The sequence below is a fragment of the Oryctolagus cuniculus genome, chromosome 15, assembly GCF_964237555.1.
Source record: "Oryctolagus cuniculus chromosome 15, mOryCun1.1, whole genome shotgun sequence".
Classification (NCBI taxonomy): Eukaryota; Metazoa; Chordata; class Mammalia; order Lagomorpha; family Leporidae; genus Oryctolagus; species Oryctolagus cuniculus.
In genome coordinates this window covers 12582462-12654243 of record NC_091446.1, presented here as the reverse complement: position 1 = coordinate 12654243, position 71782 = coordinate 12582462, and the positions used below count along the sequence as shown (strand labels likewise).

Here is a 71782-nt window from a genome sequence, read left to right as displayed (position 1 = left end):
CCAGGCTTTCTGTGCTTCGGCTGCCCCTGTAGAATAGCAAAAACGGCGTGCATTCCCAGTGACCGATGCTTGAGATAAAAGGTCCCTTCTGTTCCGTGGGGAACCCTGTGTTTTGTGATGGCCAAACTCGTCTTCAGGTCGTCTTTTTTCAGATCCTCCGTCATTCGCAGCAAAACGGGTGAAACTGGCGGACAGTAGGCACATACTGCGTGTTCTCTCCCGCACGCAGGAGCCAAGCAAGGCAGCGCCTCTGGAGGAGCAAAGTGGCTTTAGAGACTGGGAGGGGAGTGGAGGGGGCTGGGGAACAGGTACCAACACGCAGTTAGGCGAAGGGCTCCGCCCTGGTGTCCAGCAGCACAGGGGGGAGGCGTGGCTCGCACTGACTCATTCTCTACTTCTAAAGAACCAGAAGACAGGAGCGGGGAGGCTCCCAACACAAAGAAATGACCAGGAGCCGGCCTCGCCCACTGCCCTGATTGGAGCAGCGCCCCCTGTAGGCATGGAATGACATATCACAGCGCACCCCCAAAATATTTATGTACAATAATAATCTTTAAGTATGCACAGAGCTGGAAATGCTGACCAACCCGACAGATCGGTACACACTGACTGCATGTGTGGAAGTATCGCTCTGCACACACACACCCCCCGCCCCTGCCAAAATGTCGATTAAAACAAACAGGAACACTAGACCAAAAGGAAACATAGCTTGATTTATCAGAGGTTGCTTTCTCTACCCACTCAATGTTATTGGTATGTTGTTGTTTTTGTAGTAACAAAGCAAATTTTTTTAAAGATTTATTTATTTTTTTTTGAAAGTCAGAGTTACACAGAGAGAGGAGAGACAGAGAGAGAGGAGAGACAGAGTGGAGAGAGAGAGAGAGAGAGAGAGAGAGATAGAGAGAGAGAGAGAGAGGTCTTCCATCTGCTGGTCCACTCCCCAATTGGCCGCAACGGCCGGAGCTGTGCCGATCTGAAGCCAGGAGCCAGAAGCTTCTTCCGGGTCTCCCAAGCGGGTTCTGGGGCCCAAGTCCTTGGGCCATCCTCTACTGCTTTCCCAGGCCACAGCAGAGAGCTGGATTGGAAGTGGAGCTGCTGGGTCTTGAACCGGTGACCAAATGGGATGCCTACGCTTCAGGCCAGGTGTTAACCTGCTGCACCACTGCGCCGGCCCCGTAACAAAGCAAATTGACAACTAAATTATTTCTACTGTGTGAAAAAAAATTTTTTTTTCAGTTCATCACCCTTATCTTTAGGTTGCCATACTGTTCTCTAAATGTCTAAGAGGTGTAGCCGTGCGTGGGCCCAGGATGGACGTGGGAGCAGAGCTGGGCATGGAGAGGAAGAGGCACTAGGTACAAGTGCTGGGCAGGCCAGTCCCGGCTCAGCTGCCTGAGAGCGGAGCCCAAGTGGAGGGAAGCGGAGATCAGAAAAAAGAGATGACTAGGCTCCCGAAGATGCTGTCCAGCACCTTGATCCAGCGCCGCCTGAAGCAGGTCCTGCTCCTTGGACTTCGCAGTTGCAAAATCTATCAACCACCCTCCCCCGCACACACACTCCGGCTAGATTGAATTCATGTTCCATGAAATCTAAATAATACAATTTTAAATAATAACTGACTTCATATCCCCTCACCTCTACCTTTTCCAAATTCAAATCCAACTGGAGAGACGGCAGGGTGTCTTGCCACGCATACGTGTTTATTTCCTACCGTCCACCATCCCGCTCATCTCTGGACACTCACGTGGAGCAAGGTGTGAAATGAACAAAGGCAAAGGCATGCAGGGCGCTGCAGGGACATTCACAGAGCCGCAACCTCAGGGAAGCAGCCGGCGTCCCTCGGGAGCGCACGGTTAGAAAGGCGGCCCTGCGAACGGACAGGTGTGGATTCGGGGGGCGGTTCTCAAACATCTCCGTGGGTTACTTTCTTCAGACTTCCTTACCTACTATACAGGCTATGCTTTACTGTTAGCAGGGCTCCCACCTTTGGGTTGAGTGGTGGCGTCCATTTCTCCATGAACGCTTTCTCAAACTCGAAGCTTCCTCCATGTGCACCTGTCCCCTGCACTGCTCCCAGGCCTGGAGTCGGACCTTGGTGCAGAAGCGCCAAGTGGGCTCCACCCTGAACCATCTGAGGCCCCGCCTTACCTTCTGCCACGGAGGCACGGGTTCCTCTCCTGGTAGGACGGACGGTTCCTTTCTCAAGAGTTCTTATTAGAAACCCTTCAAGAGCTCCCAGTGAGTGGTCTTTAAACACAGGTGGAGACCCAGCATCAAATGAGACTATTTAAAACATGGACTTCAAAGACGAAAGAAGACACGGGCCCATGTAGCCAGCAAATTATTTTTCAGCCAATTTCTCTCTGCTAAAGATACCTAAATCTTATCACCAAACAATGATCAAAGGCAAAACCACTTTACAGGCCACATCCTGGATTTGCTCCCACTGGGGATGGTGGTTACCGGCTTACTTATTTATTTGCAAATAAACTGCAAACCTCTAAAGTGGCATATTATTTGGCTAAAAAAAAAAAAAAAGACACGATTTAGAATTCACATCGGGCATGCCAGGCTATCAAAGGAAAGGCCACATTGGAATCTGTCGTGTGTGTGTGTATGTGAAATGTTCCAAGTAATTGCAAACAGGACAATATCTCAATTGCACCTTTAAGAAGGAAATACTGCTGAGAGACTTTGCGTGGCGCGCACACAATGCGAGCAGCCCATGAGCTGCTGTGCCGCTGTTGCCTGCGTTTTAAATACTACTCGAAGAGTCCCAAAGCCATAGATTATTCATAAAACACAGAGAAAAAAATCGGATGAGCTTTGCACAAGAAAAAAGCTGTACTTTTCTAGCCTTGTTTTATAAGATGGTGTGACTTTCACATGCACATCTTTTAACAAGCACTTGTTTTCCATAAACATATTTATTATTTATATATATTATGTATATTCATAAATTTTTTTAAAAATTTATTTATTTGAGAGGTAGAGTTACAGACAGAGGGAGAAACAGAGAGAGAGGTCTTCCATCCGCTGGTTCACTCCCCAAATGGCCGCAGTGACCGGAACTGCACTGATGAAGCTAGGAGTCAGGTGCTTCCTCCCAGTGTCCCATGCGGGTGCAGGTGCAAGGACTTGGGCGATCCTCCACTGCTCTCCCAGGCCACAGCAGAGAGCTGGATCAGAAGAGGAGCAGCCGGGACTAGAACCAGCACCCATGTGGGATGCCGGCACTGCAGGCAGAAGATGAACCCACTGCATCACAGCGCTGGCCCCTGTATATATATTCATAAATATAATCCAAGTCATGAACACAGGGATAGCAATCATGAGTTTCGGGTGCATTGGGACAGGAAGAACTTTGATTTTAGTGACGATCCAATACAGAGCAGTCGGCGTTCGAGTCCCTGTTAAAGAGAGATGGAATAAAACTCAGGGGTTGGAACTCCTCGATCTATTAAAGGCCTTTGTTTCCTGCCCCACCCCCACCTCCCTCTGTCCTCTTTTTCTACTCCACAATGGAGGGCCCATCTTCCCACAGGTGCTCATCCCAGGCTCCCAGCCCCATGTAAACAAGAGAGGGGTCTCTTCTCCGACCCGGGTTCCAGCCGCTGGCTCCAGGGCTGCTGTGCGGTGGGACTGGAGCAGAGCCGTGCCGGGGCGGCGGGTGCTGCTGCCGTTCTGATGGTGAGCGGCCTGGCGCCTGACGCCTCCGCCGCAGCACTTCTCAAACTCGCACACGTGGAAGACCGTGCTAGACCCAAAGCCCCGTCGGCGCCGAGTTCTGATTCAGGAGGTCCAGGGTGGGCTGCGCCCGAGACCTTGCGTTTGGCGCACTCCCCCAGGCAGGGCGGGCGCGGCTGGTCCTCTGACCCACGCGCTGAGGAGGGAGGCTTTGCAGAACCCTGAGTCCGGGCATTCATCAGAGTGAAACACTGGGGAGTGTGTGCGTGTGCACGCGTGTGCGTGTGCACGTGTGTGCACGTGCACGTGTGGTGGGGGTGGCCTCAGTTCCACACCTGCTCTGAACCCCAGCACGATGCTGCGGGTTGTGAGATCCTTGCCAGTTTGCAAGCCTCACTCACAGATGAGACACAGAGCGGTCAAGTTCCTTGTCCAGGACCACAGAGGTAACAAGAGAGGACTTCTTGGCCTCCGCCTGCCAGGACCCGTATTCCAGGCCCTTAACCACTAGGCTTCCCTTCCTCTGAGACTCTGTGTTTCCGAGCTGTTCCAGTTCTCAGGACCTTTGCATATGCTGCCCCCGCCGCCGAGAGCGTCCTCTCCCACTCTGTTCTGCCCGGCTGTCATTTGCTGACTCCCACTGTCTCCCAAGAACCGTTCTTTGCTTCTCTCTCAGAGTCCTCCGCTGTTTTCCGCATGGGTCTGATCGCGGGATGGAGGATCTGATTCTTCCTGTTGGTTCGTTGTAGCATGGATCGCCTGCACAGAATCTGTGAGGTCTGTGGGGCCAGGAACCACAGCGGCTCATTTCATTCACCCTTGGCGTCGCGTCCGCAGCAACACGAGGGCTCCGTGAGTGGCGGCTGCAGCAAGGGAGGAATGAATGAAGTGGATTTCCGCTCTGCAAATAACGACTAGACCACTAGAGGGCAAAGACACTCATCCCGCGGTCTCGCTGTCTCCAGTGTACCACACGTGGTTGACGTGCCGAAGAAAGCCGGCTGCACCCCTGACAAGGGCCAGTGGCCGTCCAACAGGTGGAAGAGAAAGCCCAGCCCAGGTACACGACAAAGAACGAGGATGCAGAAGTCACAAGTCCACTCACGGCCGCCTTCCCGACAGCCCTCGCCACCCCCCAGACATATCCATCAGGAGTCTGGAATGCTGTTCTGGTTTCCAGAGCACACGTCGGCTTTGTTCACTGCTCTGGTCCTGACCCAGGCTCACACATTCCTGCTCTTCCTCTCTTGCGCAGGGAAACGGGAGAAACTCACACCTGGGAAGGGCACAGGTTGAGGACTGTACGGACTCACAGCCCAGGGCTGTGCTCTGCTGTGTGTCTTCGGCACCGCCAGGATGATGCCGGGCAAGTTAATTGCGTAGCTGGAGTTTCTCCCAGGAAGCAGAGCCCAGGACGAGAATTCTGGGCAAGCTGTCTGTTGGGAAATGAGGCGGGGATGGGAAGGCAGCTTGATGGCATGTGCTGTGCAGCCAGCCAGCTCTGCGAGGCCTGGCGCTCCATTGGGAAGTGCGGAGAAGTCTTGGGGTGCTCCAGCATGACCTGCCCCAGCATCCACTCCCCTCCCCCAAGAACAGACTCACATCAACTCTATTCATAGGAAGGTAATACTCAGGCACTTCCAGCCCACACACACAGGGCAAGACACCTTCCTTCCAGGACCTGGGAGAAAGGCCTGGGGCAGAGAGAGGCATAGTAAGGTGTCTAGACCCAAGGGAGCTGGGGAGAGAACTGACCAGCCGCCCTCCACTTGCTAAGGGAGAGAGCGAATCTTGGCTCTTTGGTTTGATTCCAGTGGTATTCCTTACGTTCTTGGTATTTCAAACCTTCCTCTGACCCCCCAAAATCTGCCAAGCCAAAGGGAATGCTGTGGCCTCCTGCATCAGCGCCACCCACGTCTTTAGGAGGGAATCGTCTGCTTGTCCACGCCCCGGCCCCTAGTTCCCAGATGTCTGAGGCGGCTTCTCGCCCCAGCGCACATCTGGATTGGACCGTGGGCCTGCCCGCCGCGCCATCCCTGGCTCTGCTGGGACTTGCTCGGCCCTCCGCCGCCCTGGGGGTGGAAGGCAGGGACACCTCGCCACATCCCTTCCCCGAGGAGGTTGTGAGAAGAGCCGAGATAGCATCGGAGACCTGCCGTGAGCTCCGAACGAAAGTACTCTGATGAGCTATAAAAATATAAGTTATTACACAGTATTATTTTAACCTGGCCCAAGTTTAGATTGGTCGTATGAATCATTCATCAACCTTTACTTTGTATAATTAAAAACGTGTGGCTCTTGGAATCTTTGTTTGGGAGGCCAGTGACTATGGTGGGACTAGGACTGGCAGGCTCGTAGGGGTTACTGGTTGCCGGTCTGAAGGCCGGTTCTCATTTGCAGGTAGTCTCTGTCCGCTTTCTTGGGAGCCTGGATTCGCGTTTTCCTGATTGATTTTAGCCCTTTTCATACACCCAGCACTCATGTCTTACAGAAGGTCCCTGAGGCCTGCCTCCAGGCCTCCTCCTACCCCCAAGGAAACCCGTAGAACGGATCTGGTGCCGAGATTCCCTGCCTGACGCTGTCGACGCTGATTGGTTCTCGGAGGATAAGTGAGTGATTCACTCCTTTAGGGGTCTCCCCACGTGAGCGAAATTTCTCTCAAATGTGAAAGTGTCCAATTTAAAGTGCACCCTCCTCCGTGGCCACAGCAGTGCACAGCGGAAAGTGCCGCCATGACAATGTGCACCTGCCGGCTCCTTGAGCCACAGTCCCCTCCCAAGATGCACAGCCCAGCACTCAGCCTGCAAGGGACGCACCACGATTGCTCATTGAATGAGTGAATGTTAATAATAAAGAGGGAGAAAAATGAAATGAAAACACAACGAACCACTGGACCCCGGGATAGCACCAGCTGCGGTCTCCCCATGTGGTAGCGATTAGCTATTAGCAGCCTGGGTGGTCCCGGGGAGATGGGCTCATTCTCCTGTTGGCCGCAGCGGTGTCAAACAGAATACTAACTGTTGGGGATGAGGGTGGTGACTGGATTTCTGTTGCGCCCTCGACTTCCCCTGGAGACGCCCATGAATTAGAGGCATGCCTGAGGGGCCCAAGCTGTTCCCAGCTTGGCACTTTCACAGAAGAAGGATCCACTGACCCCAGAGGAGATCAGGTGAGGTCTACAGGGAGCGTCTGCAAACCCACCAGGAGGCAGACTGTTGACAGATCCCACTAACGTGTCACCAAGGATCAGGTGGTGGAGCAATGGGGGCTTGAGGGGGAGAATCGACAGACGATCAGGAGTTTAGAAGGGGCTGTGCACCGGCAATTCTGCCAACTTCTCTTTCTTTCCTTTTAAGTGTCATCATGATGTGTCTGCCACGGTCTTGGCGGTGTGTGCCAACGATTAAGGAGCTACTGAGTGTACACACTCAGACTCCAGCCCAAGGGAACCAAAGGGAGCAGATGACCCGGGTAAGCCAGTCTCCGTCACACGTGACCCAAGGTCCACAGATGAGTCACCCGCCTCCGTCTGTGTGCTCTCTGATCAGGTGTGTCCCACCACCTGTGAAGGGACGACAGTTCCCTTAATTTTAACTTGGGGCATTTCTTCTTTGTTTCAGCATAAGAACCATATTGCCCACCTCCCAGACCCGAACTGAAACCAACTTCCAGGACCTTTCTCCCTTCACTTCAAAATTCAGGGCTTTTTGATCCCTCCACCTCCCCCGCCCCCACCAAGCCCACCAAATTTTTAAATGACTCATTTAAAAGAAACCAGCAAACTATAAAAGGTCCTTTAAACTTTTAGGACATCGGGTCACTTTTTTTCTAGGAGAACATTTTGAAGCGATGGGGTAAATGAAGTAGAAACATTCAGATTAAATTTCCTTTGAAATCCATGGGTTTTAAAATTAAGGGAAAGTGATTGGCAAAACATGTTTTGGTTTTTGCCGAAACTGAAATGTTTGAAAAATAGTTCAAGATGTTCGTCCATATCCCAACCACATCCATCTGGGACCATCCATCTCCAGTTTAAGTCTATTTTTATACATCCACTATGCAAAGAACACAGCTCCTCACTGCGGCTGGAGAGCCGCCATGGTTTTTGAGAACATGTTGAAGTCCGAAGGCTCCGTAACCTTCAAGAAGAAGGACGTTCTAGACTGGTTGTCCTTCCTTGCTTTGAATCAGGCCAGGACACATCAATAGAGTATGAGATCCCTCCCCTTCCCCCCTCCATCTCTCCCTCCCTCCCTCCCTCCTTCCTGCTTCATTCAACCGTTCCTTCATGCAGCAAACATTTGCTAAGCATCCCCACGTGCCATGGAGTGCCTGACGACAAAGTCAAGCTCACGACAGACCCCGGTCTTGGGGAGGTGACCATCTCATCGGGAAGATGTTCCTTTAGAGAGCAAGTTGTGTGGGTGTCACAGGTGGCACGGAACAGGGTGCAGCAGGGACCATAGCCAGGCTTTCTAGTGATAACCACGGGGACAACTGCACAGAGTAGACGTAAAAGGTGAGGCAAAAAGGATGGAGAAGAGACAGGAGTGGCTGGGAAAACCGGAGGACGGGAACGTTGGAGCGTTCGCAGAGAAACCGCCGACTGTAACGGGCAGACCGGGGCGGGGGCCATGAAGGCCAGGTGACAACCACCGGGGTGCGGATGGTGGGGAGGCAGTTCTGGAAAAGCTCTCCTATTGAGGATCGTTTTCTTCCCTTCCTTTTCCATGCTCGGTCTCTGGCTCTCCACCTGTCCCAGCAGCCTGCTGGTTGGGGCAGCGGGAGCTCTGCCAGGCCACACGTGCGCATGCTCCCTCCCTGCACAGGCGCTGTGCTGGGAAATCCTTAGGACCCGCCAGAGAGTAACCTCAGAGCCCTGGCTCCAGAAGTGGCAGGAATTGTTGCCTGTTTCTTTGCCCACCATTTTTTGCACTTTTTTTTTAAATTATTTTTATTTATTTGAAAGGCAGAATTACAGAGAGATGAGAGAGAGAGAGAAATCTTTTATCCACTGCTTCACTCCCCAGATGCCCCCAACAGCCAGGGATGGGCCAGGCTGAAGCCAGGAGCCAGGAACTTCATCTGAGTCTCCCACGTGGGTGCAGGGGCCCAGGCACTTGCGCCATCCTCCGCTGCTTTCCCAGGTGCATTAGCAGGGAGCCGGCTCAGAAGTGGCACAGCCAGGACTTGAACCGGTGCTTGTATGGGATGACAGTGTCACAGGCAATGGATTAACCTTCTATGTCACAACGCCTGCCCTACTTTTTTATTCTAAGTATCAAAGTTGGGGAAATTGGATTCAGAAATACTTGTTCAGAAATACTTCTTTGTTTTTGCAGCCTTGGAGTTCTGGTGTTTACCAGAACTTACTAGGGCTGGACACAGAGGGGATAGACAGAGGCTAAGTTATGTCAGCCTCTTGACATAGAGAATCACCAGAGGCCTCCTCCTCTGGGGCACAGCAGGGGGGCCAGATTGCTTTGCTGATTGACAGGCACGCTTGGACGACACCTGGCTTTCGCTGGAATGCGGTAAGAATGGCCGTGTCCTGGTGCCGCACTGAACCTGCCCGGTTTTGTGGCTGTGTGTGCATCTAATGACAGGCTGCAGCGTTCGCCGTCCTTTGCATCCGTGGAAATGCTGGCGCAGTGGTCGGCTGTCACGTGCGCTGTAATATGCGGTTTGGAAGCCATTATAGGATTAGAGGCAATTTGGAGATGACCATCGCCACGGCATCACCTGGGAGGGCCGAGACCGCGGGCAGTTCCGGCTTCCCTGGGGCTCGGATGCATGGTTTCAACACACGTGGGGCAGGTCTTCTGCTCTGTTGCCCAAGGCACTACACACCCACACCCACACCCACACACACACACACACACACACACCACAGAGGAAGTCTCTTCAAAAATGTCATGGAAAATGCAAGTCAGGAACAAGCTATACATAGAGTACAAACTCTTGCACCAAATTAACCTTATCTTTTCATTCCATTTTCCATGAATTTTTTAAAGTATTCCCTTGTGTGTGCATGTGTGTGTGTGCATGTGTGTGTGTGAGAGAGAGACAAACACACAGAGAGCAAGAGACAGCCACACTACACACACACACACAGAGTGAGTGACAGCCACACAAACATACACACAGAGTGAGAGACAGCCATACTACACACACACACAGAGTGAGCGACAGCCACACTACACACACACACACAGAGTGACAGCCATACTACACACACACACAGAGTGAGAGACAGCCACACTACACACACACACACACACAGAGTGAGCGACAGCCACACTACATACACACACACAGAGTGAGCGACAGCCACACTACACACACACACACAGAGTGAGCGACAGCCACACTACACACACACAGAGTGAGAGACAGCCACACTACACACACACACAGAGTGAGCGACAGCCAAACTACATACACACAGAGTGAGCGACAGCCACACTACATACACACACACAGAGTGAGAGACAGCCACACTACGCACACACACACACAGAGTGACAGCCATACTATACACACACACACACACACACACAGAGACAGCCACACTACGCACACACACACAGAGTGACAGCCATACTATACACACACACACAGAGACAGCCACACTACGCACACACACACACAGAGAGTGAGCGACAGCCACACAAACACACACACACACAGAGTGAGAGACAGCCACACTACACACACACACACACACAGAGTGACAGCCACAGTATACACACACACACACAGTGAGAGACAGCCACACTACACACACACACACAGAGTGAGCGACAGCCAAACTACATACACACAGAGTGAGCGACAGCCACACTACATACACACACACACAGAGTGAGAGACAGCCACACTACGCACACACACACACAGAGTGACAGCCATACTATACACACACACACACAGAGAGACAGCCACACTACGCACACACACACACAGAGTGACAGCCATACTATACACACACACACAGAGAGACAGCCACACTACGCACACACACACACAGAGTGACAGCCATACTATACACACACACACACAGAGACAGCCACACTACACACACACACACACACAGAGTGAGCGACAGCCACACAAACACACACACACACAGAGTGAGAGACAGCCACACTACACACACACACACACAGAGTGACAGCCATACTATACACACACACACAGTGAGAGACAGCCACACTACACACACACACACACATACAGAGTGAGAGACAGCCACACTACACACACACACACACACACACAGAATGAGAGACAGCCACACTACACACACACACACACACAGAGTGACAGCCACAGTATACATACACACAGAGTGAGAGACAGTCACACCACACCACACACACACACACACACAGAATGAGAGACAGCCACACTACACACACACACACACACACACACACACACACACTGGGGGTTATTTTCTCTCTCTTCTCCCGTTAGAGTTGCTCACGATTCTCTGACGAGCACCGGCACTGTGTTATTTGCACTGTCAGAATATTGAAAACAATGAAGCACACGCGTGTGTAGACTGACCCAACTCAAAACTTTGCCTCTTTTTCCATTTCTAGCTGTCCCTGGAGAGAGGGCTTTTCCCTCACTGTGCGTTTTGCCGGAAGTCTCACATGCACCCCCACCTCCGATATGAGCTCTCCCACCCACTCGCGGCCTCTCTGAGTTTCACAGTGAGAAGGAAGTGGGTGGAGAGGCCTCTGCGCCCATCCCAGCATCAGCCCCTCCTGGCTCCCTCTGTCACCTGGCCTCTGTCTATCCCCTCTGTGTCCAGCCCTAGGCTCTGTCAGTAGCCTGGGAAGAGCTGAGTGACACAAAAGCCACTGTGGGCCAGACTAACTTGAGCGTTCCTTCCTGCTGCAGGCTCTGGGCCCTCTGACCTTGACTTTGTAACTTGCCTCCTCTTGGGCACAGATGAGAGAGGGAATGGGAATAGTGTGCCCCTTCCTGATCCCTGGGATTTTGAGTCCTCCAGAGTGCCTTCCCCCACTGCTCTCTGCACCCTTGCCTGACTTTACTGGGGTGGTAGGCTTACCCTGCATCTCACCCATCCAACCATGGGCTCTGTGAGCACATGGCCTGTGTGGCTGGCAGAGTAGACTCCAATAAAGGCAATAAAATTTTGAAAAGAAGAGTGAATGGTTAGGACACAGGATTTGGGGAGGCTAGAAGAGGCACGCTCCTAGGCACGCACATCACGTCGTGAGCACCACAGAGATTTAGTGTCCTTTACTAACTGTGATGTTCTGGGGCTCTCATCCGAGCTAGAGAGCTCGTTTGTATGGGGCACGATCACCAATGGCACTGTGCACCCCTGTACCCAGAGACGCATCGGGAAGACCAGCGCTGCCCAGCTGAGCCATCCCCGGAGACCGCTGTGTCACCATCACTGGGCGCACTGCATCCAGGCGGGGACACCACACCCCAAGGCTGTCACGTCTAAGTGCCTTGAAGTGAAAACACGGGCACTGCGGTGTGTTTCAACAATGGAGTACCACACTGCAACAGCGCAGACTGAATCCACTTATAGACGAATGGTCGAGTCTTACCACCATAGCCTCACCTCTGGAAGAAGCCGGATGCAAAAAGTGGACAGTGTGCTCCTCCATCTATAGAACACGGCTAGTCTGTGCAGCTCCAAGTCAACACAGCGGTTGCCCTGGGAGGAAGGGTGGTGGTTAAGTGAGCCCCCAGGGAACTGGTTACATGCTGTTTCTTTTTCTGAGTGCTGGTTACACAAGTGTGTTAAACTGAATTCTTACATGTGTCTCTTAATGTAATATACGATATAATTCAATGAAAAGATTAAAGATGGGGCCAGCGCTGTGGTGTGTAGCAGGTTAAAGTCCCAGCCAGCAGTGCCAGCATCCCATATGGGTGTCGGTTCAAGTCCTGGCAGCTCCACTTCCGATCCAGCTTCCTGCTGGTGTGCCTGGGAAAGCAGAGAAGGATGGTTCCGAGTACTTGGGCCCCCTCACCCACGTGGAAGACCCAGAAGAAGCTCCTGGCTTTGTCCTGGCCCAGCTGTAGCCATTGCAGCCATTTGAGGAATGAACCAGCGGATGGAAGACCTCTCTCTATCTCTCTGTCTTTTATCTCTCTCTGTAACTCTGCCTCTCAAGTAAATAAAAATTAATCTTTAAAAAGAAAGATGAAGAGACATGATGGAAGACCATAGCAGCACTGAGGAATTTGGATAAGGGAAGTGGGCACCATAGTTTCGAGAAATGCTAGCTAAGCAATTTGTGTACAAGAGGATGTGGCCAGGGCCAGCCTGTGGCTCAGTGAGTTGAGCTGCTACTTATTATGCAGGCTTCCCATAAGAGTTCGGGTCTTGGCTTCTTTACCATGAATCCAGTTCCCTGATAATATGTCTGGGAAAGCAGTGGAAGACGGCTCAAGAGCTTGGGTCCCTGCACCCACGTGGGAGACCTGGATGGAGCTCCTGGCTCCTGGGTGTAGCCTGGCCAATCTTCATCCATTGCAGGAGTAAACCAGTGGATGAAAGATCTCTTTCTCTTTGTCTTTCCCTCTCTCTGTAACTCTGCCTTTCAAGTAAATAAATATATTAAGGGAAAAATGTCAAGGATCCCTAAGAGGCTGGGCATTTTGCTTCCAACTGTGATCACGCAAACATACCTGTTAATAATGGACTTTCAAAACGCTAGTATTTATGAGTGCTTACTTTAGCTGTTTGTCTTCCCACCATACAGATGAAGAAATTGAGGCCTGAGGACTTTAACAGGCAGGTTTCTCGCTGCTGCAGCAGGGAGAGAGGGGTCATCTCCTGGTGACAGCTCTGAAGAGACTGCAAGACCCCAAGGAGACGTCCAGACAGAGGGGACCATACACAGCCTGGCAAAACATCCCATGCCCAGGGACGGACAGCAGGCGTCTCTGTGGCAACCCCTGGAGGCTGCTGACGGGTGGCCCAGAGCCTCCTTGTCTGCCCTTGTCGCTGCATAAGGTCAGGGGACTGTAGCAGCTCCAGGGTCAGGGAGGCGTGGGGTCCGATGGGGATCTGCTGGAATCAGAAGTGATGTACAACACACAAGCCGTAGAGTGAGTATTAGAAACATACGTAATACGGGCGCAGCACGCACTCGGGGGTGTGGGCCAAGTCACCTGCTACTCGCCATGACGGCGTTTGAGACTCGCCGGAGCTGCAGCCATCCCTCGCAGGGTTCACACCTCTGCACCTTCGGGGCTCATCTGCAATGGCCCGTGGGCAGGTGTGCACGCCGAGCTTAGAGCAGCGCCCTGCCCAACGGCGGCACTGGGGATGTCCGTGTGTTTTCACTTTGAGCCCGTGGATCCCCTAGGCTGCCTTCAGATGCTGTGAGCATGATCCGTTCGTGAATTTTCTCAAGAGCCACATTTCACGTGGTTCCCTAAACCTTAGACCTTCTCGTGGTCTCAGACCCAGCAGAACCCTTCTACGGGGTTTCCATTAAATGACCACAAGGAAATGTGCATCCCACCGCTCGGGCCGCCCCACGTGAGCAGCGGCAGACTCTGCAGCTGCTGGCAAGCCTTCAGAATCGCTCGAGTATGTCTCTAATTTGTGCTGCTCTCGGGAGAAGTATCAATAGTAAGCTATCGCTTTCATGAGCGATATCATATCCTGATTGAACATTGCCAGGGAGGCTCAGGCCACTTGGTGGTTGCATTTGCCTTAGATCCAATTACAGCTGGAAAAGTGGTTTGCATTAGAAGTTCTGACTCTAGGATTTGATCATTCTAAGTAGAATAAACCACCGAAAGAATGTGGATTGCCTGCCCTAAAAGGATGTAATAGCCCAGAGAATATCTTTCATATTTCAGATTAGGAAAGACCAGCACAGTGTTCCTCCAGCAAGTGCCTCGCGTGCAGTAGTCAGAGTGCTGCGAAGCTCTGGCGGCCCCGTCCGGCGGTCCGGCCAAGGGGCTGCAGTTCCTGAATGACCTCAAGGACCTTCCTAAGAGCACCTCTTCCCGCCCAGACCCTGAGCCCCAAGGTTCCCGGCTGTTGGAGCTAAAGTCAATTTTGCTGGGTTTGTTCAAAGTAACTAGAGACTTTAAAATAGTTCTCCACCCACTCTCCAGGAAAGCTGCCCAGCGGTGGAAGCCTTTGTAGCCCAGAGGCCCTGGCCAGGAGAGCCAGATGCAGCACTTGGAGAGTGGGCGCTGGAGAAGCCTTGGAAAGTTCATTGTCCTGGAAGGCAGACGTGAAAGGACCCTGGCCACCTCAGAGAGCCGCAGACGAATACGCCCTTCGGTGCACCTGTTCCCCCATTTCAGAGCCATCTGTCCATGCACAGGTCAAGTCCTTGCTGTTCTCTGACCTGGGACCCATAACCAAACAAGAGGGGAACTGCAGATGGTGGGGGGCTGTGTGTCGCAGCCTTCCCAGGAGCCCTGGTTCCTTAACCTCACCAGACACCCAGCTCCCTGTGCAGCCAGGTAACTTCACCCAATGTCCCTCTGCACTGCTGGGAGGCTACAAGGAAGAGCCAGCAGCCAGGGGAAGCGGGAGCGACAGAACTAGACCCGCTTCTCTGTCATCTCCCTCACCTCTTGAGATGGGTGCTGGAAGCTGATGACCCTCGAGAGACCTTGGCAAGGGGCCACTGGGACTGGGCCAGGGTGAGCTGGAGGGGACACCATTCTACTTTTCTAACTGGCCCAGACTGGGAATTGCTTGAGGGACATAGAATTACTGCCAAGAGAAATCAATAGGCAGACTAGGACACTGGTTCAAGAAGCACCTGGTAGTGCCTTAGAGATTTTATCAGATGGATTTGCTGCAAATGTTGTCATCTTACAAAAAGAACAACAGGTCTGTTGATTTTCCACAGCACCATAAATGAATCTTTTCTCCCTCCCTCCTTCCTTCTTTCTTTCCACCCTTGTCTTCCTCGAACTCTTCTTTCCTCCCCGTTTTCTTTTTCTTAGGCTGACAGAAAGAAATGGCGTCCTACCATCTGCCTTCGAAGTAATGCCATTAAAAAAAAATCCAGAGTTGAGCTGAAAATGAATATTCGTAGTTGCATCTATACATGAGGACTTTGATGAGTCTCCAATGCCAGTTAAGCTAAAAAAGTTTTCATTGCCAATTGAACTGCAGAGTACCGGCTGTTAGGAAATGGCCAGTTTCGAGGGGGTGGGAGACAGAGAGAGAAGCATCTCCACTTCCCTAATGGAATCCTTGACTCTGAAGTGTGAGCCACCGACTTGTCCATGGAGATAGTCAAGAGGCAGAGCCGACCCCTTGGGTTCTCATGTTAGCCAGTCCCCAGTGGACGACTGCGTGTGCACCTGCCAGTGTGCTTCCGGGGTGCTAAGCAGCTCTCCTCGCCCCTTGAGCCAGGGGATCCTGCCCCTGCGAACAGCCCTCGGGGAGCCACTCCTGCTATCCAGGCTGACAACACCAGGACTCAGAAGAAAGCCCAGAAGCCTCTCACGCCGCAGCAGCTGGAGCACGGAACTCGGTGCGCCAGCACATCAGGGCCCCGCGGTAATACGTTTTCAACTCACAGCGAGCAGCGTTTTGAGTTCAGGGAGAGGAGATGTGAATTAAGAGAGCAGGTTAAAAATCGACATTATCCCAGACTTTCATGAAATCAAAATTATGGCCATGATGCTAAGTTATTAGAATGTATTTATTACCAGGATTGCTTTCATATTTAACCAGTTTGGCCCAACTCGAGACCTGTTTTAAAATGCGCCACCTTGCCCACCTTGCCCATTTTCATATGAAAAACAGGAAAGCAAAAACTAATTTACTCAGAGAGACACAGCGCCTGTTTGCCCGTTTATCTCTTACAGACCACCCCTCAGTCCAATGTTGACAGTACATGATATTCCATTAATCTGCCTAATGAAAATTTAACCAGTGTTATAAACAAATAATTGGCTATTATCCTCTCAAAGATCCCGAATAAATTACTTCTGCGTATTTCCCCCCCTCTCTCAGTGCTCAAAAGGGAGTCCTTTCTGATGGATGTCACAGTCAAAGGGAGGGGGGAGACCGGCCCTGTCCCATCCCTGCCGCTGCTGCCGCCATCGGTGTGGGCAGATGTCGTGGGTCCGTGGCAAGCGGAGGGACTTTAAGGAGATGGGGGAGGGGTGGCAACGGGAGGCAGCCCCCACCTGTGGTCAAGCCCCGCCCACCTGGGGAACTCCCGCCTCCATCTCCCTTCATCTCCATCCCCATCCCTCTTTCTCTCCTCCACTGCTTTCATTCTGCCTACATTAGGTGCCCCCCCATTCCTCCCCCCGAGCTCTTAACGAATCTCCACCGCCTGTTCCCACATGCTCAAGAGCCCGTCCACACACTCCCTGTCATAAATGTCATTTCCAAACCACTGGGTCTGCTTTTAAATGCGACGCCCAGTGCCAAGATGCTTGGCATGTACTGCATGGAATAATTCAACTCAACTTGTTGGATAAGGAACAGACCCGGTTTGTAGCATTGTGTTGAATCAGACAAATCAAATGAATTTATTTCCAGCCACTATTGCTGAAAATTGGTCTCACCCCACAATTCCACATTAAAGTTAGGAGAGTTTGACCAAACGGCAGGATATCAAAGGGAAAATCTGAGACAGTGTTTAGAGTAATGTAGACTTCATTGCCTTTTTGATTTAGTTGTTTTTCTCCTCTACTACATACAAACTTTCACTTTGGTTAGGATTGATTTTATTTATTTGAAAAATAGAGTTACAGAGAGAGGAAGAAACAGACGGACAGGGAGGTCTTCCATCCACTGGTTCATGCCCCAAATGGCTGCAATGGCTGGGACTGGGCCAGAAGCCTAGAACCCCGTCTGGGTCTCCCACGTGGGTGGCAGAGGCCCAAGCACTTGGGCCATCTTCTGCTACTTTCCCAAGCACATTAGCAGGGAGTTGGATTGGAAGCAGAGCAGCCAGGACTTGAATGGGCCCTTATATGGGATGCTGGAATCACAGGCGGCAGCTTAACCTGCTGCACACCATCCCCCCCACAACACCTTCACTTTTAAGACAAGGGTTGTGTCTTATTCATTTCCCTCACTACCAACAGACACAGAACGTGCTAAGTGAATGAATGTGTAGATGTAGGAATAAATGTAAACATGGAAGATTCTTGTAAGAAAAACTAGGAGCAAAAATAACACTGTTACAGTCACAATAGATGGATAGATAGATAGACAGATAGACAAAAGATTTCATGTTTAAATAATGGGCACCTTTCCTCAAAGCTCTTCCATTTTCTCATGCCTTCAAGTCCCACAATGTATGCAAATCGCAGACATGAATTGAAACCCCATTCGTGTTCCCTCTTCAATGCTTCGCAACAGTATCAGCACCATGCATCACTAGGAAGCGGAGACAGTGCTCACGCTAACACTGTGAGTCTCAACTTCTGGGATCAAAAATCATCTACGAAGTCCCTGGAATGCAGACCCTTGCTTCCACCCTCGGGTTCCAACTCGGGAGCCCTCGGCATGTGCCGCTGCGTGCAGCGCCCCTGGAGAGCTCGCAGCGGGCAGCTGATGGACAACACGCAGGGCAGCGCAGTGGTGACGAGAGCTAAGCAGCTATTGGGGAATCCTCCAGGGCTTCTTATCAGGTTGGGGCCCCCGTGTGGTGTCAGCAAGCCACTGGCACCTTTAGAGATGTCCCCTGGGCTTGGCCCTGAACTAAAGAGGGGAGGAGGGACCCAGGGTCAGCTCACCACCCCGGGGCCATTTAGGACTCCAACACACGTCGTCGTTGTCAGTGTTGTCCATCTGTCCAGGGGCCGTCCCAGCTTGCAGTTGGATGTATCTGTCTGGAGTTTAAGAGAAAGGCTAGCGCTGCGAACCCAGAACGAGAATTTAAGTGGTAGTCTCCACAGTGTTGCTTTCTTGTTTTCATGAAATAGTTGCTCAGACGTAAGCTGGACAAGGTGTCTGCTCCTGTGGGAAGGGACTCCTCCAACCAGCCCCAGTGCAGGCACTTCCCTTAACCCCAAGCTCACTGGATCCTCCGAAGGGGCTGCGGTAGGAACTTGATCTCCCACCCTCCAGACATGAGCGCTGAGGCCGGGAGCTGTCGGGGGAGGAGCTGCATCACACGGGGTAGGTAACAGACAGCTGTGACTGTCTCTGATGGAGACAGTGGGCCCAGTAGGACTACAGGATGTCCCAGAGGCCCTGGGGGGAATGGCAGGGCCATTGAGTGGCTGTCCAAGGCCCATGGAGGAGTTCAATTTTATCATCGATGCAAATGGTGCACTGTCAAAGATTTTACACCGCAGCCTCCTGTCCCTACTCACAGAAACTCTGCAAAGCGTCCTCCCTCTCGGGAGGTTAATGCCGCATGTGTAGAGCATGTGGCCCGACCACAGAGAAGGCCAGACTTCTGATAGCTGCTATTATGGTAATTACTGTTCTGACCCCAGAAACACGCACACTGCCCTCTGGGGTAGTCCAGCCAGGCCCAGTGTGAGGCCAAGTCACAGAGCAGGTGCGGTCATTCCAGGGAAGGGGCCTTTACTGCCCTCGGGCCCCACAGCTGGGGTTATGCGCCTGCAAGACTGCGTGGAGCCCTGCTCCTGGCACTAACAAGGGCGCCATGGGAACCGGTCTTCTCCACTGGGGAGAGAAGTCCAGGAGAGCTTACAGGTTGGTTACAAATCTCCGAAGGTGCTTGATGGTGGAGAAGAGCTAATGAACAGAAGGACTTAACTGGATTGGTCCAGCTCAACAGGAAAGATCTGGATTTCTCCAGAAAACAGACTATTTTCTCAGGTGACCAAAAGGCAATAAACACACTGAATATTTGGATCTCTGTAGCTTCATTTAGAAAAGAAAAATAAAATCGTTCCCTGCAAAGTGGTCCTAGTGCCCACGGAAGGAAATGGTAGCTTTGTTGGTGTCTCTTTTGTGTTTACAGCAAACCTTGTAGGATTCGGTGCCCAGGTTCAGCCTCAACACTCACCAGCAGCCCCTGGCCAGACATGCTGCCTATGAGGGCCGTCGTGACGAAGACCAAGCTGGATTGGGCACAGGACTAGGGACTGCAGAGAAAAATTCTCCTGCCTCTCTTTGTCCCTCCTCTGACCTGCTCAGAGCTGGAGGGCTGCCTGCTCCTCACGGTGGCCGCCTCCCAGCCACTTCAGCCTGCTGGAGCCGCTAGACACAGAGCTGGGGATTTGATGGTCACGTCCCAGCTCTGGCACAAACTGTAATCTCCAGGTGAGAACCCATCCTGGCGGGACACCCCAGCAGCCCCACGCAGGCTGTGATTCAAAAACTGGAGAAGGGGACAATCCTTGGGAATTTTCCTCCACTCACCCCGGGGGTTCCAAAGCCCCAGGAAATTCAAGCATCATCTATCTGGTCAAGAGAAGGGGGGCAGGTAGGAGCTTGAGAAGCTGCTCTTGCTGTGTGTCAAGTGACAACACGACAGTAACACTGTCAGACCTGAGGCTTACTAGCAGCTCCCACACCCTTCTAAGTCCTTTCAGGTACACTGATTCATTTCACACCCCCGCCTTGGGACAGGTGCCACTCTCATCCCCAGTTTACAGATGAGAAAACCGAGAAGCACACTGGGTGACCATGCTCCACGGCGCTTCCACTTCGCAGCACAGGCAGGATTTGAACTCTGGTGCCCACGTGCCTCGTCACTGCACTAAACCGAGTTTTTAATCGGCTCAGCCCTCGCCTCCTTCCAGATACCTGCCCGCAGCTCTCTGGGAGAACCAGGGTTTCAGAAACCCTGGGGCTGGAGTTGCCTCCTTCCGCTGGCAACGACGCGCCCAGCCTGAGTCAGGAACACGAACACGCGGCGGCGAGTAGAAAGCACGGGGCCCATCCTACTGCATCCCTCACAACTCACGGTCTTGAGATGAGTAAGCAGTTTCAGCGTTTTGATTTATGCAAATGACTCATTTGCATAAACCGCGCACAGACCCACCATCAGGGTATCTTTAGCAAAGTAGCATGACTGCAATTTTGGGGACATAGAACCAGAGAGTGCTGATGACTTTTACTGCATGTTCTTTGTACCAACCGTCTGCTTTGACTAAAGCTTGCCCGGCAGGGTCTTGGGTGGTCCTTCTTTCTTTCCGTTGCTTCTTGGGTACTCAGCTCGAGCCGGGGTGTTGCTAGGAGAGGAACCCTGAGCCGTCGCACCACTGGGTGCCTTGCCATTGGCTCACTTCTGAGGGACGAGGTTACAGCATGTGAGCCCCGTGCTGAACTCCATGGCTAACCAGGGACTCTGGGCATGCTGCCTGCACAAGCCTGGTGTCTCCCTTCTGGTTTCCTGGTGCTACCAGGTGGCCCTCGTGAGCAACGAGCATCCCCTAACGCTGGACCGTCATTCCAAGTTCCGGGCACGTTGCGTCAGCACCAGGGGAGGTTCCTCTCTCGTCCCAGGGAGGGAGGAAGCTCTGTAAAGGACTTGACACCCACTCCTGTGCTAAAGAGCTGCAGGGGCCCCCGGTGCTTCTGGAATAAAAGATGCTGATGGCTGGTTGCTGTTTGTGCTCACACCCGCGGGGACAGCACGGGTGCGAGGGAGGACTTCCCATGGTCTCCTGGCTTCAGGATCCAGAGTGTTCAGCCACGCACCCACGCCCGTAGTGGAACCTCCAATTCCAGGTTTGCTGAAACCGTCATCTTCGCAGTGAATCAACAACCTGCTGGCTTCGCCACGCCCTGTGCTGCTTGGGAGACCCACGGTCCAGCCCCGAGCCACCTCATCTTGGAGCCTAAGACGTGGCGCTGTCCACATAGGACGCTCTGAGTCCCACCTGTGGGGCAGGTGCCCTCATGGCCTCCCCTGTTCCGAGCACGTTTGGGCAAGCTGCTGGCCCAGAACACTCCATCGATTTGGAGTTCCACATGGACTGTATTTTAAGTCAATCCATTCCTTACACGCCCTCCAAATTTGCAGTAAATCTCTTTAGCAGTTTTGTGTAAATTGGATGACAGAAACAATCTGATGAATAGAGATTGTACTGCGATTTAGCAAGCGTCTCAGAAGCCATCGCCCATTTGAGTTCTCAAAGCTCTGTCCAAGCCGGTGCTGCCCCTCAGGGTGGGCCTGGTGTCCGCACAGAGCCCATCTTGCAGCAGGTGGAGCGCACCCTCCCAGGGACGCCTGCAGTGGGGTAGGAGCAGGGGGCGTGGCTCAGAACGCAGACGCTGCACCTGCATAGGAAGCAGCACAGCGCCCAGGCTTACTGCACCAGCAGGGCGTCCACTGGCAGCCCGGAGCTGCGGGGAAGTCACCACGTGGCTGCTTGCCACCATGGTTTGCAAAACAAGCAGGGACAGTGGACGCTGGGCTGCCGATGTTCCCACCATAGAGCCGGAGAGCAGGCAGCTGGCATTCTCCGCACCAAGGGGAGATGCAGGGAACCTTCTAGATCAGACCCCCATGGCCTAAGGACAGCGTACGAAATGGATGTTGAGCATTTACGCCACCAGAGAGGTACCATGCTTGTCTCTGGAGTAAGAAAGGGACTTGAATTTTGTCTCCACCACTTAGCAGCTGCATGTCATGGGTGGGCAGTCCCTCGGCTTCTCAAAGCCTCAGTTTCCTCACCTGTGAAATGGGTACAGGAGTAGTACCTCCCTTAGAAAGTGTTGTGAGGCCTGCAGGTGTAACTCCTGTGAAAGGCCAGTACAGCCTCTGGCAGCAGAGTCGTGCTATCCGTAAGGGCTGACAAGGAAGGGACCGGATTCCACCCCATGGGTTGGGGCGAGAGGACCGGGAGGCAGGGCAAGGATCTCAGACAGGTGCAAGACGAGAAGCGGAGACCAGGCTGGCACGGAGGGGGTGCCCTGGCCACCCCAGGTCCTCACCACTGCGTCAACATCCACCAACTCTGTGTCCCCGGAGCCCCACCTGAGTTTGGGCAGAAAATATGTCTTCATCAATGAGCTCGCTCGCTCTTATTTTTAAAAGGTTTATTTATTTATTTGAAAGGGAGAGCCAGAGAGAGAGAGGGAGGGAGAATTTGCCATCTACTGGTTCACGCCCCAAATGGCCACAACAGCCCGGGCTGGGCCAGGTGGAAACCAGGAGCCTGGACCCCATCGGGATCTCCCGTGTGGGTGTCAGGGGCCCAAGCCCTCAGGCCATCTGCTGCTTTCCTGGGAGCATTAACAGGGAACTGGATTGAAGACGGAGTAGCCGGGTCTCCAACCCCCACTCCGACACGGGACACCAGCACTGTCCATGGGGCAACTTAAGCCACAGCATCGCAACACCAGCCCCCAAGTGAGTTCTTTTAAAAGAGCCATCGGATTCCTCAGTTTAGGGTCATCCATGGTACATCTGTGCTGAAAGGTTTATTTTTAGGGGAGGGAGATAGAACACGCGGCAATTTGTTTCCAAAGAATTTTATTTCAAGGACACTGGAAACCGAGTGCCAGCAACACCAGGACTGTAGCAAAACAGTGCGTTCAAGCAAGGTGTCCCTGGGAGGGACCTGCCCTGCCCTTTAGCTGTGTGGCTGCTTCCTGCAAACAAACACATGCATCATTTATTTCCAGCTTTTTAGAACTGCTTTCGGGTGCAGCCTCGTTGACAAAGGTCAGGAGATGAGGAAATAAATGTCATTCTGGAAGCCGACTCCTCCCCTCAGGTGGCGAAAGCCATCTCGTCTCCTTCACCCCTGGCTCCCCAGTGCGCGAGGATTGTTTTATGGCTCTGTGCAAGTCAATGGCTTTCACCAAGCAGGTGCAGCTCCAGTTACTGTACAGAAGAGAGATTAAATGAGGCTGGAGCATTTTAATTGCAAGGAAACCTATAGCAGAGAGAGGGAGAGAGGGAGAGAGAGGGAGAGAGGGAGGGAGGGGGGAAGGGTGGTCCACATAGCCCGCATTTGCTCTCACAGTGGATTCCTTTGCCCACGAGGAGCCGGCAGTTCTGGTCGGGCAGTTGGTGAGCAGCTGTCTCACGCCTTTCCTTTTCCTACTCACCTCTTAATACTCACCTTTTCTTGTTCTTTTTTTTTTTTTTTTTTTTTTTTTTTAATCCAGAGAGCTTGCAGCCTGCTTCTGCTAACTTTTTGGCTGCAGACTCAGGAGATAATTGGATTTTTTTTTTAAAATATATTGTCAATATGAATTCATAAGAAAAGGTAATTTTGATGCTAGTAAATGCCCGGTGTTTGTCTGCATCGTAAAACACCAGGCAGGCGGGTTTGAGAAGGCCCATACAGTCTGCCCAGAGCAGGTGAGCCGGGGAGGGAGAGGCAAGGTCTAATCCAAGTTCATGTTCGCCCTTGATGTAATCCCCTCTGAAAGTTGCCATTGCCTGCGACTGCCGATGGACTTGACTGCCACTTCAGAGCGGCCTATGGTGGAGAGAGGCCGGCGGTCCTGGGTACTTCATCTACACCTCCCGAAGGCACTTGTGCTTGCAAGGGGGGTGGGGACAGGAGGGAGAGGGACAGGGAGGGAGGGAGGCAGGGAGGGAGGAAGAGAAGACAGGAGGGAGGGGGACAGGGAGGGAGGGGGAGATGGAGGGAGGGAGGGAAGACAGGAGGGAGGGGGACAGGGAGGGAGGGGGAGATGGAGGGAGGGAGGGATGATGGATGGAGGGAAGAAGGGCTGAGGGAGGGAGGGAGAAAAGAGGAGGGATTAAAATGAACCTCCCCCCCTTTCATGGACTGTAGTTCAGACCAGTTCTGGAGTTTCTGGGTGATATGGTCAAATCATATAATTGACAAATCCCTGTGGTACAATTGATCAGAAAAAAGAAAGACCTACTTCCCAAAAGGATCTCTCTCTCTCCCTCTCTGTCCCTCTCCCTCTCTCTCTCTCTCTCTCTCTCTCTCCCTCTCCCTCTCCCTCTCCCTCTCCCTCTCCCTCTCCCTCCCTCTCCCTCTCCCTCCCCCTCTCCCTCTCCCTCCCTCTCCCTCTCCCTCTCCCTCTCCCTCTCTCTCACTTTCCCTCTCCCTTTCTCTCTCTCCCTTTTCCTCTCCCTTTCTCTCCCTCCCTCTCCCTTTCCCTCTCCCTTTCTCTCTCTCCCTTTCTCTCCCTCCCTCTCCCTTTCCCTCTCCCTTTCTCTCTCTCCCTTTTCCTCTCCCTTTCTCTCCATCCCTCTCCCTCTCCCTTTCTCTCTCTCTCTCTCTCCCTCTCCCCCACCTCCCTTTCCCTCTCTCTCCCCCCGCTCAGGGGTTGGCACCACCTTGTGTCTCCTCTACCTGTCAGGCTGTCTGTCTGCCGGATCATGGGCAGGTCCCCAGGACTGTCCCTGGGACATGCAGTGCTCAGTTTACCCATCTGGACAGACAGACCCCAGCTGACGAAGAACTAAGCCTCAAGTTCTCCTTGATAGTGTGTGGGGGGGGTCCACTTTGCAATCACAGAGGGGTGCCAGAGAAATGGCCCCGTGACCTCAGTGAATACAGGATGCAGAATCAGCAACATCAGGGACCATTTCAATTACCTTACAGAATCTCTTAACGATGGAGTTCAGGGGATTCTCCCTCATGTAACTTTATGGTTAGCACTTACCAAACGTACCCTTGGGGCCTGTGTTTGGTGTAGCAGTTAGGACCCTGCTTGGGACACCCACATCCCACATCCGGGTGCCTGTGTCTGAGTTCTGGCTCCAGCCCCGGATTCCAGCTTCCTGCTAAAGCACACTGGGAGGCAGCAGGTGACGGCTCAAGTCACTGGGTCACTGCCACCCATGTGGGAGACCTGGATTTGGGTCCCGACTCCCGACTTCAGCCTAATCCATCCCCAGCTGTTGCAGGCATTTGAGGAGTGAACCAACAGATGAGAAATCTCTGTCTCTCTGTCTTTTTGCCTTTTAAATGGAGAAAATAAATAAATAAACAAAAATTTTTTTTAAAGAAAAGTACTCTCAGGACTGGTGTGTCAGCACACGGGTTAAGCCACCACCTTGGATGCCCGCGTCCCATTTCAGAGTTCTGGCTCAAGTACCGGCTCTTCCTGGGCTTCCAGTCCAGTTTGCTTCTAATGCAGCCTGGGAGGCAGCAAACGATGCTCAAGTGCTAGGGTCCCTGCCATCCAGTGGGAGACCTGGATGGAGCTCTGAGCTCTGGCTATTGCAGGCTCTCTCTCTACCTCTACCTCTCTCTCCTCTCTCTCTCCATCTCCCCATCTCTGCCTTTCAAGTAGATGAAAATTAATAAATAAAAAGAAAAACAAATAAATAGTTTTTTGAACGTGTTCTCATGGTCACCTGCCATGGGTGACACCTGGAGCCCAATTCGGATGTTACACAGCACAAGCTTTCAAGTTTCCTTCACGCCAGCACCTCTCAAACCTAGTGGAATGTGCCAATCAGCTGGGACTTTGAAAGCGGAGGGCAGATCTGGTAGATCCGGGGCGGGGCCCTAGCTGGCTCCCTGGTGACGCTGGTGACGTTGGTGCAGCGACCACATTTTGGGTAGGGAAGTTTCCTGGCAGCAAGCACACTGTGTCCGGCCCAATATGACAAAAGCGTTAGTTCCTCCCAGAGTTTCGAATGAGGAGAGCAAGGACTCATTGTCTCTATGGGGGACCACGTAGGTGAGTATGACAATTTGGAAAGAGGCAGTAGAAAGCCATGAGCCACCCTCCTCAAGTCCAGATGTGTAACTTCGCAAGGTGAAGGCACTGGGGGATGAGAGACCAAGCAGCCGGACTCCTTTCTGTGCACTGAGAAGTTGTGTAGCCGCAGGCAAGCCTGGGCAGCCTCTAGCCTGTGCCCAACCCAGCTCACCACTGCGGTTTTGTTTTGTTTTTTAATATAAAGTTTTGCTGGGACACAGCCAGGCCCATTTGTTTAGCTATTGGGTACAGATGCTTTTGTGTTACAACAAAAGCAAAGTTGTGTTGTTGCAATAGAGTGCATGGCCCACGACAGCTGAAAGATTGCTTAGCTGGCTCTTGACAGAAGAGCTGACAACTCCTGCCTTTCTACCTAAGGGCTTGCTTGGGGGCAGGAAGGAGCAAGGTTGGTTTGATCTCGGCTGCAGCCCAGATGAGCTGTTCCATCTTTCAAAGTAACCCCATTCCCTCAACTGGAAGATGGGCTGATAATAAGGCTCACAACACCCACTCGATAGTATTTATGAAATTCAACAACGCACAGAAATCCTTGCCTCAGGGTACTCAAAATGTGAGCTGTCATCGTGGTTAAAGTGGGGGTGGAAGACCCTGGAATCGTCATCACGCACCTTCTTGTTTCTTGCTCTCTTAGACCCACTTGGCAGAGGTGGGGTCGCAGATATGCAACCACCATGTAAGGCTGCCGGCCAAGCAGAAGGGCTGTGGACACGCGGCAGCCAAGGGTGACCCTTCTGTGCGTATCTGCTTGTTACACACTTTAAAGCTTATCTTCCCCAATTCACATGAACCCCATTTAGGAGCAGGGACCCGGTGAGTAGCCCAGGAAGAGGGTGCAAATAGTTTTTTCTGAAATTCTAATTCCTATAATCCTGACATGCTTCCTGCCCCAAGAAAGGTCAGAACAAAGATTGGACATTGGGCTGAAGCTGATTGGACCCTGGGCTTGCAGGGGGCGGGAGATGCTGAGTGACAGCTGTCTGTAAATCAGCGTTGTAGTGCGTCACTGCTCCACGCCAGTGTGAAGGATGCTCAAAAAGCTCATGGCAAATGCGTATTCTGAAAAAATGCATGGAATTCAACATTTTTTGCACCAAAAAATAAATATCTTCTAATTCCCTTTTTCCATGCGTTTGAAGCACCTGCTGTTGACTGAGACCTCCATCCCAGTACAAGGCTCTCTTGGGGTGAAGCTCACAGCAAAATCTCCCCACCATCCACAGGGATCCCCAGGGTTGTCCACTGGTGGTTTTTGTTGGACCTGCACAGTACTTGAAAAGAAAATTGGGGGACAAATATTTTTTAAATCATGGCATTTTATTTAAAACTCCAGATCTCCAATCTCTTTTGGAGAATAAAACCTGAACCTCAGAAGCTTTTGTGACACTGGCCACACTCTGCTGGGGCAGCCCTTACTCCTGTGGACAGGGAGTGAGTCTGCTGTCCCTCAATCATGTCACAGACAGGGTAGGGCAGTGGGGGAGTGGGCAGCTGACCCTTCTCACTGTGTCCCCTTGGGCAACCTTCTGAGTCGCCCTGTGCCTCAGCATTCTCATCTGAAAAAATGGGCATGTTAATAGTCCTTATTGACTGTATTTGCTAAGAACACAGTGCTAAGAACAGTTCCTGGCACACAGCAGGTGCTCAACAAATGCACCTGATCCTAAGAACACAGAGAGGAGGTGGGATGGGCCTTGTCCTCAGGCAGCTCACCCCGCTCCACCCCTGCTTCCAATGTCCAAAGGAAACGGAGCACTTAGAACACTCCTGGCCGGCCTCGGTTCCTCGTGGTCCCCCTTGGCCTCACCCTCCCATGGGCCCCAGATGCACACGGCGTTCGTGCACAGACAGCACCCCCGGGGCAAACAGCAAAGAGCGCAGCAGATGTGTTCGGGCTCTGGGCAGGACGGCCACGGGTCTCCCAGAACCGCCTTCCAGAGCAGGAGCAGGACCCCAGCCCAGGGGTGCGGCTCCCCGCCCAGGACGCCACCCGCAGCCCAGCCCTGCAGGAGAAGCTCCGGAACGCACAGTGTTGCACATCAGCCCCTCCGAGGGCCATGCATATGCAGAAGGAAAGTGAGTGAAAACCCAGCGTTTCAGACAGCTTTACATTTTCAAATTAAGTTAATAAAATAAGATTTCCAGTGTAATGACAAATTAATTCTTCTTTTCATAAGTTTATTAAAATAAGCGTCTCCTATCTCCTAACCAGTGCCGACACATGCTTACATAGATACCTCCCGCCCTGTAACCTAATCTCCCGGCAATCTTGAAGCAATTAACTCCTTCTAATCTTGAGCTAACAAAGCCCACCGGCCCGAAAGGCTCCAGAGAACAATCGCCCCTCCCAGGGCTGGGCAGCTCCCTGCTCCCCTGCTCCAGAGTGGTGCCAGAGTGGGGACCGCAGTCATCCTAAGATCTTCATTAACTCCTTGCTGCTCTGCTAATTAACACAAAAGAGAATGAGTTGAGTGTCTGACAGGCAATGACTGAGCTCCGGCTTGGTGGTTGGTGGAATGCAAATGCCATCTAATGAGGCGCCCTGTCTTACAAGGCGGGCAGCTGGTCTACTATTTTTGTGTTGGCTTTTCAAAGTGTTGGAGCACCATGAAAAGAGTTCACCCAATCATTTCCACTGCCGCTGACTCTGTAACATGAAGTCCATGGGTCTCTAGATGTCCTACACAGGACAGCACTAAGTTAAGCCTGTAACTCACAAGGTCTGGGTGACAATACCAAGGCTGGGGGAGGGGTGACAGCTCCAGGCCCTTCCAAACAAAGCGCAGTATTTGTTGATTATGTTGAGTTATGAGATGCATTTTAGATTTTGTTTTAATGTAACAGTGGCTAACATAGTATCAAAAGATTGCCTTCTTTTTTTTTTTTTTTGGCCCTAAGCATAGCCATTGCAATTTATTATAGTTTGGAAATGTTGGCTGCAGAATCCGAAGTTTCATCATCTAAGATTTATCCTAGAATGCAAGTAGAAAAAACAGGCCCAGATGTGATTTGTGTGCTGTCAATAAAATGCTGGTGCAATTCAAGGCGGCTTCAGCCATGAGGTCACTAATGGAGCTCCGAGAAGACGCTGTACCACCCTGGTAAGTTGGTAATGAAGTGACAGAGTCTACAAACAAAAGCCTGACTTTAAAAAGTTTTTTTTTTTTTTATTGTGATGCATGCTTCTTTATCCACTGCTAGCCCCTGGACCTGAGCTCTCTTCTCAACTCAAGTCTTTAAAAACCTTCATCTGCACTAAAAAATGAGTTGGCAACTAAAAAAGAGACGCAGCACTGCCACTGCCTCCGTCCTCCCCGTGTCTGCATCTCCAGAGTCCTGACTTGAGAGGAGCTGTCTCCTGGTCTCCCTGGTTACCCTGGGAGCTCACAGAGTGGGGAAACCTTGTCTAACTCAACTCTGAGCCTCTCATACTGCGTAATGCCGGAAATATAAAAGTCTTCAAAAAGAAATGGGTGGCAGAATTAAGTAAGGCCTGCTGCTACTTGGAGGGGGAGATCTTGTCTCCCATGGTGGAAGTGACCCCAATACAGAATGTTGCAGAGCAGTGGCGGGGCTGCACCTCTAAGCCCTGTGATGTACTTCGAGGAGCCCCATTTTACAGACTGAGAAACTGAGGCCCCACAAGAGTACAGAGCATGCCCACTAGGCCCAGGTAGTACTGGGCAGTGCTGGGGTTAGATCCCACCCTCTCATCGCTGGACTGAAGCATGTTTTGTTGTGCTGTAATGCTAGATCACCAGAGGGTTAGTTTCCCATGAGAGGTTTCCGATGGGAATCAGTTTCTGGACTGATTTATTCGCAACTAGATAAAGAGTAGTTCTTACTGCCAGGGCGGGCAGAGTTGGTGAAACCAGGTCACCGGCATGGGATTTTAAACTGTCCTTTCCACTTTTAAGCTTCCCAGCTTCTTCTAATTGGGCAAGAAAAAAAAATCAGAGGTAAAAAGTGAACAGAAAGGGAGCAGGCGATGTCGGGAGTTGCACAACTTTCCGTGACGTAACTGCACGTCCTTGACACTCCATCCACGTCTATGAGCCTGAGAAAGGCTGTCTCGGGGCTCCCACCTTCAGTCAGACCTTAGCACCTGCCCCAGCTGGTCCTGCGGGAAGCAAGAAACGGGAGAAATGACCTCCTAGAACTTTCTCTGGGAAAGAACACCCACATAAAATGGGGTCCCTGGTACCATGATCATGCCCCAGCCAGCCTTTCCCAGAGCTAGCGAGAAGTCCTTCTCACCAATTCAACCGCAGGACGCCCAGTGCAAAACCGGTTTCCACCCCCACGGACTGGCCATCAGAAATTCTGGGGAAAGCAGCTGGAGCTCCCGAGCGAGAAGCCACCCAGGCGACCAGCCCAGCGTGTCCCGGACAAGCCCTGGGGGGCCCCGGGCTCTGCTCAGGTGGCACAGCTGGGAGGCGGACTGTAGGAGCACTAGGGAGTGCACTGCAGGGTCGGAAGTCCTATTCGGGCCATTTTTAAAGGCTTAATTTCTTTATTTTCATTTGTTTGGAAGGCGGAAAAAGAAAGATCCTCCACCCACTGATATACTCCCCAAACACTGTCACAGCCAAGGCTGGGCCAAACCAAAGCCAGGAGGCCTGGACTCAATGTCACTCCCCATTGGGTGCAGGATACCCAAGCACTTGAGCCATCACCAGCTGCCTCTCTGGGTGCACACTGGCAGGAATTGGAATTGGAATTGGAATTGGAATTGGAATTGGAATTAGAGTTGAAGCAGAGCCAGGACTCAAACTCAGGCCAGGACTCAAACCCAGGCCCTCTGGTGAGAGACACAGGTATCCCAAGCAGCGTCTTAACCACTACACTAAATGCCTGCCCCAGTTCCTCCTTATTTATTTATTGGAAAGGCAGAGAGACAGACCCAGACAGACAGAGATCCTCGATGTGCTGGTTCACTCTTCAAACGCCTGCAACAACCAGGGCTAAGCTGGGCTGAACCTGGGAACCAGGAAGGCAACATGGGCGCCCCCGGGGGTGGCAGGGCCCCGCCCACTTGAGTCATCACCCTCTGCTTCGCCGGTTGCATGAAGCTGGCACTGGGAGTGGAGCTAGAATTTGATCCCAGGCACTTGATACAGGATGCAGCTATCCCAAGAAGTGTCTTTATCTCGAGGCCAAAAGCCCACCCCTGACCCCATTGTAATGATCAAAGGAGCGTGATGAGTCCACCAGCCAGGGGTTTGTCGCCATCTCTTATTGCAAACTGGGGAAAGGTATGAACACCATATCCAAAGGACATCAGGCTCTAGAGGGGAGATTCCCGGATCCCCAGCCCTCGCCACCTTGGGGCCACCCGCTCTTCCTGTACTGTCACCCCAGGGACTTCAAGCGTGGGGACCCGGACCCATCAGAGCACCAGCTCTGCCCCCTCCACCTTTTACGAGCATAAGGTCTGAGAGCGGGCAAAACGCAGTGGGTTCCGTCATGGGCGGCCTCTAAGTCTCCCCTCTAGGACAACTAGTTACAGCTGGAGAACCGATGATACCCACCAAACAGGAAAATAGGAATCACAGGGCATCAGGACACACAACGCTCAGGGAGAAAGAAACTACAGATGTGAGAGGACCAGCCCCTGCAAATGACGATCTTGACAATTGCTTTCTCAACCATGGGCAGCTGCCAGGAGAACTGTGGAAAAGGCAGGGACTAAATACAGATCTGTTCCCCTTTTATTTAAATGAAATCATCCTTGTATGTTAAATATACTTAGGATGTCACCAATTTTGGAGGTAATCTTTTAGGTTAAGTATGTTCCCACATTAAACTGATAATTATCCCTCCTTCTCTTCTTCTATCCCCCTGACACTCAACACGCTGGGTTTTTGCCTCATGTTTTATTTATGGCACGGAATTAATATGCAGATTCACAAAAACTTAAAAACTCATAATTATTCATAAAGGGCTTTAAGGTTATTTAGTACATTTTTATGAAACTCGGGGTTTGTGGGAATGCGTACTTGAAAGTTGTTGGAAGCAGGCTAAGGTTAAGTCGTGATCTGTGGAGTAATCTGAGAATGATCAAACCCTTTGAATAAGAGTGTTTGCCAGCATTCCTAATCTATATTTAAGAGAGTTGCGGACATCATAAACCTGGTAAATATATTCAAGGCTGGCCTGGCGAGAGAGATTTGCATACCCAATGCAAACATCCAGTGTAGGGAGGAATATCCAGTTGGGAATCCCTGATCACTAAGGAAAGGTAATAAAGGAGAGAGAGATTTCTTCCTTGTGTTTTGGCCATCTCGCCAGTGCTATGCACCGTTACAAATGTGCTCAAACCTAGAAAACAAGGAACGCCAGTGAGGACTGGGTATCGTCTCGTTCTTCGGGAGCAAACAGAGCCAGAGGGTATCTCTTGGTGGAGGCCACTGCGGGGGGCTCCTGGAGGTGCTGGCTGAGGAGCGCCCAGCGCCTGGGAAGAAGTGTGGAGGGCCCGGGTCTGCAGACCCCTGCCTCCCCTGGCAGGGACCAAGGCTCCTCACTCAGCTTGCCATTATGGTGGATATTCTGATGGGGAAGTCACCTCGCTGCACAAACTCTGGGGCGTCTGATGCAAAACCACCCATGAAGGGATGCGTGAGTTTCTGGGATGTTCTCACCGGAAGCTGTGGGAGCGCCAGGCCATCAAGTGCAGGTAGCAGGAAGCTTGGTGGTGCTCGGGGAACTCCTCTTTATGACAGCATCGCATGCGTGCAGGTAGAACGGAAAGCACGTGACCTTTGCTCTTAGACTTGGAACTGAATCTTTGTCCTCAGCAGCTTCGTGATCTTGCGTGAGTCAGTGAACCACATGGGGCCTTGGTTGACTCATCTGTTAAAAAAAAAAAAAAGTGTTGGGGCTGGCGCTGTGGTGCAGCAGATTAAAGTCCTGGCCGCGGCTCCGGAATCCCATGGGCACCGGTTCGAGTTCCAGCTGCTCCTCTTCCGATTCAGCTCTCTGCTGTGGCCTGGGAAAGCAGCAGAAGATGGCCCAAGTCCTTGGGCCCCTGCACCCACATGGGAAGACCTGGAGAAGGCTCCTGGCTCCTGGCTCCTGGCTCCTGGCTCCTGGCTCCTGGCTCCTGGCTTCGGATCGGTGCGGCTCTGGCCATTGCGGCCATTTGGGGAGTGAACCAGCAGATGGAAGACCTCTCTGTGTGTCTCTACCTCTCTCTGTAACTCTGTCTTTCAAATAAATAAAATAAATCTACCTTTAAACAGCTATGAGAGAGTAGATAGGAAGCCTCTGGAACAGCACTTGGCACCTGCCAGGCCCAGAAGTGCCGGCGGCTGTTTGTTGGCCAAGTTTCTTAAAATATTCTCATGAATATTTTAACCTTGAGTGCACATCTCTGCTCCTACACAAAGATGTGGATCTCCAGAAACACTGTGATCTTTGTCTGAAATGCAGCAATGGCTAAATGGAATAGGCACTAATCTATTTGCATCGCCTGGTGTCTATTACATTATTTGAAATAATATCATATTTACCAAAGGCTTACAAAACGTAAATATGGATGAAAACAGAGCTGTCTTCACGACGAGAGGCACTCCGCTCGCGAGAGGAAGCGGGAGTAATCCTCTTTCCGCAGCTTCACTACGCTGCAAAGCAGGCTCCAATCCCCCGGCCCCTCGGTGTTTCTCTTCAGAGCCAAGGCGGTGGCACAGGGGAGCCGCTCCGGGCTTCTGCTTCAGCAGCACGCACTTGCCAATGGGGTGGGCAGGGCGGACAGCGGGCTGAGGACGGCCTGGGGGAGGTGCCCAGGCCCCTGGGGGGCCGCTCTTTCCCTGGCCCCGCTCCCCACAGGAGATAGGCGGTGGAAGTCAGGTCTTCAGATGACTCAATAAAAACGCTGATAAATATTTAAATCTCTTAAATACAGACATAACCCACAGACATGACAGTTGGAGCAATAAACTCAATTGATTTCATGAGGGTGAACTGCTGGACTGAACCCTCAGAGAGCCCAGCTGCTCAATGACCAGCCGAAGCACCCTACATCCGACTCTCCCGCGACTCCCGCTTCCTAACCGGAAATGTTCCCAGCGGTGAAGCTTCCATAATCTTGAAGACAGCGCTGTAAACGTGCTGTGTGATTGATTACTCATGGAAAGGAAAATACATGGATTTTCTAATAACTGTATATGGTTAACTCATACAGTGCTGATTAAAAATGTACCCTCAGGGGCCGGCGCAGGTAAAGATGCTGCCTGCATCGCCAGCATCCCACACGCGTGCCGGTGGGAATCCCCGCTGCTCCACTTCCAAGCCGACTCCCTGCTAGTGGTCTGGGAAAGCAGCGGAAGATGGCACAGGTGTTTGGGCCCTTGACACCCATGTGGGAGACCCGGAAGAAGCTTCTGGCTAACTGGCTCCAGCATGGCCCAGCCGTGGCTGTTGCAGCCATCTGGAGAGTGAACCAGATGGAAGCGCTCTCTCTCTCTCTCTCTCTGTTGCCTTCTCTGTAATTCTTTCAATTAGATAAATAATTTAAATAAAATATTCCCATTCTCTCTATATGTAGTAAAGATACATATGCACAGCCCCCCCCCCCCCACAGGACACCAAAAAGTGCATGGAAATGGAATAAAAAGACGAGTTAATTTTGGTGCAAAAATTTTTTAATTTCATGCATAGCTTCTCCACGGTACACATTCCCCAGGACGTTTTTGAAGACTTCTCGAATGCCCGGCTTTGATGCGAGTGGGAAGGGAGAGATGGGAACCCTCACCCACCCCAGACACTTGGCGGCTTACACAACTGGCCGCTTACTCTTAGAACAGACGAGCTCTTCTGTGCGGGCAAGTTCTGCAGACTTCGGAGAGGCCTTCTTGCTTTTTATCCCCTTCTTGCTTTTGAGGAATTGACACATTAAGCTTTGGGAAATTGACAAGTATCAACTGACTCCAGTTGATACTGCTAATACGCAGCTAAGAGCGCCAGTCATGTGACAGTCGCGGCCACGTCCAGTGTGAATGTAGATGGCTGAAAGTCATCTGAAGACTAAAGTCCCTTGATCTTGTGATATCTCAGTAAGGCTGAACATTCCTGACGGACACCCTTGTTAATCCCTCCTCCCCAGCCCGTCTGTAACGTGCATAATTCTCTGTGAGCGTCCTCAGGGCTCCTACTCACTGTTCACAGTCACTTCCCTTCCTCTTAACTCCCGAAGAATCCCTTTCGCAACGCGGAGTGCAGGTGGCATCATTCCCAGGTACCAGCAGTCCTTAGCCCCACAGCCATGGGGTCACCTCTGGGCCTTGCTTAGCCACATCTCTCCTGTCCCTGCATTTCCCCTTCACCTCCATCCTCTCCCTAATACAGGCTCACGTCAACTCCTGCCCGGACCCTTTAGGTGGGCTCTGGTCTCAGCCACTGCCCACAGATGCTCCGACAGCACCCAAACCCACACCCCACTCGTCCATTCCTGGTCTCTCTTTCTCCTTCTTGGCGCTGTGATCTGTAGGCACACCGCATAGTTTCTAGTTCCCATAAAGCCCAGGGGGGATGCTGTATAACGGGCAGGTTCACATGTGAGATGTCCAGCCAAAGTGGTAGAGAATATTTTTCAAGTGATGTTTCATTTCACAGCTCATGCCTGGGTCCATTTTCCTTGCAAAAAACCAGAAGCATGAGAAACACCCAAGTCCTTGCTAAACATCGTTCGAAAACCACATCACCAATTTCCAAGATGACCACGTAGGTGTTTGCGCGTTTGGGTTTCCTTCCAGACCTTCCTCTATGCTTGCATGCGTGCATGTCACACAGGCTGTTGGTACAGCTGATGGGGGAAAATGACTCCTCTTTCTACTAAACACTGGAGAGGTGATGGAATTCACAGCCTGAGCGACTTCCTGCCCGGAATCTGCTGAACTCTTTGCACACGTGTCTTCGTTTCTCCAGCTTTGTTCCTCACACCACACGTATCCTGGTGCAGCACCTTAGTGCTGTGTTCAGGATGCTGCAGCAAGTGACAAAGGGATGTTCTTGTTGTTCGCTTTTCCACTGCAGCTACCAACAGGACAAGAGCAACGATGCTCCCAGGCTGTCCCTGGAAGAGCTGAGTTGACCGCCAGCCCCGACTACCCACCCCCATTTCCTAACAAGTTGGAAGCAGGGGCTGCGTCAGCCCAAGTTTGCAAGAAATCGCTTCTGCTCTGATGAAGTGCTCAATAACGCTGCGGCTGGAACCAGAGCTCTGGACCCCAGCATCAGCCGGCTCGCCTGCACCCCGCGCTCTCACCAACAGCAGCGTCTAGGAATTTAATATACTTTCAAGTGAGTTTTAGTATGTGTGACATTTTTGAGCCACAAGCTAAGTTCACAGGAATGTCAAATTGGTCAGACAATTCTCAAGATGTGCTGCTGGGTACTAATGAGATCCCAGTCTCAAAGGTGGTATCATAGCTCCCTCCTGTTTAAGTATGCAAACGCCCTGATAAGCATAGTCGTTCATGAGTGTGACTAAAGTAGGAAGCCCTACCTCCAAAACTCCATGGAAATCCCTGTACCATTGGCTAAACACAGCTAAATATGTTAACAAAAATCAGCCAGGGGTGGGCATCGTGCTGTATGTGGTGTAAGTCATCTCTCAAGCCACCTGCATCCCTTACGGATGGCCATTTCCTGTCCTGGCTACCCTACTTCCCATACAGCTTCCTGTTAATGCACCTGGGAGGGCAGCAGATGATGGCGCAAGTGCTTGGACCCCTGCCACCCATGTGGGAGACCCGGATGGAGTTCCTGCCTCCTGACTTCAGCCTGGCCCAGCCCTGGCTTTTGTGGCATCTGGGGAGTGAATAGCAATCTCTCTCTCCCTCCCTCTCTCCCTCTCCCTCTCCCTCTCCCTCTCCCTCTCCCTCTCCCTCTCCCCCTCCCCCTCCCCCTCCCCCTCCCTCTCCCTCTCCCTCTCTTTCCCTCCTCCTGTCCCCTCCTCTGCTTTTCAAATACATAAGTGAAAAAAAATTACCTAGTACTTTTTCTTTTTGACAGGCAGAGTGGACAGTGAGAGAGAGAGACAGAGAGAAAGGTCTTCCTTTGCCGTTGGTTCACCCTCCAATGGCCGCTGCGGCCGGCGCACCGCGCTGATCCGATGGCAGGAGCCAGTGCAGGGCCCAAGGACCTGGGCCATCCTCCACTGCACTCCCGGGCCACAGCAGAGAGCTGGCCTGGAAGAGGGGCAACCGGGACAGAATCCGGCGCCCCGACCGGGACTAGAACCCGGTGTGCCGGCGCCGCAAGGCGGAGGATTAGCCTAGTGAGCCGAGGCACCGGCAATTACCTAGTACTTTTGCAATCAAAAGTGGCCAAGTTGCTTCAGGGGCCCCAGAGTTTTCACCACCCCAGGGGCAAGGAGCTGACACTGATAACATCATTTCCCTGCAAGTGTTGAGTTTCTGTTTATTTTCAACACAGGCAGCTGGTAGGTAAATTTATCCTTAAAAAGAGTGACCCTTTTAGTGGTTCTGCTTTATCTGAAAGAGGAATCACTTACACTTGCTCCCCCAGCCTGTTTGGGAAACAGTTTTCCCTGCTTCAGCAAGACCTCTTCATTGGTGGGGGCTGCCTGGATGGAGAGATGTGGGGCTCCGAGGGAATGAGTGTCGTGATTGATTAGTGATGTCTGGGGCCACAGGTGGCGATGTCTGCTAAGAGGGCAGGAAGGGACTGCTCCTTGTGGTATCGCCATCTCTGTGCATGGGTTCATTCACCCGTGAATTTGGGCATACTTAGTCCTTCTTTTTGGACGATGCAACGTAGGAAAGCGATCCTGGAATCTGAGTTTCTGTGGAAGGGATGGCAGACAGCATCAGGGATCCAAGGATTCCAAGCCCTGCGGTGATTATTGGAGGACTGACAGAGCTGAAACAGAAGCTGCGTGCACGGGGCACTGGGGTCGGGGCTCCCCTCCCCCGTGTCCCGGAAATGCTCATTCTGCACTCTCCTGCGTCAGCCTCTCTGTAGACCCCCTGTGTGCGCTAAGTGAAGCCATAGTCAGCAAGGGGTGACCCACAAAGGCTCCTGGCTTTGGCCTGGCCCAGACCCAGCTCTAGCAGCCATCTGGGGAGTGAACCTACGGATGGAAGATTGCTCTCGCTCTCTCTCTCTCTCTCTCTCTTTCTCTCTTTTTTTCTCTGAAACTCTTTCAGATAGATAAGTAAATCTTAAAAAAAAAAAAAAAAAAAAGAATGTGAAACACACCATCTAATACCAGGCTGTGGGCCTAGAATCTCCCAACCCACATGGCACCCCTAGGAGCTCCAGCACACACCATTCCAACAGTTTCTCCCCACATTGTTCCAAGTTGATAACATGAAACACTCCAGCCACTTCTTCGGGATCCTGTTGGACTGTTCCCTCACTCAATAAGTTACCTAACAAAATAGGGAGCTAAATAAATTCTTAGGGAGCCACTTCCGTATCAGCCCAAGGCTACACCACCACTGAAAGCAGTCACGATACTACTACGCTCCACGACCCAGGAGAAGGCTGGTATTCAAGCTCAACCAGCGCTCCCGTGTACTGACCCCCTTTGTGAAACACTGGTTCTTCTAAGGTTACTTACAGCCTTCCGTGATAGAAGCAGCAGACACAGACGTCCAAGACACACAAGGATTTCTGTTACGATCCGGCCATGCCTTGCTCTAAGTAATCACAGTGATTGTGTACTTTTATTTGTGTATGTATTTTTTAGCGAAACTCAGAGTTGACCTTCAGTGGCCTCCTAGTGCCTATAAACTAAAATCTCCTGCTTTGTCTGGCATTTGAGACCTTGGCCAGCTGATATCTTATTGGAGCAAACAGACACCATGCAGGTAAACCACAACCTAATTGCAAACTCTGGGTAGAGCTATTTTACAAACCCCGCCTGCCAAGAGAAAGGAGAAGGAGCCAGACAGTGGCTTCAGATGCTGTCGCCTGAGGAAGATCATCTATCCACATTCTGTAGTTTGCAAGTGACAAAAAGTGAACTAAAACCAATCAAAGGAAAGGGGTGGGGTGGGGAGGAAAGGAAGGGGGAAGAAGGAAGAAGGAGGAAAAAGACAGCCCCCTTCTCGTTGGTTCTAGGACACTTCTGGGGCTGGCCCTGATTGGCCAGTCAGAAGTCACATGCCAATCTTTGAACCAATCGCAGAAGCCATAGCTAGGCCACGTGCCTCCCAATGTCCTGGAAAGGGTTTCATCTCTCTGTCCAAAATCTCACTGGCAAGGGTGGAGTAGGCCTTTTTTCCCAAGGGAAGCTTGAATATTACCATAAAAAATGCACAGAAAAGTCCAGAAGGCAAACACCACAGAGACCTTGGGAGAGCCAGCCCCGTGATGAGTAGAATGGGAAGCAATGTTATGGAGAAGCAGGGGAAAACGACACACAAAAGAATGAACGGAAGGACAAATGTGATGAGCCGGGGCATCAGGGACTTGACATGTGTTTGGAGAAGTCAGCAGGGGGGACGGCACCAGAATATCCTAGGTCAAGGGCACAGAACCTACGGTGACTTTTCCTTTTCATAAAATATGACAAGGATCGTTGGAGATCTTTTCACAGTCTCTTATTTAGATTTACCAAGTTTTTAAGATTGCACTCTTCAGGCCGGTGCTGTGGTGTAGTGGGTAAAGCTGCCGCCTGCAGTGCCAGCTTCCCATAAGGGCACTGGTTCGAGTCTCAGCTGTTCCATTTCTGATCCAGCTCCCTGCTAATGTGCCAGGGAAAGCAGCAGAGGATGGCCCAAGTGCACTCACGTGGGAGACCTGGAAAAAGCTCCTGGCTCCTGGCTTAGGATCAGCCCAGCCATTAGGGGAGTAAACCAATGGATGGAAGATTCTCTCTCCCTCCCCCTCCCCTCCGTGTGTGTGTGTGTGTGTGTGTGTGTGTGTGTATAACTCCGCCTTTCAAATATATAAATAAATAATTTTTTTTAAAAAAAAGATGGCAGTCATTGTGTCCCAAAATGGATGTACTACTGTTAAACTAAAATTAGCAAAATATCGCATTCTTACATCTGGCTTGGAGATTGATGCTTAACCAAATATTTAAGAGGCTTTTGTTTTTCAGATGTAAGGAATGCATCAGGTTGCTATTATTTAGATCAATTTAGAATACAATGTCCACCCTTTTAAATTTGCAAAGCAATGCTACATGCATTATATGCTACTGCGATTTCTCAGCTGCAACCAGAAGTGAGGATATGGAAGTTTGCCTGTATTAGCAGCATTTAGAAAATTATTCAAAAACTTCTTCCTAAGTCAGATTGAGCCAATCTGGATTTCAAACATTTGCTGTGATTTTAGCATTTCATCTGTTGATTTCTTAATATCTAGCCAGATTAGACTAAAGCCTTTTCATCTCCAGTGGCATGGCTACGCATTAAAATGAACAGAGTGAAGTTGACTTGATAATGTGTATTTTTTGTGTCACCAATCAGATCACACTTTTCTTATTAATAGAAAAAAAAAACACATTTTATTGAAAACAATGAAGAAAGCACGAAAGAACGAAGTTGTGTGTGACTGACAGCTGGTTTCCTGGGAGCTGGCTGGGGTGATGGAGGCCCGTTGCACAAATATGCCACAGAGAAGAGGAGCAAGCAGACCCTGAGCACTGGCACTGCTTCGCTCCTCTCTCTCCATCAGTTTTGCCCCCTCGTGTGCCCACTGCAGTGTTCTGCCAGCTCCCTTTTAAATAAGACAGAAGCCCCACGCTAATCTGTTGCGAGTTTTTTCTTCACTAGAGATTTATTTTGGTTTTGTTGTTGTCATACTTAACATAACAGATGTTCCGGCATTTTTTCACATAATACCGCTGTGAGTCTCATGTTATCCTTAAAACCCTACAAAATTTTAGACAGCCCCTCTGAAATAACTTCCTCCTCCTTTGGAGTTTTATCTTCAAGGCAGCCTTTCTCTCCCTGCTTGCGATGGTGTTAGCAAAACGAAGGCCACACAGAGAACGAACTCTTAACTCCTGCCGTTTACAACAGTGGAATTCATTGCTGCTGAAAGATAATAACCCAGTGGTGCTTGGAGAATCTATAGATCTACCCAAAGGGGAAGAAAGCATTGCCGTGGGTTTTCCCACTTCTGTCCCCAATTTATAAGCAGGTCTATACAGTGACAGTAGAGTCACTCTGGAATGTTCTGAAGACAAGTTACAGGTCTGTAAACAGGTGTGTGTGAGACACAGAAGCCTAAAGCATGCCCTCAACATTCTGGCAGAGGTTCACTGTAAGGCTCTAACTGAAGGGCCCTTTAACTCACTGGAATTAAGTGAAGCCATCCTGGTCATTTCTCCAGTCATGGTCATGGACTCTCTTTCAAGACCAAGGTTCACCCACAGTCGGCAGCGTGGCTAACTGGTAAACCTGAGACCCTCCAAAGCCTGGGTGGCAGAGACAGCTGCCCACCACACTCCATAGGAGCTGATGTGGAATTCAGTTGCTCTTCGTCCTTAGTGGGCAAGGTGAGGACTCCTTGTTGTGTTTGTGTTGCTGTCAGCAAAGAGAACCGGCACAATTTACTGTATCCCCAGGTGTGCTAGAACCTTCTAGAAAGGATGGTTAGTCAAATAAAGCCTCCAGCTGCCTTGCAAGCCCTCTCTTGGCTGGGTGGAGAGCAGAGTGACCAAGCTGATGATTCTTAAGGAACCATTTCCTGCTCATCGGGTCGTTTCTTCAAGGCCTCTTCGAAGCTACAGGTTGAATGCCAGATTCATCGTCCAGCCCTTCCGTGAACTGGCGTCAGCTTCAGCACCGATGCTGACTGCCGCCCCTGCCACCTCGCCATCCCTCAGTCACCTGCTGTCCTCATGAGCACACCTGGCTGAACGCAGGGCCTGCTCTCTGCCTCCTCTGCCCCTCCATCAGAGCCCCATATGAGCTTGACCTTGAGAACTTATTGCTAACACCCTTAAGATTCTTTTGGTTGGTGGCTGGCACTATGACATAGCGAGTAAAGCCACTGCCTTCAGTGCCAGCATCCCATATGGGTGCCGGCTCAAGTGCCAGCTGCTCTATGTCCGATCTGGCTCTCTAGTGCCTGGGAAAGTAGTAGAAGATGGCCCAAGTCCTTAGGCCCCTGCACCTGTATGGGAGACCTGGAAGAAGCTCCTAGCTTCTGGCATTGGATCAGCCCAGTTCCAGCTGCTCTGGTCATTGTGGCCATCTGGGGAGTGAACCAGTGGATGGAAGATCTCTCTCTCTCTCTCTCTGCCTCTGCATCTCTGTAACTCTGTCTTCAAATAAATAAATAAATAATCTTTTTTTAAAAAGATGAGTTCATTTGGATGCAAGAAATTTTTGAAATCTGTGCACAGTTGCTTTTTTTTTTTAGCTGTGACAACTATGGTAGATATTTATTCAACTAGATCAATAATCTAGTTGATTATTGATTATTATTGATATTATAATCCATTGTTTATATTATAATCAGATTGTTGATATTATAACCAGTGGTCTGAAGACACCAATTAAGACAGAGGTTTTTAGAGATCATAAAACAAAATCCAGATGGCGTGTTTAGCCCACCAGTATAGACATCTGCATCCCTCATTGGAAAACCTGGTTCAGTTCCTGGCTCTGGGTCCTGACTCAGCTCCCCACCGTGCCACCAGGGCACATCCTGGGAGGCAGCAGTGATGGCTCATGTAATTGGGTTTCTGCCAGGCATGTGGGAGACCTGGGTTGAAAAAAGATTTTTAAAAGAATTTTTCAAAAGGGCCCAGCATAGGGCCAGCACGGTGGTGTAGTGGGCTAAGCCTCCACCTGCGGCACTGTAATTCCATATGGGTGCCGGTTCTAGTCCCGGCTGCTCCTCTTCCAATCCAGCTCTCTGCTGTGGCCTGGGAAAGCAGTAGAAGATGGCCCAAGTCCTTGGGTCCCTGCACCCGCATGGGAGACCCGGAGGAGGCTCATGGCTCCTGGCTTCAGATCAGCTTAAATCCTGCTGTTGTGGCCATCTGGGGGAGTGAACAAGCAGATGGAAGACCTCTGTCTCTGTCTCTGTCTCTGTCTCTCTCTGTAACTCTACCTCTCAAATAAATAAATAAAACCTTTTTTTTAGAAAGGGACCAGCATTGTGGCACAGCGTGTAAAGCTGCTGCTTGTTACACTGGCATCCCAGTCCTGGTTGTTCCACTTCCAATCCAGTTCCCCGCCAATGCACCAGGGATAAGAAGAGGGTGGCTGAAGTGTGCAGTTTTTATATAATAAACACTTTTAAAGATTTTATGTATTTATCTAAAATGCAGAGCCACAGAGAGGCAGAGGCAGAGAGAGAGAGAGATCTTCCATCAGCCGCAATGGCTGGAGCTGAGCTGATCCAAAGCCAGGAGCCAGGAGGTTCATCTAGGTCTCCCACATGGGTATGGGAGCCCAAGGACTTGGGCCATCTTCTGCTGCTTTCCCAGGCCATAGCAGAGAGCTGGATTGGAAGTGGATCAGTCAGGACTTGAACCAGTGCCCATATGGGAAGCTGGCACTAGCAGGCAGTGGCTTTACCCGCTTCGCCACAACGCCTGACCCTAGCAATATTTTAAAGACCCTTTGAATGCATAGCTTTCACATTTTTTGAATCAAAATAAACTTCTCTTTTGATTCCATTTTCCATGGACTTTTTGAAGCTCACTTGCCATCTGATTCGCTGCTGTTTCCTCCTCCATTGAGTTCCACGAGTGCCTACAGGCAGTAGCCCTGGATCCCTACTTTGAGCAAAGTGCCTGCCACTAGTACAGTGCTTAAGACGTGCTTGAAATACTTGGTGACTGAGCGAAAGAAAAATGAGTATCTGAATGTCTTATTTTAGGCAGGCCATTAACCTACCTCACTGATCCCCAACATTGTACCTGAGCTGAGATACTGCAGAATCGTCTTTGTTTTCTTTATTCGTTTACATGTTTACAGAATTAAAGATCATAAGACTTGAACTCTTCTGCAAATGCATATTCATGTATTCAAAGTAAAGATATATTTATATAATATAATATAAATAATATAATATAGCAATATCAATATAGTAAAACTACACATGTATATTCGTGTATGCAAAGGGCTCGATCCTAAGCATTCCTGTGACTGGGGCTGAAGGAAAAGAACTGGCCCTTCCTCACCTTCAGTGCCTTGAGCTACTTTAGAGGGAGGCAGGCAGATCGGGTCTCCTTCACTCATCCCCCAAACATCGGAGCAGCACTTCTGTAGGGCTGGAGAAGTGGGGGGAGCAAGAGTGAGGCCCTGGAGCCAGTGCTGTGGTATGGCGGGTAAAGCCGCCGCATGCAGTACCGGCATCCCATATGGGCACCAGTTCGAGTCCCGGCTGCTCCACTTCTGATCCAGCTCTCTGCTGTGGCCTGTGAAAGCGGTAGAAGATGGCCCAAGTCCTTGGGTCCCTGCACCCATGTGGGAGACCCGGAAGAAGCTCCTGGCTTCTGGCTTCAGATCGGCGCAGCTCCGGCTGTTGCAGCCAACTAGGGAGTGAACCAGCGGATGAAAGCTTCCCTGCCGTTCTCTCTGCCTCTCCTCTCTGTGTGTAACTCTGACTTTCAAATCAATAGATCAGTCTTTAAGAGTGAGGCCCCGCACTGGGAATCCTGCCATTCCTGAGCAGCCTGTATGTGGGCAGCGTGTACATTTGCGGAAGAGTGGATTCACTTCCCAGAGCTGCCCTAGCAGATGATCCAGATCTCAGTGACTGGATTTCCTCGCAGTCCGGAGGCCGCAGGGCTGTTCCCCGGGGAAATCACTCCCGGCCTCCCGGCACCTTCCCTGCTGGCGACTCTGGTGCTCCTCGGCTTGTAGACCCACCACACTGTCCCAGCTCCACCTCTGCCTCTCTCGTCTCTTGTCCTGTTGCTCAGTGGCGCCAGTCATTGGACCAAGCACCCAGATCCACGGTGATCCCTTGTCTAGGGTGATCCCTTGTCTAGGGTGATCCCTTAGGGTTTCAAATAAGCTCACAGACACAGAGACGGAGAGTAGGACCTGGGCGCATCTGAGAGCCATGGGGAGAGGTGCAATGCAGGCCACTGCAGGGGTCTTGATGAGTTCCACCACTGGCCCTCCTAATGTCCACCCCTGCCCAGTGGCCCTCGGGTTACTTTCTGATGTCACGCCTTCCTGACCCGCTTCCTGTAGCCTGCTGCTTGGGCCTGCGCCACCTCACATGCCCCAGACACCCTGGCTCTAAGTCCTGGTGTCCTGGCCCGGCCAGCTTCAGAGGGAACACTACAGGGATGACTCCAAGCCGGTGATCCCTGGCAGATGGCTCTCAACACCTTGTGAAATGTGAAAATGAAAAAAAATTGCCATCCACGGATGTCACCTGGGGACCTCAACAACAGTCTCGTGCCTGTGACTTCAAAGGGGGAGAAATAACTCCAGGGGGTTGTCACAGGGACCACCAGTTTCCGCTGGGTTACTTGCTAATGTCTTCTGTCTACAATTTAAAAGGAAGAGGACAAAATCCAGAGAAAATACCTGTACCGAAGAAGTAGCAAGAAGACTGTGATGAAATGTCTGAGGCTGGCCAGGGCCTGACACCGAGATGTCAGATAAATTAGGTACCCACATCAGCTGTGGACCCCTCACCTAATTTAGAGAAGCAATATTCACAAACATTGTCAATATTTCCGAGTTTACAATCACACCTTTGACTGTTGACTTAAAGCATCTAGTTTGGTTCAGGCTACTGGGGATGTTTGCACTTTGGAATCTATTATGCATAGAAAAATTAGGGATTATCTTTGACCTGGGTACCACCTATTCTTATGCAAAGCTAAGTAGGGTTATTTATTCATTTAATCAATTCCATATGTTTGCTATCATCATCACCATGTAGAGCAGATCTGATTTCTGCTGAGGTCAAACCAACATTGTCCTGTGTGTGGGGACTGTGGGCCTGCATGGGAACACAGTTCACCTGGTTGGCATTCAGACGGCGTTAAGCCTTCCTGACTTTTGCCACACAATGGCATCTTTCCGTTCTCCCGAGAGGTCATCTGTCCAAGAAAAACAGAATCAGGAGAGTACAATCCTGGGGACTATGTGGGGGAAAGATTGACTGCATTTGCTTTCTAGTTCAATCCGGGCCATGTGGAGAAAGAGAACATGGACTTGGGTGAAGACGTAAGTATTGCCGCAGGTGAAATGGCGATGCATTCAGTTCTCCAAAATCACACACAGTGTGGTGTTGTCTCTCTCAGGCCCTGAGCCAGACTCGCGTGATGCAAGATGAGTTGTTGATCCATCCAGCCCTTGCAGAGTGCTGGGACACGCATGGGCATGTGCATACACATGTGTGCAGGTGCACGGACGGTGAGCACAGCACGTGGCCCCCATAAAAGCTGAGAGGATTTGGAGGAGGAGTGGCTGACTCCATTGTGTTGAGGCTAGGATGGGATTAAGGAGGAGAAAGCAGAAAAGAGACATTGACCTCCATCTCGCAGGTTTAACAAAGGTTGATAGCATGGGCCAATGGCCGAAACATCCCTTGCAGACAAACTGCATGTATGAGACAAGCAGGCTCCAAGTGCTGGGGGTGCAGGGTTTTCACATGATGGGAGTGAGGAGTATGTGAGGCCAAGACTGGAGTAAGGACCAAGATAGTGATTTGATAAGGAGCTACAGAGATATGTGAAGGTGGGCTTTGAAAGACCCTGTAGGAAAAGCTGGATTTGTGGCTTTTCCCTGCAGATGGTGAGGAACTAGGGAAGAGCTGACACAGAACTGTGAGAGAATCAGAACGTGTCTTAGAGATGGCGCAGAGGATGGGAGGGTGGTGGAGCAGGGGGAAGCTGAGTGCTGGCAGCCACTGCAAGGCTGTGCCAGTCAGCAGGCCTGCGGGCAGAAGTCAGGAAGGGGCCAGGTAGGGGTGGGAGGTGGTCAGCTTGAATCTGGAAACATCTCGGTTCATCAGCCTGGGGGAATCAGGAGCCCATGCCCACCAGCAGCGACACACAGCTCCGGAACCTGGGGGACAGAGTCTGCCAGCTCCATCACTAACTGAGTGTCATGCCACCATTGGACATCAAGTCCAAAGGTCCATGTGTACACCTAGCAGCTGGTCCACAGTCACATGTGCTTGTCTAGGTTCTAGTCCATGTGCCCATTGAACATCTAGCATCTAGGCCGTGTGTACAGATGCACATCCAGCATGTAGGCCCCTCCTCTGTAGCACACCTAACACCAGTCCACGCACACATGGGCACCCTCACTTGTAGTCCATAAGCACCAGGCATTCTGCTGGGAGCCAGAGATTCCAAGATAAAAAGTGAATGAATCCCTTGGAAACCAAATGAAAACCAAGACAAAAGAAAAGGGAAAAATTATAGCCCTCTCTAGTGATTAAAGGCAAGCAAGATAAATGACGCGTGGGATGTCATCTCTGGATTACGAAGGTAGCTTGTGATGTGTGCAGGTGAGGCCCCAGTTGCTGGCCTGGGGAGCTGTGCACTCCTTCTTCACTGGCTGCGTCATGCATTGCTGTAGCCTCCACTTGACACCGACCGTGATTCTGCCTGCTGGACTCTTAGGGTACACCCTTGTGTTCCAGAAATTCTCAGCTCCGTGGGACCTGCCTCCCCAAGCAGACTCTCAACCCTGCATCTCATCGCTTTCTCCACTGCGGCTAGAGCCCTAGGCTGACTCTCATCCCTCCAGTGCACAAAGCTGAGCGGCCAAGGCAGACATCATGCTACTGGGGAAAAGCTGACAGTGAGGGGCCAGTCCAGCCCAGGGGTAACGTTGGCACCCGAAGGGCAGCATCAGGACAGCGGTACGGTTCTTCTTCCTGATGTTCACCAAGGAGCCACGTGCTCAGAGGGGTGTGGACAGTGCCATCTTGCCAGGCCAAACACATGAAGGCCAGTGATGTGTCCAGCACATGGGGAATGGCTTTGGGAACAAGGATGATCCACCAATGGAATGGGATCTCATAGGACCATTATGCTGATAATTTTAAAAACTTCAAGCATACTTAAAAATGTTTGTGGATAAATGGAATTAACAGATGTCTATGTTGGTGCAAAAAAAATTGAAATCCATGCATATGAAGGGTCTTCAAAAAAAATCTTGGAAAATGGATATTATGAAGAAATTATGCGTGGAGTCAAAAATATGTTGTGCCAAAAATAAACTTATCTTTTCATTCCATTTTTTCCACAAATTTTTTGAAGTAATCTCATATGTAGAAGTGTGGAAGAAGTGCCTCACTGGTATGTCAACTATGTTCAATTATTAGAACAATATGCAGGCTACCCTGCGGCAGGCGAAATGCGTATCTGTGAAAGGTTTGTGCTAAACAAGAAACTGGCTCTCTGAAAATGGCAGAGCTGTGGCAGCTGGATTTTTAATTTTAGAAAAGAGCTTTGAAGACCGCTCCCTCCTTGGCTGTCACAATTGCACTGGTGGGAGAGAAAGGGGAGCTGGTGCCAGACCCCCCTCCAGCCATCGCCCACTCCAGTGCCTCAGCCTGGCCATCACTGTCGGCTCGGGAACCTTCCAGAGTCGTCTCTCTTGTTTGCCCCATACACCTGGTCTCCCAGACTTCCCTCCACCCCCAGCACATCACCCTGGTTATCCTGGGCCTGCCTTGGTGACGTCATCCCTGTCCCAGGCCACTCCTCACACCTGCTCCACTCCTGGCTCCCAAGAGAACCTCCGGGTAGAGGGGACGGTGGAGAAACCATCGCGGGCATCCTCCTCCTCTCAGGGCAGGTGACAGGAGCCGAGGCTGTCTGATGGAGGAGCAGAGAAGACTGGAGTGAGAGATGGGGCTTCTGCCAGCAAAGCGAGGCGCATTCAGACACGTGTTGGTGCCCCTGTGTGCATCCCCCCCGCCCCTCCCCCCACACACACCCTGGGCACAGTGTCAGGAACTCTTCGGAAGCTCTGGTGTTTCAGTATCTCTGGGAACAAAAATTAAGGATCTCTCTCCTGGAGGGAAGAAGAGCGGCTACCACAGAGTTCACGGAGCACAAATCAGAGAAAAGAGAAGCTTCATGGAAGAAAAAAACCAGTCCTAGGTGAGACGAGGTAATCACCACGTTAGGGACTCGAGTCAGTGAGCGAATGTGTTTCATTCCCCTTGTGAAAGAGAAAACCTCTGTTTGGGCTAAAAAGGAAAACCTCAACTCTGTCCTTTCACAAGACATATACCAATATACTAAAAAGCATCAGCCCATTCGAAAATGGAAGTAGAGACAAAAATCTAGCTAGCAAATATCAAATAAAATAAAACGATGAATTGTCAGTCTTGGGCAAAGCACAATTCCAATTAAAAAGTTGAATTAACAGAGGTCATTCTATGTTGGCAAAAATACCAATCCTTAAGGGGGCTGTACCATAGTGGGTAAAGCTGCTGCCTGCAGTGCCAGCATCACATATGGATGCTGGTTCAACTCCTGGCTGCTCAATTTCCGATCCAGCTCTCTGCTATGGCCTGGGAAAGCAGTGGAAGATGACCCAAGTCCTCGGGCCCCTGCACCTGCGTGGGAGACTCGAAAGAAGCTCCTGGCTCCGGATGTGCACAGCTCTGGCTGTTGCAGCCATTTGGGGAGTGAACCAGTGGATGGAAGATCTCTCTCTCTCTCTGCCTCTCCTGTCTCTGTGTAACTCTGACTTTCAAATAAATAAATAAATATTTAAAAAGTATACCAGTCCTTAACACAGCTTCTCAGTTCCATTGCTTTTCCTTCCTTTACCAGATAGGCAAAAAAGAAAAATTTTACATCCTTTATATCCTGTAGACAACCCTCCAGGTTTTTTAGAGCTACAATGTGCAATTTAAAAAAATTAGCCATGTGATTTTAAATATTAAAACTTAAAACATGGGGAATGAAACCTATTAAAACATAAGAAATTAACAGGCTACTGTTTTAGTCAGATATTTTTGTTAGACCATGCTTGGTCCTTGTCTGATTAAGTATATTAAAAGTCCATAAAGAAATAGAGTATCTGGAGCCGGCACCATGGCTCACTTAGCTAATCCTCCCCCTGCGGCACCAGCATCCCATATGGGCGCTGGGTTCTAGTCCCGGTTGGGGCGCCGGATTCTGTCCTGGTTGCTCCTCTTCCAGTCCAGCTCTCTGCTGTGGCCCAGGAGTGCAGTCGAGGATGGCCCAAGTCCTTGGGCCCTGCACCCACATGGGAGACCAAGAAGAAGCTCCTGGCTCCTGGCTTCGGATCGACAGTGCTGGCTGTAGCAGCCATTTGGGGAGTGAACCAACAGAAGGAAGACCTTTCTCTCTGTTTCTCTCTCACTGTCTAACTCTTTCTGTCAAATAAAAAAAAGAAAGAAGGAAATAGAGTATCTGAATAACTAACTAAATGAAGTTGAATCTATGGCTATGAATCTTTTGCCTTGAGCCCAGAATCAGTATAATGCTATTTAAATTAAAAATATATTTCTTTAATGCATAGGAAAAGGGTTGGAAAAATATACAGCCAAACTTAGTTACTGTCTCAATCTTTCAGGCACAGGTAGGAAAACAGTAGCAATCGCTCTCCCCGGGGAATGTGACTACTTGGGAGAAGTACTTTATAGTTCTCCTATTTGTATCTTCTCACAAACTGTAGAGCACTTTTACAATCATAAATGCAAGTTAAACTTAGAGAAGACTTATTCTTTTTACTCTCCTGCATCTCTGTTCGAAAGCACTCTTGCTTTTAACACCAGGACTCCTGTGAAAATCGCGTGGAAATGTGCGCCAACACACCTGCCCTGGGGGGCTCGGGTGGTTTTCCGGTTTATTTTTCTCCATGTGGCGTGTCCAGTTGCATCTGGAAAATTCTTCCCTTTCGTATGATACAGAAGGAATTCAGAGTTGCTGATTTCCCGGGCCTGCTCTCTCTCTCCAAGCTGAGAAGAATTGTTCTGCGCTGCAAATAGCCATCCACAGAGAGGAATGCTGACTGGTGTGCAGGTGGATGGTGAGCTCCAAGCCCAGGGAACATTCTCGCGGGGGTGAGGACTTCTGCAGGCTATCGTATGGCATAACCAACAGTGTAGGAAAATTCCAGAGCCTGAGGAAATGGGAAGGAGGGGAAGAACTGAGAATTCTCCTCCGCGTCTTGGTTCCTTTGTGGCCAGTGTTTACCAAAAGAAAAGAACAGGTGCAAGGGGAGTGGTGGCATTCAATGGCTTTTCAGCCAGCACCAGTGAAAGGAGCTGGACTCGGCGTGAATTCAGGAGCAGAGAGAAAATAACATGATGGAAGATTTCTCAAAGGACTTAAGAACAATGACCCCCCCTCCTCCCTCCGCCCAAGCAGGAACCGTAAATTACAGGTGGACGTTCAGCGAGCAATAACTTCTTCATTCACATTCATTTTCACCAAGCTGCCCACACAGATTTGGGTACCTTAGTTATTTAGTGAAAGCTGATTTCAGCCAAAGGGGATGAAGACAAGTGACATATTTCTTCATGAGAGGGAGTTTTAAGGACTCTATTGCATTGTGGTTTCCCAGGCAGCTTCGCATTCAGGTGGATTCGGAAAGGTGTGGGAGAAGCCTGTGACAAAGCCAGCATGCGCGATTTACCTGGTGGCGACAGTAGTGTCGGTGGAGCGCATCTGCCACCCACCCTGCGGGAAATGGCATGAGTCGTTTGTCTCAGCGTCATCATACAACCTGTGTGCTTGATTCTGATGAAAACCACCCAAGAGAGACGTCTGGATAAGTCACAGCACTGAGTCAGAAAAATATTTGATTCCGTAGTTCCTAACCTTCTCACACGCAAGGATACTTTTTCTTAAACATCGAAATCCTTCTCCAACATACTAACATTGGTAATTTTAATACAAATTCTTTTAAAAGAAATGTGTGAAGACTAAAAGCTACTATTTATTCAATAATCCTTTGAAATGCATCATAAGCACCTGTACAGCTATTTCAAGAAGCATTGCATCTGTTCAATAAGTAGTAATTCCGGGTGTGCAGATGTTGGGGAGGGGGTGGGGGGCTCCCGGCAGAGCTGCTGTGCTACCCAGAAGTTTGTGGCCTCAGGGAGACCCTAGATCAAATATCTGTGCTATTAGTGCTGCTTCTTCTAAATATCTGACTCTCCTCCTTGGCACAAGGTAGGATTGCATTTCCCTGCCGCTTTGAGTGATGCAGAACCATGTGACTTGCTTTGCCCAATAGAAGGTGAGTAGCAGCAACATGCATACTTACCCGGCAAAAGCCTTTAAGAACCTCCACATGGTTTGCACTTCCCCTGGCAAAACCTGGATGGTAGAGTTTCCATTCCTGGGCATGACTTGGAGAAAATGACACAGAAGAAAGCCCCCGGCCACCCCAGCCAAACCGAGACGAGCATGGAGCCTTAGCTGGAGACAACCACGCGCTGTGCTGAGAGGCTGGGATGTTTGTTACTGCAGAGTGACCAGGCGCGTCCTGCTTTCACAGTCTTTGGGGTGTATGGTTACTCACTCGGGGGATCGAGCCTCCAGCCTGGTGTCTCAACAACTTATTCCACAGTGGTGTCACCCAATGCTTTAAGATCTTTCTTGTAAACTTCCCAAATGTATTTCTAGATGCTGACCCACCATCAGCCATGGTTTTTAATCTTCACCAATGTTCTACCTTAGCCACAAAGGTCTGTGGCTGCCAACCTCAGTACATTTTGCCAGCGGGCAGAAGAATGCAATGAAGGAATAATGAACAACAATAATAAAACACACTGGACAAAATAGAGGCAGACACAAAGAGGGGGATGTTCAGAGTCCTCACGTGGGACTCGGGTAGCTTTAAGGGGAGCAGCTGGATCTGGAATCAAGATTTCGTCAAGCGGGGGCTAAGCACCCAGCCCTTCCAGCTCAGGCGACAGCCCGGGGCCCCCATCAGAATGTCTCTGGGCTGCTTCCTTTCTCCTGCGCCCGTCTGCTCTTTGGTTCCAAGGCTGGCAAGGCTGCATCCTCTCCCCTTCTCAGTTGTGGCAATGGCGTTTCTAGAGTCCCTTCAGGACACTTGGTCTGTAAAGGATCTAGTTCCACTCGCAGTAGACTGAGGGCTGCTCGTGGCACGCTCCTGGGCTACTGTGAGACACACAGATGCCTGCAGCCACCCCAGATCAACCAGATCAGCCGCTCTCCGGGATGCAGCTCCAGAACAAATGAGCAAATGCACCTTCCGTTTGGTCATCTGTAGTCTCAGAAAATAACTGGCAATAATTCTGTTTCTCGAAACGTCCAGCGTTTGTAGGTAAAGTTGAAGTGTGCCCCAGCTTTCTCTCTAACACATAACCCCAAACTCATTGCCAAATGCCTGGACCAAACCTCTAATCTTCGTTGTACTCTGGTTGTCGTTTGCATTACAGATCTATTGTCATACAACCAACTCCACAGGGTATCTTAAAGCAACACATTTTTATTAGCTCCCAGTTTTTGTGGGTGTGGAATCTCGTGCTCCTTAGATGGGTCTTGTGTTCAAGGTTTCAGAAGAACGCAAGGGAGGTGTTGGCCGAGTTACTTTCCGTCGCGCAGGGCCATCCTCCTCCAAGCTCGCATGGAGTTGGCTCCTGTGGGACAGAGGCCCTGACTTTCCCCGGCTCTCTCACGGGGGGGCTCTGGCCGTGCACCACCCTCCATTTAGCCCTGCTCACTGTTTTGGCTCAACTCCTCTGACACCAAACGAACGGATGGGCCTCTCCTCACCCTGATTACGGCTCTCACTCCCTGGTGTTCCCTGCGGGTCCGACAGCTCAATTCTGACACTGTTCACCTGCAGTCAGCATGGTCTCCAAGGGCTCAGTCCCACAGACTGCCCTGGCTCCGGTGCCAGCTGCAAGTTAGGGAGCACTGGGGCTTCAGACGAGGGCTGTGCAATTAGGGGATTCCCACCAGCACCTCCGCAGCTTCAACAGCTGGCTAGGAGAGCTCACAGAGCGCAGGAAACGACTTTGCTGACTTCTGCTGGTTTATTATAAAAGTTCCGAATGAGCAGCTGGCTGAAGAGCAAACCAGGTGAGATCTGGACGCATCCAGGAGCTCCTGCCCATGCATCTGAGCGCCCCCACTTCTGGCTCAGGGAAACCTTGTTGTCCAGCAGTTTCATAAAAGCTTAGTCTCCAGCACTCCTTCCTCTCACAGGAGCTCGGCGGGGGCTCCAGGCTCCCAGCCTTGCTGCAGTTGGTCTTCCTGATGATCAGCCCCTCCCCGAGCCCACCGAGGGGGTCTGCCCTGAGTCATCTCGTTAGCATGAGTTCCAGTGTGATCCCAGGGGGCTCCTGAACTAAAGATGCCCACATCGCTCAGGAAGGCCAAGGGTCTCAGAAGCTCCTGTGTCTGGAACCAGGGACTCAGCCCAACCATGAGACCAAAAGACATCACCCCCATACCTCAGCAACTTACAGAATTCAAGCAGCTTGTGCCAGGAAACGGAGACAAGGACAAAATACAGATTTCCTATGCTGCATGGTCCCTCCCGCAACGCACAGCTGACTTCTAGCTCAGGAAGGAATCTGTCATTTAAGGCTTTCACCTGATCAAGGCAGGCCCCTGTGGGACAATCTCCCCTGTAATTAGCTAAAAATCCACTGATTTGGAACCTTACTTGTATCTGGAAATTTCTTCACCTTTGCCATATTCTGTGGATTAGAAGCAAATTTCAGATCCCATCCATACTCAACGGGTGGGGATCCTAGCTGGCTCACTAGGGAGTCATCTTAGCGTGTGTTTGCCACATCGTTTTTGGACATCTCTATCATTTTTGTATCTTTTCTTCGTATCATAATGACTCAGAATGGACACCATCACCATCACCATCACGGCCGTCAGCTTCAGCCTCATCCAAGCCATCCTGGGAAGGATGAAGAGAACAGCGAGTCCCTCCTTCCTGCCCCTGCCCGTTCCAGCCCCTGCCCGTTGTGTTGGGTTTATGGTCTACAGCTGTACCTTCTGCCTCCTAGTCAGCCTGTTCCCAATTATGACCACCACCCCCCAGCCTTGTGAAAGTTCCTATTTAAGATCCATGTGCAAGAATCAAAGATGTTTCCTCCAACTAAGGAGAACTCATTGCCTAACAGGACCCTGCCAGATCACCCAACTGATCGTGCTAGAAATCAAGCTAAGCTCAGGAAGACTGATCCTGAAATGAGCTCCCCTCCTCGCACAGCACACATGGGCCGGTGGGGACTGCCGGACACGAAAGATACCGGGAATTTGCTGTGGGAAGGCCACGGGTGACGATCAGGCAGGGCCAAATGGGCAGGGCTGTAGTCTGAGCCTTAAGAGGAATGCCCTTTCTGGGTTCTTTTCAGGCTAAGTGTTTCAACTGCTTTCCCACCAAATACAAAGCAAGCAGGCAAACATGGGATAGTGATTATTGGACACCTTGACGGTGACTGTGGATGGAGTGCAGCCACTTCTCTATGCATTAAATGCATGGGCAGAGTAAACACAGAGGTACGGAGCAGTATCCTAAAAAAAAATTAACACCCAAGGGCTTTGTAAAATAAGTTTCTTTTTTTTTTAGATTCAGCGTCGATATGTTTTTCTCATTTAGGTTCACTAAGTAATGTTTATTATTAATTCAAATTCTCAATATTGAAGGGGAGATATTTCCCATATGGTTGACATGCTGCTCTGTAGGTTCATAAATTTGGGAGAGTTTTGATTAACACTGACAGAAAACCCTTTGAAAACATATGGCTGTATATACATCATGTCATTTCTAATAAGATGACACATCTTTCCTCGCTTTTCCCTAATCAGATGAGTTCAGTTGTATTTGGGAAGCATGATAATGCTTTGTTGATTTTTCTTTCTGGGAGAGAAAAGTTGGGTAAAATGAAACATTTCTGTTGCTGCAGCTGATGCTGAAAGCATAGTGGATGGTTAGTGGGGATTAAAAGAGAGAGAAGGGAATTATCTGGGGGCATTTTTTTATAGACCCCGTTGGCATGTTGTACACTTGGCGTGTTTTCTGACGCCTGACACTTCCTCCTCGTGCCCTGGACCTGGGTCTCACCTGACTGGGCACCCAGCTCACTCCCTCCAGGTTCCAGAATGGTCGCGCTGGTGGCAGCTTCCATACCACTGTGGCTCCAACACACGCTCGTCCTTGACAACTGTCAGACACAATCGGTACCTTCCTGCCTTGGACTGATTTGTTTCCATTTCTCCTGAAACCTATGGTGATAAACGCCTTTGTAACATTCTGATGTGAGCTATTGGAAGAACATTTTGAAATATAGCAAAATATGGAAAGCAAATTGGCAGCTCGTATCAAGAATACTAAAAAAATAAAAGCCCATTCCTTTTGACCCAGTAATGCTCCTTTTAGAAATCCACCATAAGGAAGTAATTTAATATGTGAAGAAAAATTTATTATCATGGATGTTCATAATGGTATTATTTATTGTAGCAAAACATTCAGGCAAAGGTTTAAATTGCCAACAAATGGAAGATAGTTAAATAAATGTTGGTCACTTATAGAATGACGAACCACTACAAATCATTTACAGGCTGTAAGATAATAAAAGATTAAAGCTGAATTCCTAGAGAATATATCCAACTCCGGTACCCAGGAAAGGTAGAAAAGTAGTTTTTGTAAAAGGCTAAGAACTCATCAGCAACAGCTAGTAGGAGGCGGGTGTGTGCATCTCCTTAAGCCCTAAGGGTGGCAGCCAAAGAAAGGACAGAACGGTCCTGCTCCACCAGGGCCAAGCCTGCCCCTCCCAGCACGAAGACAGTGAATTAGCAGAGTCTTGAGCTGTCTCCCAGTGAGGAAGGAAGTGGAGGGAGGGAGTCGGAGACATGGCGGGGATCCTGGGGAAAACTGACAGTGGTTCCCCGTCAAGCTATTTGGGTATCAGCAGAGGGACAAGGGGACGCCGAGGCCTATTATTTGGCACTGTGTCAATTTAGGAGACAAGGTAGAGTTTAGGATACTTGACAGGATCTCAGAAGAAAGAGCAGAGCTAAGCTCCCTCTGAGAGCTTCCTGCACCTCCATTCCATGCATCTGGTGGGCTGAGAAGGACAGAAAGGAGACAGGAGTGTGCTGCGGTCTGATTGTGCCTCCCCTCCAAGTCCATGGGTTGCAAAGCCCGTGTTGAGGGGGAAGCCCTTCCAGAAGTGACTGCATCTGCAAGACTCCGCCCTCTGGAGTGGATGGCGGCCGTGCTGGCAGGGTGCTTTGGCTGCTCCTGGAGTGGGCTCCTGGGAGAAGGACGCATTCGGCCGCCTCCCCCATGTCTCGCACACACGCCCCCTTGTGTTCTGCCATCCGCCAAGATGAGGCAGTGTGTCCTCGCCACATGCAGGCCCCTTGGCCGTGGACTTGTCAGCCTCTGCACTAAGAAACCAATCTCTGCTCTTTGTAAGTGATCTCCTCTCCACATTCTGCTGTAACAGCGCACAGTGGACCAGGAGAGAGTCATCAACCGTTGGGTAGCAGTCAGCCCCCAAACTCAGAAAACTCACAAAGAGGCCAAGGTAAGCTGAGTGGGAGATAAACAGACTCACCCACACCATACTGTGTCCTTCAGAAATGAGAGAGAGGAGGGGAGGAGGGGGAGGGGAGGGGAGGGGAGGGGAGGGGAGAGGAGGGGAGGGGAGGGGAAGAGAGGAGAGGAGAGGAGAGGAGTGGGAGGGGAGAGGAGAGGAGGGGGAGGGGAGGGGAGGGGAAGAGAGGAGAGGAGAGGAGAGGAGTGGGAGGGGAGAGGAGAGGAGGGGGAGGGGAGGGGAGGGAAGAGGAAGGGAAGGGAGGGGAGGGGAGAATTGGGACAGAATAGAAATGAGGAAGGGAAGGAAGAACAGAAGAACGTGTTCCATGGGATTATTTGGTGGAAATATAATGCTGTGGAAAAAAATGAGTAAAAATCTAAAGTCAATAAAACAAAGCAAAGTGAGAAGAGTGAAATAACAGACTGAGAAGAAAAAGGAAGACTGGAGTGATAACGAGAACAGAACTCAAACAGTATTACAGTAAACAAGAATCAGCAAGAAGAAGTAGAAGTAAACAACAATCCAGTGGCTGGGATTGAGAAAATCCCGAGATGGTTGTCCACGTAGAGGAAAGAATGAAGAGGGTAACACTGTGAGACCGGGCAGAGCGCGAAGGGAACCCAACCCAAGGGTAATCGGTGCCCCAAAGAGATTGACCACAAGAGCAGAGCCAGCTCTGTTGAGGTAGACAGCAAGGCAAGATCTTTGAAACAAATGCAAACTCTATACCTTCAGGTCCCAAGAGAACTCTCATTTCAGAAAGAAAGCGAATAGATAAATCCACATGAGGTCGTTTCTTAGTGAAAACAATAAACTCAAGAATAAAGAATTCTTCCAGGCAGCAGAGCAAAAACAAACCAAACCACCAGCAAAGGGAGACCTCGGGGCTGGCCTCAGTCCCCCTCTAGCTCTCCCTGTTCGAAGGTGACGATGGCTTTTCCAAAGTGGCGAGAAAAGTTTATTGTTTGAATAGGAAAGTCACAGACAGGTGTTCGCAAACACAAACAGAATCGGTGAGACACAGCATTCGCGCACCACTTCTGCGAAAGAAAATCCCAGAGACTGAGTTAGCCAGTGAAGAGGTGAACCAAATACAGAATTCAGGACCAGAGAGGTGGAGTGTGGAAGGACTGGGGGAACACCAGGACTCAGCCCTGGCTCAGACTGGAAGTGAGAACTTGATTGCAGAATGGGACGCACACGTGACAAACGTGGGAGAAAGTCTACAGTCACACACCAAGTGAGGTTGAGAGGACTGGGGAAGCAGACAGGAAGAAATACAGCAGAACTAATCTTATCTTCACAGTAGATGAGCTCTGTTCAAAAACAGTATGTGGACTTAAAAAACTTGATGACCTCCAACTTCTTAATAGTTTTAAGATTTAAAAATCTGTGGGGATTAGCTAAGAAACACTAGCCTTCAGGGGATTAGAAATCCATGTTTCTGTGGCTTTGAAGCTTTTTGCCTATGCAATTTCTTTTTTTTTATTTCTTCATTTTTTTTTTTTTTTGACAGGCAGAGTGGACAGTGAGAGAGAGAGACAGAGAGAAAGGTCTTCCTTTACCGTTGGTTCACCCTCCAACGGCCGCCACGGCTGGCGCGCTGCAGCCGGCTCACCGCGCTGATCCGAAGGCAGGAGCCAGGTGCTTCTCCTGGTCTCCCATGGGGTGCAGGGCCCAAGCACCTGGGCCATCCTCCACTGCACTCCCTGGCCACAGCAGAGAGCTGGCCTGGAAGAGGGGCAACCAGGACAGAATCCGGCGCCTTGACCGGGACTAGAACCCGGTGTGCTGGCGCCACAAGGCGGAGGATTAGCCTAGTGAGCCGCGGCGCCGGCCTCAATTTCTTTTTAAATGTGATGTGGTATCCTGGCCTGGATCATGGAGCTTAACAAAGCCCAGTAGTGGCAAAACTCGTACAATCCCGACCAGATCTGGAGTTCAGTCCACAACAATGCGCAGTGCTGACTTTGTCACTCTGACAAACACCACAGCCCACCAAGATGTTGGTAGTAGCTAGAGTCTGGGTGAGGGCTAGATGGGCACTTTCTGCACTATCTTCACACCTTGTCGATACTAATAATAATCATCATCTAGTCTGATTGCAATACACGATGTTTCCTAAAAAAGAGTAGGCATCATATTGACCTATCCTTTCATCGACATCTTTGTGAATAGCAAAACCTCAAAGAGCGTTTAGGAAGATTTAACACTGGTCGTTTCTGGGTAGTTGGTCTTTTGGATGATTTCTTGCTTCATTTTATATACTTTGGGTACTGATTAAAGCTAACAATGAAGAGCTTTCATTTTATTATTATTCCAAATTTTATAAAAGAAATCAATTAAAAATATCATTGACTATTAACATGAAGAATGCTTATGACATAATCTATGAAACAAGAAGACACTAAGTAACAGTCATATTTTATTTTTTAAAGTATGTTTATGACAAAGTGGAAAGAAGTACATGAAATTATTGCCTGTATTTGTTTCTCGATCAATCATTTTTATTTTCTTCTCTTTGCATTTAAACATTTTACAGGGGTTTAAACACTGAGTACCCATTTATAATTGCTGAACAGTAAACATTACAGTTTTACCATTACCCAGTGAAGTTGGGACTGGCAGTTGGCAAGTCAACTGGAAAAGTTAATTAAAGCAGTGAATCATAAAATGTGATACATACATACCTGAAAGATTTAATTTTAACTTAAAACATATGGATGTTCATTCACTTGCCACTCTTTTGATGTGGATCCAAGGCCCTCTCTGTGTCGGGTCTGCTGATCTGTGTTCTAGGCAGTCTTCCCTTCAAAGCACCTACAATAACGTGTCATCCCGAAGCTCCAGTTTTGGTTTCTTTAAGGCAAAAGGAGACCCTGAAGACACACACAAGGCAGTTGTTCTAGATTTTTGCGCTTCTCCCTGTCTCGAATGTGTGTTTTATGTACACTTTGATGGTTATTTATGAGACAACTGTCAGGATCTGATCTTCAGCTTCTGTGACAGTATGCAAATACCAAGAATATAATGCTTGCATAAATGGCTGGGTTTGGGGAACACATCGGGCTGACTCTTGGTCATCACAGCTCCCGGTAAGGGAAGCCTGGGGACTGGCGGAGCGAACCCTTGGCTGCAAGCACCCAGTGTGCTGTGGGCATTCACAGGAGGGAATGTGAAAGCCAAGGGCCTTACTCCAACAAGCAGGTGGCGTGGAGGCAGGTCATGGGCGCTCCTATTTACAAACGTGAACACAGAAGGTTCTAACACCTGCTGCCCCTAGTACAGCAGGAGAAAGCTAGCGTCTCGCTGCCTCCTCTAACCGACGGCCGCGCGACGTTGTCCTGGCTCCTCTGGGTCATGCGCAGGTGTACTGTGGTCCGGTCATCGGGTCTCCTCTAGTTGGTCCCATGCTCTGTGCTGCCGGGAGCACTTCCTTTCACCGTCTGAGGAAACTGAGGCACTGAAAAGTGCCCCAGACCTTGACAACTAATGACGGATGCAGGATCCCCACCTGGAACCTGGCTCTGGCCTCAAGTGCGCTGCTCTAATGATTGACCACGATGGCCTTCTTCTGCGCACAGGGTAAACAGGTAACCAAGATTGCGAAAGGACACAAAGAAGATCCTAGGTGTCCTCCAAGACACGCAGCGCTGACCTCGCCGGTGTCACAACTTCCAGCTTTCCATCACTCCTAACAGCAGTGCCAGTGTTCACAGATTATGGCTAAGCTTCTCCAAGACATTCTCAAGGTTTCTCTCTATCCCCAGCCCCATCTTCTCTCTATCCCTAGCATTCCACATCTCATCAAGGGTCCCGATGGCCACTACCTTTCCAAATCCAATGCTTTGCTGGGTTTGTTTGACCACTTGGGAGCAAGCACAAGGCACATCATTTGACTGCAAAGGCTCTTTCCCTGCACTGCTGCGGCATCCTGTTCTCCAGACCTCCCTCCCACCCCAGGGGCCCTCCCCTGTCTCCTCCCTCCCACCCCAGGGGCCCTCCCCTGTCTCCTCCCTTGCTTCTCTTCTGATCAATAGCTAATTGCTGCAGGACTCCACCGTTCCAGTCTATGTCCTAGGTTGGCCTCAGCCAGTCCAATCCGTGTTCCGATGGTTTCTACCTTTATTTCTTCTGCCCTTTCCTTCCCCCAGAACTCGAGGTCCATCTGTCCATCATCCCACTTGATATCTGCGCCTGAATTCTAACACAGGCATCACAAATGTAAAAAAGTACAAGATAAATTCTCGATTACTCCTAATCAGAATTTACTCACCACCCCACGTCTGACTCAGTGGGAGTGTGGTTCTCTATTCCGGCTTGTGAGAACATGTGAATAATAAGTTGATTTCATCTTCCGGCATCCAGTGTTCTGTGTCTGATCCTCCTCCTGTCCCTAGGGTGAGAATCACTCCCTCGCCAACGGTGCGACTAAGAGGTGACTCAGACACCTGGCTGCCCCTGACGTCTCAATTTCAGTGCTGTTTGTCTCTAAGCAATGTTTCTTGAATCTCGCTGTCCTGTTATCCTCTCTCATGGCTGCACGGCACTTGTCACTATCTGAATTATCATCTTGGCATATTTTTGGTGTTTTTATTCATTGTTGTTTGTGTTTGGCCTTCCATTAAAATCTAAGTGCCACAGCCAGGGGCAGCAAGTCCATCAACTCCACTTTGAAAAGCATCCTGGGAGGGGCCAGCACTGTGGCACAGTAGGTTGAGCATCGGGTTGAGTCCTGACTTCGAGTCCCAGTTCGAGTCTCCGATCCAGCTCTCTGCTATGCCCTGGGAAAGCAGTAGAAGATGACCCAAGTGCTTGGGCCCTGTACCTGTATGGGAGACCAGGAGGAAGCTCCTGGCTCCTGGCTTCAGATCAGCCCAGCTCTGTCTGCTGCAGCCATTTGGGGAGTGAACCAGCAGATGGAAGATCTCTCTCTCTGTCTCTCCCTCTCTCTGTCTGTAACTCTGCCTTTCAAATAAATAAATCTTTAAAAAAAGAATCATCCTGTGGATAGACTCTCCTCCCACCAGCCCTGCCCTCATCCAAGTCCCAGCTGACACCATTCTCTCCCCAGACCGACACCTGCACCTCCTCCCTGCTCCCTCTGCTTCTGCCCCTGCCCCTGACCCCGTTCTCCTCATGGTATCCAGAGGGATCCTCTAAAAATGGGAGTTGAATCCTGTCTCTCCCCAGCTCAAACTCCCCCTCACCCCTGCCCCCATGGTTTCCCACCGCACTGAAACCCAACACTTGCATCCTTCCATCCCCAGCTCGTCTCCGCCCTGGTCCCTGCGCGCCCTGACCTCACTCTGCTTTCTCCCCATCAGCTCTGTGCTCGGGGATCCTGGGCTGCCCGCTGTGCAGGGCTTTGTGCCTTCGCCCTGTTCTTTCCACCTAAAAGACACTTTTCCCAAAGACTCTCGAGGGTCCCGCTCTTCCTGCTGCTCGGATATGACCACATGGGAAAAGCCAACCACTCCCACTCCACTGCCTTTCCTGTTCCCCGCTGTGTTCTTCTCAGCGGTCTGGTTTTTCATGTGTGCACACGGACGTGTTTATTCCTGTCTGCTCCACCAGACTGCAGGCAGGAATAGGGATTCTGGCTCACTAATGTGTCCCCGGAGACTCGGTCCTAGGCTGGGCACCTGAAATACATTGGCTTCATTAATAGGTCTGCACCTTGCCTACGACGGGGTCCCTAGAGGCTCACATAGTTTGTGGCATGCAGTAACAACAATATTAATAATAAGACTAGTTAAATCTTAATTGAGCACTTACTATGTGCTGGACACCGTTCTGAGCTCCATCAAGTCCCCACGATCACCCCTATTCATGGATTAGGAATGTGAGGCGCAATCGGGCTAACTTGTGCACAGTCACGTGCAGGCTCAGTAGAGCCATCGGGAAGCGAGGCCAAGCCTCCAGCTTCGGAATGTGTGCTGTTAACCACTGTGAACAAATGAACAAGTTAGGAGAAAGGTCACCACCAAGCTCTCCCTCTGACGTCACCCTCAAGTCCACCAGTGCATGGGGGTGAGAGCCGTCACCTCTCTGGGCAGCTCCATCTACTCCAGACCAGCTCACTGCAAATCATTGGCGCAAAAGTAGAATCAAAGATAAGTTCATTTATTTTTTAAAGGGATTAATTTTAATTTTTAAAATTTATTTTATTTTTTTGGAAGGCACACTTACAGAGAGAGAGGGAATGAGAGAAAGAAAGATCGACATATATAGAGAGATCCATCTTCTAACCACTGGTTCACTCCCCACATAGCCACAATGGCCAGGGCTGGGCCAGGTTGAAGCCAGAAGCCAGGGACTCCATCCGGGTCTCTTACATGAGTGGCAGGGGCCCAAGCACGTGGGACATCTTCTGTTACTTTTCCCAGGTGCATTAGCAGGGAGCTGGATCAGGAGTGGAGCAGCCGGGACTCAGTCCAGTGCTCCAATGGGATGCCAGTGTTGCAGGCAGCAGCTTAACCCACTGTGCCACAACGCCAACCCCAAGAGAAGCTTATTTCTGGTGCCAAAAAAAAAAAAAAAAAGAAATCCATGTATACCTTTTTTATGTCTTTTCTATAAACTTTATCAAGATTCTTCACATGCATAGATTTAAAAAAATGCAAACAAACTAACTTTTTTTAATTCTGTTTTCCAGAGCTTTCTGAAGCACCCTTGTGTTAGCAGGAGCAGTAACCAGTTTATACTATAAGAAAAGTACCACCCAAGACGCCGGGAAACCTCTCACTAGAACTTGAGAAGAAAATTCTACAGGCGGGTTACCTATTTTAGCTGCTTACTTAACCCTCAAAAGGGTTAAAAAGCCACTGATTTTCAGAAAGGAAACTTCTGGATCCTAATTTATGCATATCTATCTCTCAGCTGTCAGTAGGAATGCGAAAGGTCAAGTCAGATTGCACCAATAGGTGTTTCATAAGCTAAATGGTGATAAAGAATTAGATCAGCCAAAAAGCCGACCTCGAAATGGAAACGGATCTGCACTTTGAGCGGACCACTGCTCACGGGATATAAATTATAACCACGCTAAGACATAGTAGGTGTTCACTCAAGTTTCTCTGCGGGTTTTCATGGCCCTTCGACTCCTGTGTTTGAAGTAAAAGTTAATAAAACTCCAGAAACAAGTTTGAAAAGGGATTGGTATCAAGAGATTAATTCAAGCATTTTAAGAGGAAGTACCCTCCACCTCGAATGCCTGGGGAATGAAAAGGGAGCCAGGGCTGCCTGTGGGCGTCGGGAACGCCCTGGTGCGGGGCCAGCGTGCGGGGCCAGCCCCTGCACCTGAGGCCCGCGCCCCCTCCCACAGGCCGACCCGGTCTCACTGGGCGCCTGGCGCTGAGCTCCGCAGCAGGTAAAGAAAGCCCAGCCTAGGCGCCCCTCACCCCCGGGGCTCCGCAGCTGCAGTCCATCCGGAAAACCTAATTTTCAAACTTAGTCGGGCCCGCAAAGGGGAGAGGCAGAAGGCAGTTCTTTGGACCTCAAAGGCCTTGAGGATATCGGCAGCGCTTGTGGACAGAGAGCGGATGCAGGGAGCCCCGTGTGGAGACCACTGCCAAGGTCACTCCCGGAACTGCCAGGGCCCCTCCTCCACCCGGGGAAACAAAACCAAAGGGAACCCTTTGCCAGAAAGAATGAAAACACCGACCAGGATAATTAACACGGTCTACACTGCGCGACCTCACCAGAAACTCGAGGAGAAAATGGCCTCAAAGGGACGTGGTCCAGGGATCTAAAGGTTAGGAGAGCTCCGGGCCTGAGCGCTTGGGCTGGAACCCAGAGGAGGCGGCTGGGCTCCCACGGAGACCTTTGCTGTAAGTAGGGTTGACATTAAGATCGAATCAGGTTGGGAGAGTCTCGCTAGGCCGCCGAGCCAGGCAGGTAATCCCAGCTAACAACGCCAGGCAAAACCCACCAATTTGCACTTCATTCTATAGCAAAGGTTCCAATATACCGTGACATTTAAACCTCCTAGCACAAATGATAGGAACAAAATCACAGCGCAGCCCGTCGTGGCCAGAGGTTTAGGGTCAAGCTGACTGTAGTTACCTAATTACCGATAGATGGCCTGGTCATATTCACGGAGCCCCAAACCTGCAACAGTCGTGGTTGGAGGATTCACTGTCTGGAGCGCTCCAGGTGCATAGTGGGAAATCAGGAGAGGCCTGGGGAGGGTGGCCCACTCTTACAGTGGAGTGGCACCAATCTGGAACTTGGTTGATGAGTGAACTCTAAATTTCACATCTGGGCCACATCCTGAAATTATTATGCACGGGCTCAGGTTTAGATTCCACTCCAGCAAGCTCTGAGAACCCCGGGGAGAGAAGGCTCGCTCAGCTGGCCTTCCCACGGAGCCTGGAGGCCCCTGTTCCCACCACGGCTGCTGCCATGTGGTGTGACGTGCTGGGCAGCCGCTGGGCCTCCAGGTGGAGCTCAGGACTGGAGCCAAGGCCGAGGCAAGCCCCGCTCGGCGCACATCAGGGATGCTGCATCTTCTTAGCCCACTGTTTTGGGGACAAGTGGAGTGGACACTCACCTGCCTCCTGCAGGTCCCACCTTACACGTGCCGTGGAAGGTCACCCAGGCAAAAGCAGCACAAGCCACAAGCATGGGAGTCTTCATGTCCCCAGAGGAAATCCCCCACCCATGGGGGGCAGGGAATCTGTGCATAAAGATCCTTATTTCCCCCATCCTCCAGTTGGAGAAATTCCATAGGAATTCCAAATTCCACATGCTTCTTCAAAGGGTCCCCGATGGGACCGAGCCCCAGGTGCCACCAGCAGTGACCAGCTCTTGCTGCAGCCCATGCTGGGTTTTCTCCCTTCTCTGCCCATTTCCCTCTCCCTCACTTCCACTTCCTGCCTCCCAGGCCTTGTTTCAGGCTCTGCTTTCAAGGAAACTCAGATAGGGTATCAGCCAAAGAAAGAGGGAAATACACACACACACACACACATGCACACGCATGTACACGCATGCACACACATACATACACACACACACATGCACATGCATGCGTGCACACACACACACAGGATCCCCTGTACCCAGCAGCATTTATCTCTGAGCCTTTCTGTCATTTGAGCCAACAAAATGTAGGGCAGTTGGCAGTAGGGTCTTCTTCACTTGCAGCCAAAAGTCCCCAAATAAAACAAGGTCTTGCAAGTCCCAAACAAATCACTACAAGTCCACGTGCCCACTCACTCCTCCGCACTTCGTAACGTGTTTATACAATTGGTGCTTGGTTAGCATGATGCCTCGTATACAGTAGGCTCCCATAAGGTGCACTAAATAAATGAATCTCCATTGTGTGGGTTTACTTCTTCTTTTTAAAATATTTTTAGTTGAGAGTCAGAGAGGCAGACATATAGAGACAGAACTCCCATCCGCTGGTTCACGCCCCCAAGTGCCTGTGACGGCAGGGACTGGGCCAGGCCTAATCCTGGAGCCAGGAACATAACCCAGGTCTCCCACATCAATCACTCCACCCAATCACTGGAGCCATCACTTGCGGCCTCCCAAGGTCTGCACTGGTAGACACTGGAGTCAGGAGCCAGAGCCAGGACTCAAATCCAGGCACTCCGATGGGATCGGGATGTGGACATCCTAGCTGCAAGATCAAATGCCCACTCCTGCTTCCACTTACTGAGAAGAGACCAGAGGCGCACTGGTGTTTCCACACAGCGAATGGTGAGGGCTCCATGCAGCAGATATATTCTGGCATGGCCATGCTCTAAATAGCTGCTCCCTTTAGCTCCCGAAACCCCTCCAGCACCCCCATCGCTCCAGCACCCCTGCCCCCGAAATCCTCAGATCTCTCCCTGATCCGGCAACTGGAAGATCAACACCTGGCCCAGCAGGGGCTCTGGGACAGCACCTGCTGCGGTTGGGCACTTCTGGCCCCGCCAGCTGCGTATCTGGAAGACAACCCCTGCACAAGGCCTAATATTTTCATTCCCAATGCTCTTCTAAAATTAATCCTCAGAAAGCTCTAAAGTAATGCAGCACAACCTTCTTAACACAAAAGAAACATTTTTCCTCCAGACCTACCATACTGCTAAAAATTCAGAGGAAACAGCTTTCTAGATAGACTCTGCATGAATATTAATACTGGGACAATTCACTTCCAGATGTGGTCTTGGGCTTTTCATCTGGCCACATGATGCGCCGGGAAACAACTGATCTGCAAAACTTTCCCTCCTCCTCCCGCAGCTCCTCCGTGAGCCGCAATGTGTGATGCTTTCAAATTTTCTTTACTTCACAGCTGGTGCAGTTCAATGGAGTTTTTGGCACAAAAGGAACTCCCATCTGTGTCCCAAGTCCAAAATAATCAAGAGGTTTTAGAGTTTTTTTTTTTTTTCATGCTTTTCCCTTCCGTAATCTGCTTTAGTTTTGAACAGATACGATGTCTTCAACTTGAAGAGCCGAGGTTAATTACTGGCTCTCGGGAGGCAGCACAATACACAGCACTTTCTCCGTAGTCTGGGGTTCAAGGTCGACTGATCCCACTCCAAATTTTACAACAGGTGAGCTCCGGTATGGGAAGAGAACACAGACAGGGCACGTTTCTCGTGTGGCTACTGAATTCCAGAGAATTCTGAAAAAGATGACTCGTGCATCCAATGTTCCATGGACCAGATACAGCAAGACATGGAACAGGCATGACTGCATTTTAGACATTTCAGCCAGAGAAAGAACGAGACTCACCCATCAGGTTAGATGACCCCCCCCTCCCCGGGAACAAATTTCTGCAAGAGACTTTGCAAGCAGCAGGGTAATGGGAGAGGAAGAAAACAGGCAGCTGGTGATGCTGGGCCAGAACGCAGCTTCCGGTGCGATGACCCGCGCACTCGCTGCCTTTGCTTCCTCTGTGCCCACCCTTGACCTTCCCCTCGGAAAGACCTTTCCTTCCTAGGACCCTGTATTCATTTCCTGTAGCTTCGATCACAAACCTGATGACTTAAACTACGCACCTCGATCGCCTCCAAGTTCCGGAAGCCAGGAGTCCACAAGCACCGTGGCTGGGCTGAAATCGAGGTGCGTGCTCAGTCCGAGGCGCTGGGGAGAGTCCGCCCCTCGCCGCTTCCCGCCGCTGGTGGCTGAGAGCATCCTCTGCCTTCTCACCGCGTCATGTCCACCCCCGCCTGTGAGGTCACAACGCCTTCTCCTCGTCTGTCTGAAATCTCCCTCGAATTCTTAGCAGAACCCTTGCAATTGCATTCAGTTCTCATCCTGATAACCCACGGCCACGTGCCCATGGCAAGATCCTTCACTTAATCACAGCGGCCAAGTTTTTGCCGTAAGAGACAGCACTCGTGTGTTCTGGGGATTAGGACATGCCCATCGGCCGGAGGACACCGCTCAGCCCAGCGCAGCCTCTACGGAGCTTCCGGGTCCTCTGTGGGTGCCTCAGTGCTCCGTGGGGTGCTCTCTCTAAGCTGCCCAAGCCCAGGCCAGAGGACCAGGGTGCAGTGTCTCAGAGAGAGCAGTCTGGACAAAGCCTGGTAGGAAATGGAGGATAAATACACTAATTCCCTTACTCCTTAGTGGCGAGGTAGGGGGTGGTCCTACCCTGGCTCCACAAGTTTCCATAGGGAATAGGCTCTGGCTGCCCACCCAGGCAACCTGCTTGGTTTGGTGCTGGCTTCCTTTCCTTCCCGGTCTTGCTTCCTCATGCCCTGGCCATGCTTCCTAGGAGGTCCCCTGCGTACAGCCCTTGCAGTCAAACCCTTGCATGGGGGTCTGCTTGTGGAGAAGACCCGCCTCAGACAGTGCCCCGTCCATACCCGCTGAATCAACACCATGTCCTGTCTGCATGGGGTGTGCCCCTGGAAGGCAGGGGTCAAGTTCATTTGACCTTTCCGGGACCAGGGCCTGCAAACATGAACGGGAGAAGGAGCAACAGCGTTGGCTCAAGCCCCGCCTCTCAGAACCACGTGATCTGCGGCTCCAGAATCTCATGGTGAACCCAGTCTCGAGCCAGGGCCTGGGGCTCCAACTCTTTCCTGGAAGGGAAATGGTCACGTGAGGAATGCAGGGCGCTCTCCCACATTCCTTCCAAGTTGGCCCTGAATGCGGCCCATGATGCTGTTAATCTCATATAGAGAAAACAGCCCCCAAACGTGGAATAACTGCACGCACCACTCCTTTTGTCAACTTTTTGATTTCGTGCGACTTGCTGCCGAGCCGGGTTTTATTGTATTATGATATGACAGTAATCTTTTCTGAGGCTTTCACTGTATTTTGTTACATTTATCTAGCGTGCCAGATTCACACTCCCACAGTAACCATATGGGGAAAAGCCACAAAAGCTGTTAAGTACATTTAATTACTGTTTTGATGAGCTCATATTTTAATTATGTTTATTGATTCTGTGTATATTGAAATAGTTTTAGCATTTCCAGAAACACACACGCACACACACACACACACACCGGAATCAATATGCAGTAATTACTGAGCATTTTATGATTGTGTGTGTAATTAAAACTTTCATAAACTATTTTTGAAGAACATATCCCCACCTAATCCTATGGTGGTGATTAGCTGGGTTTCTCCGTGTGCTTAGGGAAGCTTTGGTTTTTCTCCCACAGAGAAGGAAAATAGGGTTCAGTGCAAAATATGTTTACAGTCAAATATTTCTGACTTAAAAATGTCTCCCTCCCAAAACAGCAGAATGCACATGTTGCACCTTCCGCGATTTGCAAAAACACCGCTAACAATGATAAAACACGAATCGAAACTTCCTAAGACTGCCACGCTGCCTGCTCGGAGAGGAGGCCAACTGTCAGCCGTGCATATGTTGTTGCTAAGTGACAGATTGGAAAAAAAGAAAAAACCGCTCCCGCTCCCTTCCCTTCCTCGTGCCATCGACATTCTTACAGTCCCGAGGGAGTTTTTCCTTTAAAAACTGAAGCTGCATCAGCCCTGCCTCGTTGGGAGAGTTATACGAGTGCCACGGTCACCTTGCATGTGCCGGTGCGCTCAGGCTGTCCGTGAGGAAGAGAAACCACAAGGAGGGAGCTGTCTCTTTAAAAGGGGATGCCAGCCCATCTGTTTCAGGAACGAGTATCTCTGGCTAAGTCGGTGCACTTGGGTCTGTGTTTCCCAACGCCCCATTCGCTAACCGCCTTCATCAGCGCCCACGGGAGCCTCTGCGGATTCTGAGGTCCCCAGGAAACTGAACGGAAACACCGTGCCCACGTTCTTCTCACGGGCACTCGCGTTCATAAGTCACTGGAGCCCCCTCCCCCCGCTCACCTTGAGGTCCTCTTTCTGCAGTGGGCCCTTCTCTCACTGTCTGCTCCAGAAACAGGCGGGGCCAGGCCTGCAGGAATGCCCTGCAGACACGAAGTCCATCGGGACTCCCCAGGTGGGTCGCCTTCATTGCCCCCAGGGGCTCCGCCTACACCTGCTCACTCTCCCAGCCAGCGATGGGCTGCCCTCCTGCAAGTGCTTGGAACCCCTGTCCTCGCTGTCCTCTACAGAGTCACCAGGAGGGCAGTTGTCTGTGATCTGCCCCCACCAAAGCCTGGCACTGAGAGGAACGGAGGAGCTCCCGAGGGCTGGGTGACGATGACCACAAACTGGGGGGCGACGGACGGAAGAAATCGATTCTGGCTCAGCTCCGGAGGCTGCAGGCCTGGAAAAAGCCGTTGGTGTGGCTGAGTGCTTCCAGAAGGTTCTGAGAAAGAGATGGCACAGGCCTTCGTCCTAGCCACGGCGGTCATCCGTAATCCCTGGCATTCCTGGGCCTGGAGACTCCTGGCTCCAGCCTCTGCCCAGAGATGGCACTCTCTCGTGACATATTCCCCAGGTGTGTGTGTCTCTAGGGACACAGGTGATCGCTGAGGGACCGCCCTCATTCCATATGACCTCAGGGTTCTCCAAAGAGACAGAACCAATTGTGTGCATATGTGTGTCCGTGTCTTATTTATATACGTATGCAAGAGAGAAGCAGAAAATGAGAGAATTACTATAAGGAATGGGGAACTGGCTTCCACGATGATTATGGAGGTTAGTAAGTCCCAA

At 50.7% G+C, this 71782-nt stretch overlaps 1 long non-coding RNA gene across 1 annotated transcript; it reads right to left on the bottom strand.

Annotated features, from left to right (window-relative positions):
* Nucleotides 1–29433: 29433 nt before the first annotated feature.
* Nucleotides 29434–68864, bottom strand: LOC127484249 (uncharacterized). The gene is made up of 3 exons (XR_007911135.2): nt 68725–68864; nt 32929–33139; nt 29434–30407 (listed from the first exon to the last, which is right to left on the bottom strand). It is a non-coding gene; the product is annotated as an uncharacterized lncRNA (long non-coding RNA).
* Between the last annotated feature and the right edge of the window lie 2918 nt (nt 68865–71782).